A 72,089-nucleotide genomic window follows, 5' to 3' on the forward strand; every position below is an offset into this window, starting at 1 on the left:
TTCTCCGAAATCACCCGGAACACATCCAGTGTCCGAATATAGTCGTCCAATATATCGATCTTTATGTCTCGACCATTTCGAGACTCCTCGTCATGTCCGTGATCATATCCGGGACTCCGAACTACCTTCGGTACATCAAAACACAAAAACTCATAATACCGATCGTCACCAAACTTTAAGCATGCGGACCCTACGGTTTCGAGAACTATGTAGACATGACCGAGACACGTCTCCGGTCAATAACCAATAGCGGAACCTAGATGCTCATATTGGCTCCCACATATTCTATGAAGATCTTTATCGGTCAAACCGCATAACAACATACGTTGTTCCCTTTGTCATCGGTATGTTACTTGCCCGAGGTTCGATCGTCGGTATCTCAATACCTAGTTCAATCTCGTTACTGGAAAGTCTCTTTACTCGTTCCGTAATACATCATCCTGCAACTAACTCATTAGTTACAATGCTTGCAAGGCTTATAGTGATGTGTATTACCGAGTGGGCCCAGAGATACCTCTCCGACAATCGGAGTGACAAATTCTAATCTCGAAATACGCAAACTCAACAAGTACCTTCGGAGACACCTGTAGAGCACCTTTATAATCACGCAGTTACGTTGTGACGTTTGGTAGCACACAAAGTGTTCCTCCGATAAACGGGAGTTGCATAATCTCATAGTCATAGGAACATGTATAAGTCATGAAGAAAGCAATAGCAACATACTAAACGATCAAGTGCTAAGCTAACGGAATGGGTCAAGTCAATCACATCATTCTCCTAATGATGTGATCCCGTTAATCAAATGACAACTCATGTCTATGGCTAGGAAACATAACCATCTTTGATCAACGAGCTAGTCAAGTAGAGGCATACTAGTGACACTTTGTTTGTCTATGTATTCACACATGTATCATGTTTCCAGTTAATACAATTCTAGCATGAATAATAAACATTTATCATGATATAAGGAAATAAATAATAACTTTATTATTGCCTCTTGGGCATATTTCCTTCACCACCCTCGTGGACAGGGTGTGGGCCCCCGGTGTTGATTCTTTCACCAGCATTTTTTATTTATTCCAAAAATATTCTCCGTGATGTTTCAGGTCATTCCGAGAACTTTTATTTCTGCACAAAAATAACACCATGGCAATTCTACTGAAAATAGCGTCAGTCCGGCTTAGTTCCATTCAAATCATGCAAGTTAGAGTCCAAAACAAGGGCAAAAGTGTTTGGAAAAGTAGATACGATGGAGACGTATCAACTCCCCCAAGCTTAAACCTTTGATTGTCCTCAAGCAATTCAGTTGACAAACTGAAAGTGATAAAGAAAAACTTTTACAAACTCTGTTTGCTCTTGTTGTTGTAAATATGTAAAGCCAGCATTCAAGTTTTCAGCTAAGATTATGAACCAACCATATTCACAATAACACCTAGGTCTCATGTTTACTCATATCAATGGCATATCAACTAGCGAGCAATAATAATAAATCTCGGATGACAACCCTTTCTCAAAACAATCATAATATGATATAACAAGATGGTATCTCGCTAGCCCTTTATGAGACCGCAAAATATAAATCCAGAGCACCTCTGAAGATCAAGGACTGACTAGACATTGTAATTTATGGTAAAAGAGATCCAGTCATACTCAATGTAAACTAATAGTAATGCATGCAACTGACAGCGGTGCTCTCCAACTGGTGCTTTTTAATAAGAGGATGATGACTCAACATAAAAGTAAATAGATAGGCCCTTCGCAGAGGGAAGCAAGGATTTGTAGAGGTGCCAGAGCTCGATTTTTGAAATAGAGATAAATAATATTTTGAGTGGCATACTTTCATTGTCAACATAACAACCAAGAGATCTCGATATCTTCCATGCTACACACATTATAGGCAGTTCCCAAGCAGAATGGTTAATTTTATACTCCCGCACCACCAACAAACATCAATCCATGGCTTGCCCGAAACAAAGGGTGCCTCCAACTAACAACAATCCTGGGGGAATTTTGTTTGCAATTATTTTGATTTGATTTGAGCATGGGACTGGGCATCCCGGTTACCGGCCATTTTCTCGTGAGTGAGGAGAGGAGTCCACTCCTCGTGAGAATAACCCACCTAGCATGGAAGATACAGACAACCCTAGTTGATACAAGAGCTATTCGAGCATACAAAACAGAATTTCATTTGAAGGTTTAGAGTTTGGCACATACAAATTTACTTGGAACGGCAGGTAGATACCGCATATGTGAAGGTATGGTGGACTCATATAGAATAACTTTGGGGTTTATGGAAGTGAATGCACAAGCAGTATTCCCGCTTAGTACAAGTAAAGCCTAGAAAAAGACTGGGAAGCGACCAACTAGAGAGCGACAACAGTCATGAACATGCATTAAAATTAATCAACAAAGCATGAGTAGGATATAATTCACCATGAACATAAATATCATGGAGGCTATGTTGATTTTGTTTCAACTACATGCGTGAACATGTGCCAAGTCAAGCCATTCGAATCATTCAAAGGAGGATACAATCCTATCATACCACATCACAACCATTTTAATAGCATGTTGGCACGCAAGGTAAACCATTATAAACTCCTAGCAAATTAAGCATGGCATGAGCAACTATAATCTCTAATTGTCATTGCAAACACGTTTCATTCATAATAGGCTGAATCAGGAACGTTGAACTAATCATACTTACAAAAACAAGATAGGTCGAGTTCATACCAGCTTCTCTCATCTCAATCAGTCCATCATATATCATCATTATTGCCTTTCACTTGCACGACCGAACGGTGTGGATAATAATAATAGTGCACATACATTGGACTAAGCTGGAATCTACAAGCATTTAATACAAGGGAGAAGACAAGGTAATATGGGCTCTTCGTTAAATCAACAATAATGCATATGAGAGCCACTCAACATTTTCATCATGGTCTTCTCCTTGTGTGGTCGATGTGTGGAGTAATAGTAGTAGATGCAGGCAGGTGTCGGTCTACTTGTCACGGATGTGATGCCTATATACATGATCATACCTAGATATTCTCATAACTATGCTCAATTCTATCAATTGCTCGACAGTAATTTGTTCACCCACCGTAATACTTATGCTCTTGAGAGAAGCCACTAGTGAAACCTATGGCCCCCGGGTCTATTCTCTATCATATTAACCTACCGTTATTTCTATTATCGTTTATTTTGCTTTCCTTACTTTTAGTCTTTATCATAAAAATACCAAAACTATTATGTTATCATCTTTATCAGATCTCACTTTTGCAAGTGGCCGTGAAGGGATTGACAACCCCTTTATCGCTTGGTTGCAAGGTTCTTATTTGTTTGTGTAGGTACGAGGGACTTGAGCGTGGTCTCCTACTGGATTGATACCTTGGTTCTCAAAACTGAGGGAAATACTTACGCTACTTTACTGCATCACCCTTTCCTCTTCAAGGGAAAACCAACGCAGTGCTCAAGAGGTAGCAAGAAGGATTTATGGCGCCGTTGCCGGGGAGTCTACGCACAAGTCAAGACATACCAAGTACCCATCACAAACTCTTATCCCTCGCATTACATTATTTGCCATTTGCCTCTCGTTTTCCTCTCCCTCACTTCACCCTTGCCGTTTTATTTGCCCTCTTTTTCCGTTTGCCTCTTTTTCGCTTGCTTCGTCGTTATGGCTAGTCCTTTATCTACTCCTTTGTCTCCCGAGAATGAAGTTCTTAATTTTAAACAAAGGTGGGGATAAAATCTAAGAGATGCTTGGTATAGATTTTGCAATGCTCAAGATAGATCTACCAGGAAGCATTCTGTTCTTCTTCGCAACTTTTATGTAGGCATTACTCCTTAGTATAGATATATTGTTGATACTATTACCGAAGGGAATTTCTTGGGTAGCCATACTTTTGCTTCTTATAATGCTATGATAGATTTATTTGGCTCACCACCTCTTTTGGTTAATGGAACTATGTTAAGTTTGGAACATGTGATGCAAAGGCTTAAAATTATTGAAAATAAAGTTGCCACTACGGAATTGATTGAAAATTTGGATAAAAAGACCCACAATCAAATTACCCAATATGGATCTAAGGTAGGAGTTACTTTGAAAAGTTTTAAAGAAAAGGAACCCATGGTTAATGAAAGAATAGACCAAGATTCCTCTAGAATCGATAAACTTGAGGGGATTATTACCAATCTAGGGTCCGCTTTTTCTTCCGTAAGAAATACTCCAAATTCTCCCACTGCGAAAATTGCCAAATTTATGTATGTTCCTAAAAATAAGGGTGAATCTTCTACTAAGAATACTGCGGAGCTCAAATCAATAAGTGTTCACCCCCAACTTTTTTGCTATCATTAAGGAGCCTTTTGCTACAAATGAATTTCTTGATTTCTTGCCTAGGAGTTTTATCATTAATGAAAAGAAGGAAACTCCTAAGGGATACAAATGTTCTATTGAAGAATTTCATGCCAAAGATGATAATACTTAGATCTATCCTCGCTTTTATGCCTAGCTAGGGGCGTTAAACGATAGCGCTTGTTGGGAGGCAACCCAATTTTATTTTAGTTTTTTTTTTGCTTTTTGTTCCTGTTTAGCAATAAGTATTTGATCTAGCCTCTGGTTAGATTTGTTTTTATATTTTAATTAGTGTTTGAGCCAAGTAAAACCTATAGGATCTTCTTGGATAATAGTTATTTGATCTTGCTGAAAAAGTCAGAAACTTTCTGCACACGAAAACAATTGTTTAAAATCACCAGAACGTAATAAAATACTGATTCCAATTGCATTAGATCAATAAATAAATTATCTAGCTCGTCCTATTTTGGTAGATGTTTCTGAGTTACAGAAGTTTGCGTTAGATACAGAGTACTACAGACTGTTCTGTTTTTGACAGATTCTGTTTTTCGTGTGTTGTTTGCTTATTTGGATGAATCTATGGCTAGTAAAAGAGTTTATAAACCATAGAGAAGTTGGAATACAGTAGGTTTAACACCAATATAAATAAATAATGAGTTCAATACAGTACCTTAAAGTGGTGGTTTGTTTTATTTCGCTAACGGAGCTCATGAGATTTTCTGTTGAGTTTTGTGTTGTGAAGTTTTCAAGTTTTGGGTAAAGATTTGATGGATTATGGAACAAGGATTGGGAAGAGCCTAAGCTTGGGGATGCCCAAGGCACCCCAAGGTAAAATTCAAGGACAACCAAAAGCTTAAGCTTGGGGATGTCCCGGAAGGCATCCCCTCTTTCGTCTTCGTCTATCGGTAACTTTACTTGGGGCTATATTTTTATTCACCACATGATTGTGTTTTGCTTGGAGCGTCTTGTATGATTTGAGCCTTTGCTTTTTAGTTTATCACAATCATCCTTTCTGAACACACCTTTTGAGAGAGACACACATGATTCGGAATTTATTAGAATACTCTATGTGCTTCACTTATATCTTTTGAGTTATATAGTTTTTTCTCTAGTGCTCCGCTTATATTTTTTAGAGCACGGTGGTGGTTTTATTTTATAGAAATTATTGATCTCTCATGCTTCAATTATATTATTTTGAGAGTCCTAAACAGCATGGTAATTTGCTTTAATTGTGAAATTAGTCCTAATATGATAGGCATCCAAGATGAGTATAATAAAAACTTCCATATGGAGTTCATTGAATATCGTGAGAAGTTTGATACTTGATAAGTGTTTTGAGATATAAAGGTGGTAACATTAGAGTGTGCTAGTTGAGTAATTGTGAATTGAGAAATATTTTTGTTAAGGTTGGCAAGTCCCGTAGCATTCACGTATGGTAAAATTTGTGTGACAAATTTGACGCATAAGGTGTTCTTTTATTGCTTTCCTTATGAGTGGCGGTCGGGGACGAGCGATGGTCTTTTTCTACCAATCTATCCCTCTAGGGGCCTGCGTAGTAGTACTTTGCTTCGAGGGCTAATAAACTTTTGCAATAAGTATATGAGTTCTTTATGACTAATGTGAGTCCATGGATTATACGCACTCTCACCCTTCCACAATTTTCTAGCCTCTACGGTACCGTGCATTGCCCTTTCTCACCTTGAGAGTTGGTGCAAACCTCGCCGGTGCATCCAAACCCCGTGATATGATACGCTCTATCACACATAAACCTCCTTATATCTTCCTCAAAACGGCCACCATACCTACCTATCATGGCATTTCCATAGCCATTCCGAGATATATTGCCATGCAACTTTCCGTAGTTTCGTTTATTATGACACGCTTCATCATTGTCATATTGCTTTGCATGATCATGTAGATGACATTGTATTTGTGGCAAAGCCACCATTCATAATTTTTTATATATGTCACTCTTGATTCATTGTATATCCCGGCACACCGCCGGAGGCATTCACATAGAGTCATATTTTGTTCTAAGTATTGAGTTGTAATTCTTGAGCTGTAAGTAATAAAAGTGTGATGATCATCATTATTAGAGAATTGTCCCATGTGAGGAAAGGATGACGGAGACTATGATTCCCCCACAAGTTGGGATGAGATTCCGGACTAAATAAAAAAAGAAAAAAAAAGAGGCCAAAAAAAAGAGAAGGACCAAAGAAAAAAAATGAGAGAAAAAGAGAGAAGGGACAATGTTACTATCCTTTTTCCACACTTGTGCTTTAAAGTAGCACCGTGATCTTCATGATAGAGAGTCTCCTATGTTGTCACTTTCATATACTAGTGGGAATTTTTCATTATAGAACTTGGCTTGTATATTCCAATGATGGGCTTCCTCAAAATGCCCTAGGTCTTCGTGAGCAAGCAAGTTGGATGCACACCCACTTAGTTTCTTTTGTTGAGCTTTCATATATTTATAGCTCTAGTGCATCCGTTGCATGGCAATCCCCACTCCTCACATTGACATCAATTGATGGGCATCTCCATAGCCTATTGATTAGCCGCGTCAGTGTGCGACTTTCTACCTTTTTGTATTCTCACATAACCCCCATCATTATACTTTATTCCACCCATAGTGCTATATCTATGGCTTGTGCTCATGTATTGCGTAAGGGTTGAAAAGGCTGAAGCGCGTTAAAAAGTATGAACGAATTGCTCGGCTTGTCATCGGGGTTATGCATGATGAGAACGTTTTGTGTGACGAAATTGAAGCATGGCCTAACTATATGATTTTGTAGGGATAAGCTTTCTTTGGCTATGTTATTTTGATAAGACATAATTGCTTGGTTAGCATGTTTGAAGTATTATTATTTTTATGTCAACATTAAACTTTTATCTTGAATCTTTCAGATCTAAATATTCATGCCACAATAAAAAGAATTACATTGAAAATTATGCTAAGTAGCATTCCACATCAAAAATTCTATTTTTATCATTTACCTACTCGAGGACGAGCATGAATTAAGCTTGGGGATGCTTGATACGTCTCCAACGTATCTATAATTTTTGATTGTTCCATGCTATTATATTATCTGTTTTGGGTGTTCAATGGGCTTTATTATACACTTTTATATTATTTTTGGGACAAACCTATTAACTGGAGGCCCAACCCAAATTGCCGTTTTTTTTGCCTATTTTAGTGTTTTGAAGGAAAGGAATGTCAAACGGAGTCCAAACAGAATAAAACCTTCGGGAACGTGATTTTCGGAACAAACGTGATCCAGAGGACTTGGAGTGGACGTCAAGCAATCAACGAGGCGACCACGAGGCAGGGAGGCGTGCCTGCCCCCCTGGGCATGCCCCCACCCTCGTGGGCCCCTCGCAGCTCTCGTGACCGACCTCTTTCACCTATATATACTCATATACCCTGGAAACATCAGAACATGAGCCGAAACCCTATTTCCACCGCCACAACTCTCTGTACCCATGAGATCCCATCTTGGGGCCTTTTCCGGCGCTCCGCCGAAGTTGGCATTGATCACAGAGGGCTTCTACATCAACACCATAGCCTCTCCGATGATGTGTGAGTAGTTTACCTCAGACCTTCGGGTCCATAGTTATTAGCTAGATGGCTTCTTCTCTCTCTTTGGATCTCAATAAAAAGTTCTCCTTGATTTTCTTGGAGATCTATTCGATGTAATCTTCTTTTGCGGTGTGTTTGTCGAGATCCGATGAATTGTGGGTTTATGATCAAGATTATCTATGAAAAATATTTGAATCTCCTCTGAATTCTTTTATGTATGATTGGTTATCTTCGCAAGTCTCTTCGAATTATCAGTTTGGTTTGGCCTACTAGATTGATCTTTCTTGCAATGGGAGAAGTGCTTAGCTTTGGGTTCAATCTTGCGGTGCTCGATCCTAGTGACAGTAGGGGAAACGACACGTATTGTATTGTTGCCATCGAGGATAAAAAGATGGGGTTTATATCATATTGCCTGAGTTTATCCCTCTACATCATGTCATCTTGCTTAAAGCGTTACTCTGTTCTTATGAACTTAATACTCTAGATGCATGCTGGATAGCTTTCGATGTGTGGAGTAATAGTAGTAGATGCAGGCAGGAGTCGGTCTACTTGTCACGGACGTGATGCCTATATACATGATCATACCTAGATATTCTCATAACTATGCTCAATTCTATCAATTGCTCGACAGTAATTTGTTCACCCACCGTAATACTTATGCTCTTGAGAGAAGCCACTAGTGAAACCTATGGCCCCCGGGTCTATTCTCTATCATATTAACATACCGTTATTTCTATTACCGTTTATTTTGCTTTCTTTACTTTTAGTCTTTATCATAAAAAATACCAAAAACATTATCTTATCATCTCTATCAGATCTCACTTTTGCAAGTGGCCGTGAAGGGATTGACAACCCCTTTATCGCTTGGTTGCAAGGTTCTTATTTGTTTGTGTAGGTACGAGGGACTTGAGAGTGGTCTCCTACTGGATTGATACCTTGGTTCTCAAAACTGAGGGAAATACTTACGCTACTTTACTGCATCACCCTTTCCTCTTCAAGGGAAACCAACGCAGTGGTCTACTTGTCAGTAGGTGTCAACTTATTCAAATCAAGTCTACGATATAAAGAGAGAGGCATAACACTAACACCGGCTCCAAGATCACATAATGCAGTTTTAACATAGTTTGTTTTAATGGAGCATGGTATAGTTGGTACTCCTGGATCTCCTAGTTTCTTAGGTATTCCACCTTTAAAAGTATAATTAGCAAGCATGGTGGAAATTTCAGCTTCCAGTATCTTTCTTTTATTTGTAACAATATCTTTCGTATACTTAGCATAAGGATTTATTTTAAGCATATCAGTCAAATGCATACGCAAAAAGATAGGTCTAATCATTTCAGCAAAGCGCTCAAAATCCTCATCATCCTTTTTCTTGGATGGTTTGGGAGGAAAAGACATGGGTTTCTGAACCCATGGTTCTCTTTCTTTACCGTGCTTCCTGGCAACGAAGTCTCTCTTATCATAACGTCGATTCTTTGATTGTGGGTTATCAAGATCAACAACAGGTTCAATCTCTACATAATTGTCATTGCTAGGTTGAGCATCAACATGAACATCATCATCGACATTATCACTAGGTTCATGTTCATTACCAGATTGTGTTTCAGCAACAGAAATAGAAATATCATTGGGATTCTCAGGTGTGTCAACAACAGGTTCACTAGAAGCATGCAAAGTCCTATCATTTTTCTTTTTCTTCCTCTTAGAAGGACTAGGTGCATCAACATTAGTTCTCTGAGAATCTTGCTCAACTCTCTTACGGTGGCCCTCCGGATACAGAGGTTCCTGAGTCATTTTACCCCCTCTAGTCATAACTCTAACAACATTATCATTTTTCTTATTATTCAATTCATTGAGCAAATCATTTTGGGCTTTAAGCACTTGTTCTACTTGAGTGGTAACCATAGAAGCATGTTTACTAATAAGTTTAAGTTCACCTTTAACTCTAGACATATAATCACTCAAGTGTTCAATCATATAAGCATGACGTTGCAATTGTCAACCAACATAAGCATTGAAGTTTTCTTGTTTAACAATAAAATTATCAAACTCATCCAAGCATTGGCTGGCAGACTTATAACGAGGAATATCACTTCATCAAATCTATAGAGAGAATTTACCTTTACTACCTGTGTCGGGTTATCAAGACCATTTATATCTTTAATAGGTGGTAAATTCTTAACATCTTCAGCTTTAGTACCCTTTTCTTTCATAGATTTCTTTGCCTCTTGCATATCTTCAGGACTGAGGAATAGAATACCCCTTTTCTTCGGAGTTGGCTTAGGAATTGGTTCAGGAAGTGTCCAATTATTTTCATTACTCAACATATTATTCAATAGCAATTCAGCTTGATCAACAGTTCTCTCCCTGAAAACACAACCAGCACAACTATCCAGGTGGTCTCTGGAAGCATCGGTTAGTCCATTATAAAAGATATCAAGTATTTCATTTTTCTTGAGAGGATGATCAGGCAAAGCATTAAGTAATTGGAGAAGCCTCCCCAAGCTTGTGGGAGACTCTCTTCTTCAATTTGCACAAAATTATATATTTCCCTTAAAGCAGCTTGTTTCTTATGAGCGGGGAAATATTTAGCAGAGAAATAATAAATCATATCCTGGGGACTACGCACACAACCAGGATCAAGAGAATTAAACCATGTTTTAGCATCACCCTTTAATGAGAACGGAAATAACTTAAGGAAATAGTAGTAACGAATTTTTTCCTCATGAGTGAATAGGGTGGCTATATCATTTAATTTAGTAAGATGTGCCACAACAGTTTCAGAGTCATAGCCATAGAAAGGATCAGATTCAACCAAAGTAATTATCTCAGGATCGACAAAGAAATCATAATCCCTATCAGAGATACAGATAGGTGAAGTAGCAAAAGCAGGGTCATATTTCATTCTAGCATTCAGAGATTTTTCTTTCAGCTTAGCTAGCAGTTTCTTAAGATCATATCTATCCTTGCAAGCAAAAAAGTCTCTAGCAGTTTCTTCATCCATAACATAACCCTCAGGTACATCAGGCAATTCATATCTAGGGGGAGAATCTTCATCATCACTTTCATCGATATTATCAGTTTCAATAATTTCATTCTCTCTAACCCTAGCAAGTTGTTCATCAAGAAATTCACCTAATGGCACAGTATTATCAAGCATAGAAGTAGTTTCATCATAAGTATCATGCATAGCAGAAGTGGCATCATCAATAACATGCGACATATCAGAATCAATAACAGGAGTAGGTGTCGCAAGTTTACTCATAACAGAAGGTGAATCAAGTGCAGAGCTAGATGGCAGATTTTTACCTCCCCTCGTAGTTGAGGGATAAATCTTGGTTTTTTCGTCTTTCAAGTTCCTCATAGTGATCAGTAGATATAAATCCCAAGTGACTCAAAGAATAGATCTATGATCCCCGGCAACGGCGCGAGAAAATAGTCTTGATAACCCACAAGTATAGGGGATCGCAGCAGTTTTTGAGGGTAGAGTATTCAACCCAAATTTATTGATTCGACACAAGGGGAGCCAAAGAATATTCTCAAGTATTAGCAGCTGAGTTGTTAATTCAACCACACCTGAAAGACTTAATATCTGCAGCAAAGTATTTAGTAGCAAAGTAGTATGGAAGTAACGGTAACAGTGGCAAAAGTAACAATAGAAGTTTTGTAGTAATTGTAACAGTGGCAACGGAAAAGTAACTCAGCAAAGATCAATATGTGAAAAGCTCATAGGCAATGGATCAATGATGGATAATTATGTCGGATGCGATTCCTCATGCAACAGTTATAACATAGGGTGACATAGAACTAGCTCCAGTTCATCAATGCAATGTAGGCATGTATTCCGAATATAGTCAGTGATTATTGACTTGCAAGATAGGATCAAGAACTCACATATATTCATGAAAACATAATAGGTTCAGATTTGAAATCATGGCACTCGGGCCCTAGTGACAAGCATTAAGCACAGAAAAGTCACATCAACATCAATCTTAGAACATAATGGATACTAGGGATCAAACCCTAACAAAACTAACTCGATTACATGATAAATCTCATCCAACCATCACCGTCCAGCAAGCCTACGATGGAATTACTCACACACGGAGGTGAGCATCATGAAATTGGTGATGGAGGAAGGTTGATGATGACAACAGCGACGGATTCCCCTCTGCGGAGCCCCGAACGGACTCTAGATCAGCCCTCCCGAGAGAGATTAGGGCTTGGCGGCGGCTCCGTATCGTAAAACGCGATGAATCCTTCTCTCTAATTTTTTTCTCCCCGGACATGAATATATATAGTTGGAGTTGACGTTGGTGGAGCCTTAGGGGGGCCACGAGGCAGGGGGCGCGCCCCCACCCTCATGGACAGGGTGTGGGCCCCCTGGTGTTGATTCTTTCGCCAATATTTTTTATTTATTCCAAAATATTCTTCGTGAAGTTTCAGTTCATTCCGAGAACTTTTATTTCTGCACAAAAAATAACACCGTGGCAATTCTGCTGAAAATAGCGTCAGTCCGGGTTAGTTCAATTCAAATCATGCAAGTTAGAGTCCAAAATAAGGGCAAAAGTGTTTGGAAAAGTAGATACGAGGGAGACGTATCATTCACATGATATGCGTCTTTTGTGTCTTTTTCTCTTTTATTTTCCTATATGCTCCATGCTAGTGTGAAATAGCCCTTCATTCATTTGTAGAATGCTCTTTGTGCTTAACTTAAATCTTTTGAGAATGTCTTTATAGAATGCTCTTTGTGCTTCATTTAAATCTTTTGACTGCAGCTATATAGAATGCTTCGTGTGCTTCACTTATATATTTTGAGCTTGAATGTTGGTAAATCTATATTAATTGTAGAATTCTCCATGAACTTCACTTATATCTTTTGGAGTATGAATAACACTATCATCGGAATTGGGCTTGGAAGAGTACCATTATAATATCATGCCTAGCTAAAAAGGCATTAAAGAAAAGCGCTTGTTGGGAGGCAACCCAATATTTATCCTTACTGTTTTTGTGTTTTCATATGATTAAGCTACTGTAGTAATCATGTTTATAGCTTTTTTTCAATAAAGCGCCAAGTTAGACCTTTGGGATGGCTTACGGTGATAGTTGATTTGATTTTGCTGAAAAACAGAAACTTTTGCGCTCATTGCCAGAATTGTAAAAAATCACAGAAGCGTGCTTTTGATCTGAAGTTTTTACACAAGATTGATATACAAATTGCCTAGGTTGTCCTAATTTTTCAGAATTTTTGGAGTAGCATAAGTATGGTAGTTATTCAGATCATTACAGAATGTTCTGTTTCTGGCAGATTCTGTTTTCAATGCATAGTTTGCTTGTTTTCTAGTTTCTATGGCTTATACTGCTCAATATAAATCATAGAAATGATACGGTACAATAGGCATTGTGTGAGAACAATTATGAATCTTGTCTTTGACAGTACCGAAGTGAATGATTTACTCTTTATCATACTAACCCATCTCACGAAGTTCCGTTAAGTTTTGTGTGATTGAAGTTTTCAAGTTTTGGGTGAGATACCGATACAAGGAGAATAAGGAGTGGATATACCCTAAGCTTGGGGATGCCCAAGGCACCCCAAGGTAATATTCAAGGAAGACTCAAGCGCCTGAGCTTGGGGGATGCCCCGGAAGGCATCCCCTCTTTTGTCTTCAAAACCATCGGTATACCTTACTCGGAGCTATATTTTTATTCGTCACATGATATGTGTTTTGCTTGAAGCATATTTTCATTTTACTTGCTGTTTGAATAAAATCATTGCATCTAAAATCTTGAATCAGAGAGAGTCCTCCCATGGCTAGTTAATTATTTGACTACTCAGTGTTCTTCACTTATATCTTTTTGGAGTAGTTTGTCATTTACTCACATGCTTCACTTATATCCTAGCTATGAGTAAATGGTTGAATGAATTTAATATCATAGATCTGAAATTATATATGCTTCATACGCTTATCCCATGGGGAGTAATGACTTCACTTATAAGAAGTATAGGTGGTAAAATTTATTGAAAGTTAGCAAACTCAACATTGGTCACTTGAACAACTCATGAGATTTCACATATAAATATACTATCTTGGACATCTTCTATGATTGTGAGCCCCATTTATTATTTTCAAACTTGATCAAATTAGTTGAAGTTGGACAAGGAAGACAATGCAATGAGTTGTGTTTGGGTATATTTGCATAGAACTTATATTGTTATGGATCCTCTAACATGTGGTGCTTGCTTAGGATCCTTTGCTAGCAAAAATTTAGTACTAAGTAGAGATACTACTTGTGCATCAAAAACCATTAAACTCAGTTGCATTCCATGAGTGTCCACCATATCTACCTATGGATTGAATAAGATCCTTCAAGTAAGTTGTCATCGGTGCAAAAAGCAATAAAAATTGCTCCTAAATATGTATGATCTTCTATTGTAAGGGAAAATAAGTGTTGTACAAACTTGTGGTGGTAAATAAATAAAAGTGACGGACTGCACAATAAAGGTTGCTATCACAAAGGGCAATACAATGTGACGTTCCTTTGCATTAAGGGTTTGCACATCCAACATTTAAAAGCCCATGACAACCTCTGCTTCCCTCTGCGAAGGGCCTATCTTTTACTTTCATGTATTTACTTTTATGTAAGAGTCAATAGTATCCCTTCCTATTTCAACCTCAATTATTCTTTACTCGGCAAGCAACATGTGGTGGGAAAGATCCAAGCATAGATGGCCATTCAAATATATTTGATCATGAATTATTATTGTTGACAATTATCTATATGATAAATAAGTTGGGAGGCGAAACATTAAGCCCCTATCTTTCTCTGTGTTTGACGGATGCTATTTGTTCTAAAATATGCTTTGAGTGTTAGCAATCATGGAAGACTATATGATAGTTGAGTATGTGGAATTTGCTAAATCAAAGCTCTTACATAGACCCTTCCTGAAAATTAGATGAATTGCAATTGTTTGATGACAAAGAACATGGTTTCTTAGTTTTCAAGAAACTTTATGGTCCATACTTTAACTTGTGAATAGCTTGTTACTTGATCATGAGAAGTTTTATGAGATGAGCTACTGTTTATGATATATAATGACGCTAGAGAAAGTGTTTGGAACTATCATTGATAAAACTTATACACTATGCTAGCATTCACACTTCATAAATTATTTCTTTTATCATTTACCTACTCGAGGACAAGCAAGAATTTAGCTTGGGGGTGCTGATACATTTCCGATGTATCTATAATTTATGAAGTATTTATGCCATGTTTATACCAATTTTATCTGGTTTTGGTATGATTTGATTAGAATTAACCCGGACTGACGTTGTTTTCAGCAGAACTACCGTGGTGTCATTTTTTGTGCAGAAATAAAAGTTCTCGGAATGGGCTGAAAATTTACGGAGAATATTTTTGGAAAATATAAAAAATACTGGAGCGAAAAGATACCAGAGAGGAGTCCCGGGGTAACCACAAGGGTGGGGGGCTCCCTCACCCCCTAGGGCGCGCCCCCTATCTTGTCGTCATGTCGTGGGTCCCCTTGACTTGTCCCCGAGGCCAAACACTCCTATAAATTGAGGAAACTCCAGAACGAAACCTAGATCGGGAGTTCCGCCACCGCAAGCCTCTGTAGCCACGAAAAATCAATCTAGGCCCTCTCTAGCACCCTGCCGGAGGGGCCATCATCACCAAAGGCCATGGAGGAGGATCCCGGAGGGGGCCATCATCGTCATGGAGGCCAAGGACCAGAGGGAGAACCTCTCCCCATCTAGGGGGGAGGCCACTAAGGAGGAAGCACAAGGGGGAGAACCTCTCCCCCTTTCCCTCGGTGGCGCCGCAGTGCCGCCGGGGGAACCACCACCGTGGTGATCGTCTTCATCAACATACCATCCTCATCTCTTTTACGTGGTCCACTCTCTCGCACCCCGTTGTAATCCCCTACTTGAACATGGTGCTTTATGCCAAATATTATGATCCAATGATGTGTTGCCTTTCTATGATGTTTTGAGTAGATTTATTTTATCCTTTGGGTTGATTGATGATCTAGATTGGTTTGAGTTGTATGTTATATTTCGGTGATGTCCTATGGTGCCTTCTGTGCCACGCACACGTGAGGGATTCCCGCTGTAGGGTGTTACAATACATTCATGATTCGCTTATAGTGGGTTGCTAGAGTGAAAAGCTTAAACCCGAGTAAGGGGGTTGTTGCGTATGGGATAAAGGGGACTTGATACTTTAATGCTATGGTTGGGTTTTACCATAATGATCTTTAGTAGTTGCGGATGCTTGCTAGAGTTCCAATCATAAGTGCATATGATCCAAGAAGAGAAAGTATGTTAGTGTAACATCCCAAATTTTCAATTTGGAATGTTATACATAGGTCATCATATGCATATCCGTTATTTGCCTTTTGGTAGTGATCCTAAAAATTCTAAGAAACTCAAGGACCCACGGAGAGAGTTGGGGATTTTATTATTTTCATATTTGAATTTTCTCAAATATTGAAACGGGGATCATTTTGGTTTTAATTATTTTTCTCTCCAAAATTATTTCATAATTAAAATATATGAGAGGAGATAATATGACTTATCCAAAATAAATTAAATATTGGAGGAAAAATGTTAAAATCAAATAAATAATTTTATCTCGATTTTATCACTATTTTGTTTGAATTAGAAAAATATGCATTTTTCAAAATTGCATTTTTTGGCCAAGAAAATGTTCACTTTGTTCTAAATATTTTGTTTAGACGGCGAAAATTGTATTTGGCATTTTTAGGTTTTTATTTTATTTTATTTAGGATTTTTCTCGGCGGAATCTTATTAAAAAAACGAACGAACCGACCTAACGGGCCGTGCCCGAGCCGGACTCTGTCCGCTCAGGCTTTATAAGCTGGCCGAGGCCGCCACCCTAGCCCACCAGCCCACCCCGCCGCCGAAACCCTAGCCGCCACCCCGCCGCGCCTCGCAGTCCGCGCCGCCGCCGACGCCGCGCCGCCGGAGCTCGCTGCCGCCGCCGCCGACGCCGCCGACGCCACGCCACGCCTCGCCACCCACCGCCGTCGCCGCCGTCCGCCGGAGTTCGCTGGAAAAGTCGCCGGTTTTCTTCGGTTTTATTTTTGGTAAAAACCCTAGATCGGTTTTTTTTCGTTTAGATCGGTTTTATTTTACGGTTTTATTCGGTTTAGTTTATTTAACGAACGTTCATTCGTTTGGATCTGTTAGTGAACGATTTTCGTTAGATTGGTTCTGTTAGCGAACGTTCGCGCTGTAGTCTTTTTTTCTGGCCAGGCACCTATCCGCGATTATTTTTATCGCAAATTAGCCCCTGATCTTCAAACCCTCGTAGATTTTTAACCGTTTGTCCAAATCCAATGAAACCAACGCCAAAATCTTCGTCTCGAGCCCCTTTTTCTGTTTAATCAACTTGAACAAGGTTTTGACAATTTAAAATTTAGTTTCAAGCAGATTTGAATTCGAAGTTCTTTTGACCGTAGTTTCAGTTCCGTAGATCCGATTCGATTGATTCTTTTGGCAGATCGAATCTCTTCAGTTGGAGTTTCATATTCGATCTTCTTATTTAAGTTTTACCCGTGCATCTTTGCTTGAGTGCTTATGTATGCTATTGTTTGTTTGCGATAGAATTCCCGGAGGGCGAAGCGTGCTACTACGAGTCTATAGGGTTTGCGGATCCTCAGCAAGGCAAGTAACACATTGATCATACTCTTTTCATACCTAGTTTTTATGCATTAGTTACAAACCTCAAACATTGCATGATTAGGATTTGATAACATGTGGGTATTGGGAAGTATTTGATGAGGTAGAACCTATTACCTGTTTTATTATCAAACCCTTGGGAGTTACTTCTACGTTATACTCATGTTGCCATGCTATGCTCGTAGACGTGGATTGGGTTTGAGTGTATCCATGACAGATGTGAGATTGTTAATTAACAGTTCAACTTAAGGTGGCAACTTTAATACACATATGGGTGGATTGTTGGTTTGGGCACCCGGGGTTATACCAGTGTTGTCCTAGGAGATCCCGGGGTTATACCGTGTGATCCTCCTATGGTCCGACACCCAGGCTCAAAGGGTTCATAAGATTATTCATGCTAGAAACTTCCGTGTGCAGACACAAGCTATTATGGGCTCTAGCATAGTTGAGTATGTTGCATGACCTCTTCCAGTGGTAGGCTAGGAGATGTAGGGGATGTAGGTTGGTACTGTCTACCCGGGGTTAGAGTTAATGCTTCTGAAAGACTGTGTCTCGGTCATCCGTTTCTCAAACACAATGAAGTGCGAGAAATCCAACGGAGGAGATCGAGTCTTGTGGGGAAAAGTGCGCAAACCTCTGCAGAGTGTATAAACTAATCATGGTTAGCCGTGTCCCCGGTTATGGACATCTTGAGTATCTGGTACTTGAATTATTGATTTGATCTCATCACTCTAAATTAATTTGTTGGGTTGATAATGACTACTTTAATTGGGATTGAGTTGGAGGAACCTTCTCAATGATGTTTCAACCACCATGATAGTAAAATAAAAATTTATTCCTTTGTTGTAGGGAAAAATTGGCTTTTCGCAAAAACAATACAACCTTAGAGCCTCCACCACCATGATAGTTAAATAAAATATATTCCTTTGTTGTAGGAAAAAATTGGCTTTTCGCAAAACATTATAACCATAGAGCCCCCACCAGCCATGGATGGCACTGAAGCACAGAGATTTGACCGTTTGAGGTTGGATCGCTACAAGATGGTATCAGAGCACACGCCGAATGTAGGACACGACCACTAAGATGAGCCATAGGTCACTCTTCTCTACTCATTTCTGACTCCTCTCCATTTTCTACTCTTTAGGATGGCGGAGTCAATGAACAAGTTTGCGCAACCGGATGAGGAGACACCTTTTGGACGACACCTGAAGGAAGTCACTAGGTATCTGAACATCGGAAGACCAAGCTTCACCGGGAACTACACCGCCACTTTACCAGAAGAGGAGCGTTGGATGATTCGAGTTCAAGTTCCAGGAAGGACATTCACGCCAGTTACTGAGCCCATAGAGTTTTCCTTTGATGCACCAACCTGGAGTCTAGGTAAGAGCATGGCAGCCCACATCGCCATGGGGCGCATCGGCGAAGTTTATCACAAGGAACTTAAGGATACTATCTACCAGATATGTGGGCGCCGAGATGAGCAATGGGAGATGATGAGCACCAGGAGGGACAGGTCCATTGCAGCCTTCATCCAGCAGTTAAACCAGCACATTCGTCGCCAGGAGAACCAGATGTGTGCAAGCATGATAGACCTGAAGAAGGTAATGACCAGGAACATGGATCTAGAAGAGGAGCTCAAGTATACACGCGACGGATACGAGGAGGAAATCGCAATACTAGTGGAGAAGAATGACGACCTGACAAGGAAGCTAGGAGTATTCATGGGAGACCCCGCGCCAGGAGGAGATGACGACCATCCCGAGGACTACATCATCATCGATGACACTAACTCTGACCCCGACGATAGTGATGATGATTATGAAGACAAAGCTGGAGCGGATATCATGGAGTCTTCCACCGATCAAAATTTCTAGATGGCCACCATATGATTAGTAGTATTCCCCCATGTATATAGTAGTAGTCCGAGCACTGTAACGGTAGTTCTAGACCGATTATATGCCCTTGCTTGAATTGATTTGGTGTGATATGAATGTGTTTGTCTCATGTGCATATGGGTAGTGTTTTCTCACTAGACCTCATTCTATTCTAATCTCTCCCCTCTAAACCCATCAGATGCCTCCGAGACGTGACACCGGATTTGTCTTCCCACCGGAGATCACCCAGTTGATCCAACAGCAGAATACCTTGATGCAGCAACTAGTCCAGAACCAAGGCAACAACAACAACCCGCCGCCACCATCCCCAGTTGACAACTTAGCTCGTTTTCTGAGGTTGCAGCCGCCGGTGTTTTCCAGTAGCACCGACTCAATAGTTGCTGATGACTGGCTACGCAAGATAGGATGGGAGTTGACCACCGCAGGTTGCACAGATGCGGAGAAGGTGCATTTTGCCGCACATCAATTGGATGGACCCGCAACCGCATGGTGGGAGAATTACACGACCACCTTCCCTATAGCCAATGTCACTTGGGAGCAGTTTCAACAAGCATTCCGCACTGCTCATGTCTCAACTGGAGCTATGAGCATGATGAAGCGTGAGTTTCGCAACTTGCGCCAGGGAAACCGTACTGTGGCTCAGTACGTAGATGAGTTTAGTAAGTTATCACGCTATGCCCCAGATGATGTGGCCACAGATGCCACGAAGCAGGAGAAATTTATGGAAGGGCTGAATGATGAGATGAGCATGCAGTTAATGGTGGCAACATTTAACAACTACCAGGAGTTGGTAGATAAGGCTCTTATGAATGAAGGGAAGCAGCAGCAGATTGAGAGCCGCAAGAGGAAGTATGGACAGGGGAAGTACAATTCAGGAGCTCGGCAGAAGCCTCGTTTCACCCCGAACTCGGGAGGATTTACCCATAACCATGGAGGCCATGCCCACAATGGAGGAAGTTCGCATAACCACAGTGGCCCCAAGAATGGAAACGGAAATGGAGCAGGCAGCAATCAGAACTGCGCTAACCCAGCCACACCCGCCAAGAAGGATCAAAGTCACATTACTTGTTTCAAGTGCGGGAAGACTGGACACTACGCCAATGATTGTCCTGAGTTGAAGAATGGCAATGGAAATGGAAGCTCTAGGAAGAAGCCCAACCCTTTCAACAGGGGACAAGTGAACCACGTGAAGGTGGAGGAGGTTGAAGAGCAACCAGACATAGTGATCGGTAAGTTTTTGGTTAAGTCATTTACCGCTCTCGTTCTTTTTGATACTGGTGCATCGCATTCATACATTTCAAGGGGATTTGTGGACAAGTTTAAGTTACCCACATTAGCCCTTAGGACACTTTTGTTAGTAAGCTCACCAAGTGCAGAGTATATGGCCAGCCGATGGTGCGATCGGATACCCTTAACCATTGGTAGCCATGTTTTCCCCTCCGACCTAATAATTTTGGAGTCACAAGGATTGGATGTGATACTAGGAATGGATTGGCTATCAAAGTATGGAGGAAACATTGACTGTGCTAGTAGGTCAATTCTACTCACCACCCCGGAGGGAAAAATGATCAATTATATATCCAGGCATTCGCCAAGGAGGACCCAAGTAAATTCCCTCTCAGGAGTTGTTCAGGAGGAAGTGCCGGTAGTGAAGGATTACCCGAATGTATTCCCAGAGGAGCTGCCAGGCATGCCGCCGGATCGGGACATTGAGTTTTTGATAGAATTGTTGCCAGGCACCGGACCGATATCAAAGAGACCATACCAGATGCCCGCAAATGATCGGGAAGAGATCAAGAAGCAGATTAAGGAGTTACTGGAGAAAGGTTACATTCGACGAAGTTCGTCACCGTGGGGAGCCCCAGTGCTCTCGGTTGAAAAGAAGGATGGATCATTAAGAATGGTTGTTGATTATCGTGCATTGAATGAAGTGACGATCAAGAATAAGTACCCACTACCGATGATCAATGACTTGTTTGACCAGCTGCAAGGAGCTAAAGTATTTTCCAAGATCGACCCGCGATCAGGATACCACCAGCCAAATATCCGAGAACAGGGTGTACCCAAGACAACATTCACCACAAGGTACGGGCTATATGAGTATACGGTTATGTCATTTGGATTGACTAACGCCCCTGCCTATTTTATGAGCATGATGAACAAGGTATTCATGGAGTTCTTGGATAAGTTTGTCGTGGTGTTCATTGATGATATTTTGGTGTACTCGAAGAATGAAGAGGAACACAAGGAGCATTTGCGTTTAGTTCTCGAGAAGATCAAGGAACATCAGTTATATGCCAAGTTCAGCAAATGTGAGTTTTGGTTGAAGGAAGTTGGATTCCTTGGACATGTTATATCAGGAGAAGGTATAACAGTAGACACCACCAAGGTCCAGTCAGTCACCGAGTGGTTGGCACCCACCTCGGTAGGAGAGATTCGCAGTTTTCTTGGACTCGCGGGATACTATTGGAGGTTCATTGAGAATTTCTCTAAGATTGCGAAGCCCATGACGGAGCTGTTGAAGAAGGACACCAAGTTCAAATGGATAGATGAATGTGAGGCAAGTTTCCAGGAGTTGAGGAAACGCTTGGTTACAGCCCCAGTGCTGATTCTGCCGGATATATGCAAGGATTTCCAAGTGTATTGCAACGCTTCTCGCTTAGGACTTGGAGGAGTACTTATGCAAGACCGAAGAGTTGTTTCATATGCCTCGCGTCAACTTGGACCGCATGAGTTGAATTATGCCACTCATGATTTGGAGTTAGCAGCTGTAGGGCATGCGCTCAAGACCTGGAGACACTTTCTTATTGGAAATCGTTGTGATGTGTACACGGATCATAAGAGTTTGAAGTACATTTTTCACACAGAAGGAGCTGAATCTCAGGCAAAGGAGATGGTTGGAGGTTATAAAGGATTATGATATGAAGCTGCATTATCATCCAGGAAAGGCCTATGTCGTAGCAGACGCTTTGAGCCGGAAGAGTTATGCCAATACCCTCGTAAGCGGAGGATTGCCAAAGGAGTTAGCCGAGGATCTCAGGGAGCTTCGTTTGGAGATAGTCCCTAGAGGTTTTGTCGCAGCAATGGAGGTTCAGTCAACATTATTGGGAAAGATTTGTGAAGCTCAGAAGGATGATAGAGAAATTGACGAGATAAAGGAGAGAATGAGCAAAGGAAAAGCCAAAGGTTTTCGTGAGGATGAGCACGACACCTTGTGGTTTGTGGACCGTGTTTATGTGCCCAATAATGCAGAGATCAGGAAGCTGATACTATAGGAAGCTCATGACTCGCCATACTTGATACACCCCGGAAACACCAAGATGCATTTGGATTTGAAGGAGCGTTTCTGGTGGACTGGTATGAAGAAGGATATTGCCGAGTATGTAGTCGTATGTGATGTATGTCAGAGAGTGAAGGCAGAACATCAGAAGCCAGCAGGATTATTGCAGCCTATGCCGGTACCCGAATGGAAGTGGGACAAGCTTGGCATGGATTTCATCACCGGATTACCCAGGACCCGATCAAGATATGATTCTATTTGGGTAGTAGTGGATCGTTTGACCAAAGTTGCTCACTTTATCCCAGTGAAGACCACCTATACAAGTGCAAAGTTGGCTAGGATATATATGACCAGGATCGTATGTCTGCATGGAGTTCCGAGGACCATCGTATCAGATAGAGGAATGCAGTTTACTTCAAAGTTTTGGCACCAATTGCACCAGACTTTGGGACCAGGCTAGAGTTTAGTACAGCCTTCCATCCGCAGACAGATGGACAGACCGAGAGAGTCAATCAGATTCTGGAGGACATGATGAGAGCCTGTGCGCTAGATTATGGATCTAGTTGGGATGATAATTTGCTTTATGCGGAGTTTTCATACAACAACAGCTATCAAGCCAGTTTGAAGATGGCACCTTTCGAAGCTTTGTATGGAAGAAGATGCAGAACACCGTTGATGTGGGATGAAGTTGGAGACCGTCAGTTGTTTGGACCGGATTTGATTAAAGAGTCCGAAGAGAAGGTTAAGCTGATTCGGGATAGACTGAAGGTAGCTCAGTCCAGGTAGAAGAGTTATGCAGATTCAAAACGCAAGGAGGTAGTCTATGAAATCGGAGACAGAGCATATCTTCGTGTATCACCTCTGCGAGGAGTAAAACGATTTGGAGTTAAGGGAAAGTTAGCCCCGGATTTGTAGGACCATACTGAGTTTTGGAACGTATGGGAGAAGTGGCCTATAAGTTGGAGTTACCCGAAGGACTGTCAGGAGTTCATGATGTGTTTCACGTTTCCCAGCTGAAGAAGTGCCATGCCGAGATGGCCGATATTCCTCTAAGAGATACAGTGCGCCTGGAAGCAGTTCAGTTGGATAGTGATCTGACCTACGAGGAGAAACCAGTCAAGATTCTCGAGTTTGCCAGCCGAGTTACTCGCAGCAAGGTTATCATGTTTTGCAAAGTTCAGTGGAGCCACCATACCGAGGATGAAGCCACCTGGGAACGAGAGGATGATCTACGCAAAGACCACCCACACATATTTTCGAGCCAACCCGAATCTCGAGGACGAGATTCATCTTAAGGGGGTAGGTTTGTAACATCCCAAATTTTCAATTTGGAATGTTATACATAGGTCATCATATGCATATCATATTTTATTTGCCTTTTGGTAGTGATCCTAAAAATCCTAAGCAACTCAAGGACCCACGGAGAGAGTTGGGGATTTTATTATTTTCATATTTGAATTTCTCAAATATTGAAACGGGGATAATTTTGGTTTTAATTATTTTTCTCTCCAAAATTATTTCATAATTAAAATATATGAGAGGAGATAATATGACTTCTCCAAAATAAATGAAATATTGGAGGAAAAATGTTAAAATCAAATAAATAATTTTATTTGGATTTTATCACTATTTTGTTTGAATTAGAAAAATATGCATTTTTCATAGTTGCATTTTTAGGCCAAGAAAATGCTCACTTTGGTCTAAATATTTTGTTTAGACGGCGAAAATTATTTTTGCATTTTTAGATTTTTATTTTATTTTATTTAGGATTTTTCTCGGCGGAATCTTATTAAAAAAAGAACCGACCTAACTGGCCATGCCCGAGCCGGACTCTGCCCACTCAGGCTTTATAAGCCAGCCGAGGCCCCAGCCCACCAGCCCAGCCCGCCGCGAAAACCCTAGCCGCCACCCCGCCACGTCTCGCAGTCAGCGCCGCCGCCGACGCTGCGCCTCGCTGCCGGAGCCCGCCGCCACCGCCGACGCCGTTGCCGCCGCCGCCGCCACCGCCGTCCGTCGGAGTTCACCGAAAAAGTCACCGATTTTCTTTAGTTTTATTTTCGGTAAAAACCCTAGATCGGTTTTTTCGTTTAGATCGGGTTTTATTTCGGTTTTATTCGGTTTAGTTTATTTAACGAACGTTCGTTCATTTAGATCTATTAGTGAACGATTTCCGTTAGATTGGTTCTGTTAGAAAACGTTCGCGCCGTAGTCTTTTTTTCGGCCAGGGACCTATCCGCGATTATTTTTATCGCAGATTAGCCCCTCATCTTCAAACCCTCGGGCTTTTTAACCGTTTGTCCAAATCCAGTGAAACCAATGCCAAAATCTTAGTCTCGAGCCCCTCTTTCTGTTTAATCAACTTGAACAAGGTTTTGACAATTTAAAATTTGGTTTCAAGTAGATTTGAATTCGAAGTTCTTTTGACCGTAGTTTCAGTTCTATAGCTCCGATTCGATTGATTCTTTTTGCAGATTGAATCTCTTCAGTTTGATTTTCAGATTCGATCTTCTTATTTGAGTTTTACCCGTGCATCTGTGCTTGAGGGCTTATGTATGCTATTGTTTGTTTGCGATAGAATTCCCGGAGTGCGAAGCGTGCTACTACGAGTCTCTAGGGTTTGCGGATCATCAGCAAGGCAAGTAACACATTGATCATACTCTTTTCATACCCAGCTTTTATGCATTAGTTACAACCCTCAAACATTGCATGATTAGGATTGGATAACATGTGGGTATTGGGAAGTATTTGATGAGGTAGAACCTATTACCTGTTTTATTATCAAACCCTTGGGAGTTACTTCTATGTTATGCTCATGTTGCCATGCTATGCTCATAGACGTGGATTGGGTTTGAGTGTATCCATGACAGATGTGAGATTGTTAATTAATGGTTCAACTTAAGGTGGCAACTTTAATACCATCTAGGTGGATTGTTGGTTTGGGCACCTGGGGTTATACCAGTGTTCTCCTAGGAGATCCCGGGGTTATACCGTGTGATCCTCCTATGGTCCGCCACCCAGGCTCAAAGGGATCATAAGATTATTCATGCTAGAAACTTCCGTGTGCAGCCACAAGCTATTATGGGCTCTAGCATAGTTGAGTATGTTGCATGACCTCTTCCAGTGGTAGGCTAGCAGATGTAGGGGATGTAGGTTGGTACTGTCTACCCGGGGTTAGAGTTAATGCTTCTGAAAGACTGTGTCTCGGTCATCCGTTTCTCAAACACCATGAAGTGCGAGAAATCCAGCGGAGGAGATCGAGTCTTGTGGGGAAAAGTGCGCAAACCTCTGCAGAGTGTATAAAATAATCATGGTTAGCCGTGTCCCCAGTTATGGACATCTTGAGTATCTGGTATTTGAATTGTTGATTTGATCTCATCACTCTATTAATTTTGTTGGGTTGAAAATTACTTTTAATTAGGATTGAGATGGGGGTACCATTCTCAATGTTTCAACCACCATGATAGTTAAATAAAATATATTCCTTTGTTGTAGGGAAAATTGGCTTTTCGCAAAACATTATAACCATAGAGCCTCCACCAGCCATATATGCATGTAGTGATAGCCTTTATCTGTTCATTGCCCTACTGTGTTATATTGCCAGCATATTCCATGTGCTGACCCGTTTTCAGGCCGCAACATATCATGTTGTAGACTTCTCAGACGAAGAGTAAGGTGCGCTAGGTCATTTCTCGTGCACTCAGCTATGCCGTTGGAGTTCATGGACTCACTTTATCTTCCAAGCCTTCCGATGTTATCTTATTTAGTTGGCCTTAAGCCATATTTATTGTAATAAGTTCTATTTTGAGACGTTCGATGTAATAAGTCTGTGATTGCTACCCTGTTATAAATCCTTCAAGTACTGTGTGTGTCAGCATTACCGATCCAGGGATGACACTGAAGCACAGAGATTCGACCGTTTGAGGTTGGATCGTTACAGTAGCTTATGCCTCTCCCTCATATGAAATTGCAATGATGACTACCTATCTTGTTAACAATTGCCTAGGATAATTCCTCACACCGACCCATCATTATTCCACACTCGCTATTTATAATACATAGTAATATATTCTAACTTTATGTTAATAGCACCTATGTTTATATTTTAGTTCTCCGACATCATGCAAAGTTATCCTCTTCATACCTACAACATAGTTTTATTTCTTATTTCTAGATGGAAGCAAACGTTCGGTGTAGGTAGAGTCGTATCAGTGGCAGATAGGACTTGAGAGAATATTGATCTTACCTTTAGCTCCTTGTGGGTTCGACACTCCATACTTATCACTTCCACCTTTGGAAATTCCTACGATGATTCCTTGCACTTGGGGATTATCATGAACTGTCATGGGGGTCCTCGGCCCAATCCACCTGGTCGGGAGACGACATGGTGAGTATCCCCTAGTCCAGGACACCATCAGTAGCCCCCTGAACTGGTCTTCACGTTGGGGATGCTCCTTGGTTCTTCCGAACTATTCTTCATCTTAGGTCGTCGGTCTTGAAAACTGGTTCAACAAATCTTCCCATCTTCGATCTCAGGGATTGCCGACCTAAATTCGAAGAGTTCACACATCGGGCATCCGAGGAGCCCTTTAAGTCTTCTACCTTTATCAATGCCTTGTTATTTTTTATGCCACACCTCGGGTTTGAAGTGTTTCCCGTGCGGCGGTGTCCTCTTACGTCCAAGCTCCAACGCCAGACTGCATCTGAGGTGTCCTTTTGCAGCTGAGCTCCAACGCCGATCTGCATCCGAGATGTCTATTTGCAGTTGAGCTCCAATGCTGATTTGCATCCGAGGTGTTATAAATTATCTCATTCTTGAAAAACTTTGAAGGATTTCAGCCGAGCTTAATGTCGGAAATGCCCTCTATGGATCCAGCCACTTGCATCCGAGCTTTATGCCAGACTGCTTCCGAAGTGATGCACCACCTTGGGCTTGGGCTGATTTTTAGTGGATATTTTTTTGGTTGGTGAAATTTTATTCTCTGCCGAGATACATAGCTAGTAGCCCTCAAGGTGTGTGTCGACCAAAAAATCCGAGATGCACCTGAGGATCATAATCTCATTAGAAACTGTTTTGCACTTTGTAAATTGTTTGCATTGAATCGGCAATGCAGTAGCCCCCGAGCCACCGGTCGGATGGCAACACCAGATCAGAGGATCGATCTGCCCCTTTAATATTTGTAAATGAGAAGCACAAGGCCCAGTAGCCCTCGATCATTAATGTGGGCATAGGTGGACAAATTAAGGATCGATATCCGTTTGACAGAAAATTTTGTTGTGTTTAACACAGACTGCTGAAAAGGGAATAAAGATCTCTTATAGGAGCTAGAGCTAGCGAAAGCCGAGATCATCAAGGTCGGCCCCAAGGGGCTTAATAGATAAGAAATCAAAGCCAATAGGGAATTATGAGAGCATTATATTAGCCGCTTGGTTGTCTCATCGAGATTGTGCCCTTGACTCTTTAACAGATGGGCTGCAGTAAATTAGCTTTACTCGCAATTTATGTGTAATGATTATATGTATCCGAGTACTTTACATCATCAATGCTTGGATCTTCATTGTACAAAACTTTGTTGGCCGACCATCAGCTTCAACCTCCTCAGCTAGTAGCCGGGGAGTGTCGTCCTACTTTATAAAGCCTTCATGAGGGCAAAGATTTACGACAAACAAGGCAATCAGTCCATACGGTTTTATAAACAAAGGTACACAGAGAGATATGTTATATTACTATTTAACGTAAGAAACATCTTCTGGGAAAAATAGTTCCTTTTCCCAGGCTGTCATATTGATCATGATCATGAAACCTCACCTCCGATCAATGTCGGAGGAAAATATTGAGGATTTAGTTTGGGGAAAGTTCTCGGACACTGTGGTCTTAACAAACCAATTTTTTTCACTTCCGTCGTCGCCGACCAATTGTATTCTTAAGATAGCTAGCTTTCGGCTTCACCCAGTATAAGGTACTAACCCGGATGACCCGATAGTAACAATCACAGTGGTGCTCCCTTTACCCCCTAGCCAAACAATCGAGAACGTAGGGTGTAAATACAGGAGCCAGACAACCTAGCTTGGCCAAAATCTTAAGTCAAATTGATGCATATTTATGGCTTTATAACGATAGTTACGAAAGGCAGCGCTTGTATATTAAATAAAAACACTGATGATATATGTTTATTTTGACTCCATTGCAACCGTTTATCATTTGAAAGTGGCCCATCGTCGGCTTCTACCCCTTTGTGGATGCTACGCAGGGTTTTTCCGCAGTAATGAGACAACCCTTAGCCGATGTCTCGGTGCCCGAAGGCCGTTGCATTAGTAGAAACAAGGCAATCAGATATGCAGGCTTTATAACTTTCACTTAGTCATAGGAGCTTAAAGTTGGGAGGCCAGTTACTAGCCCCTGGTTACTGTTCGGCATCAGCCGAGGTCAAGCCTTTAACACTAAGGCCAATTTTATGAAAGGCCTGTCATTTAACACGGGGTAACCTCTATCGGTCTATAGTTTGACACAGTCATCGGACCGCTGACATGTGATAACCCACAAGTATAGGGGATCGCAACAGTCTTCGAGGGTAGAGTATTCAACCCAAATTTATTGATTCGACACAAGGGGAGCCAAAGAATATTTGCAAGTATTAGCAGTTGAGTTGTCAATTCAAGCACACCTGGAGATTAATTATCTGCAGCAATGTGATCAGTAGCAAAGTAGTATGATAGTTTTGATAGTAGTAGCAACAACAATAGTAACGGTAACAGCGATAGCAATGATTTTGTAGAAAGTGCAATAGTAACAGTAGCAGTAGTAACTTATCGGAAACAATATAAGAGAAATTCGTAGGCATTGGATCAGTGATTTCGTTGGATGATATTCATCATATAACAGTCATAACCTAGGGCGATACGGCACTAGCTCCAGTTCATAAATATAATGTAGGCATGTATTCCATAAATAGTCATACGTGCTTATGGAAAGAACTTGCATGACATCTTTTGTCCTACCCTCCCGTGGTAGTGGGGTCCTATTGGAAACTAAGGGATATTAAGGCCTCCTTTTAATAGAGAACCGGAACAAAGCATTAACACACGGTGAATACATGAACTCCTCAAACTACGGTCATCACCGGAAGTATCCCGACTATTGTCACTGCGGGGTTGCCGGATCATAACATGTAGTAGGTGACTATAACTTGCAAGATCGGATCTAGAACATAGATATAATGGTGATAACATAAACGGTTCAGATCTGAAATCATGGCACCCGGACCCAAAGTGACAAGCATTAAGCATGGCAAAGTCATAGCAACATCAATCTCAGAACATAATGGATACTAGGTATCAAGCCCTAACAAAACTAACTCGATTACACGATGAATCACATCCAACTCCTCACCGACCGGCAAGCCTACGAAGGAATTACTCACTCCCGGTGGGGAGCATCATGGAATTGGCGATGGAGAAGGGTTGGTGATGACGAAGAACGAAGATCCCCCTCTCCAGAGCCCCAAACAGACTCCAGATCTAGCCTCCCGATGAAGAACAGGAGGTGGTGGCGGCTCCGTCTCGTGAAACGCAATAATTCTTTCTCCCTGATTTTTTTCTGGAAATATGTGATTTTATAGTACCAGGGTTGGAGTTTGCGGGGCCACCAGGTGGGGACAACCCGCTTGGGCGCGCCTGGAGGGGGGTGTCCTGGTGGGTTGTGCCCACCCAGGTGCCCCCCTCCGGTGATTCTTGGCTCCAGAAATTATCTTTATTTGAATAAAAATTCCTCGCAAAGTTTCATTCCAATCTGAGAACTTCTATTTCTGCACAAAAACAACACCATGGTGGTTCTGCTGAAAACAACGTCAGTCTGGGTTAGTTTCATTCAAATCATCTAAATTAGAGTCCAAAACAAGAGGAAAAGCGTTAGGAAAAGTAGATACGACGGAGACGTATCAACTCCCCCAAGCATAAACCTTTGCTTGTCCTCAAGCAATTCAGTTGATCAACTGAAAGTGAAAAAGAAAAACTTTTATGAACTATTTTGCTCTTGTTTACATAAATAAGCTTAACCAACATCCAGGTTTTCAGCCAAGATTATAACTAACCATGTCAAGAATAACTCTTAAAAATATATTAACTCATATCAATGATAGCAACACGTTGTGAAAACAACCATGATATAATATGACAATAGTGGTATCTCGCTAGCCCTTTCTGAGACCGCAAAACATTAATGCAGAGCACCTCCAAAGTTCAAGCAGCGACTAAACATTGTAATTCATGGTAGAGAAGATCCAATCATGATGCACCCAACGTTAGCTACACACAATGCATGAGGATGAAAATAGTGCTCTCAGGTTGTGGCGCTTATTTGAGAAGGTGATGACACAACAAAAAAGTAAATAGATAGTCTGTTGGGGATATTACTACTAGGTATAAACCGGCCAGGAGAGGCCGGGTTACCCCCGTAATGAGTTATTTATATTTGAAGCCCATGAAGACAAGGAGAATGGCGCTTTATGAAGGCCCAGGGCCCAAAGGCGGATTAAGGCCTGTAGACATAAACCGCTATATCATATGTAACTTGTGTTGTAAGATAAGAAAGGTAGAGACCGAGCCGGACACGTTTATGAGCCGGCCTCGGGATTCTGTAAACCGCCGGGCGTCAACCTGTGTATATAAAGGGATGACCCGGCGGCGGTTTAGGGACAAGAAACAACAACTCGAGAGCCAGGCATAGCGGATTCGCTCCCTGGTCATCGAAACCCTAGCAATTCCACAACAACTAGACTAGGCCTTTACCTTCCCCGCAAGGGGCCGAACCAGTATAAACTCTCTGCGTCCTTTGTCCGCTTTAACCCCTTTAAGCTAACCCGTTGCGATGGTTCCACGACTAAGTCCTTTCACTAGGACATCTGCCGTGACAAAACCATGACAGTTGGCGCCCACCGTGACGCTACCGCACGATGGTTTCGAGTTCTTAGAGGGCAGCTTCGAAGGGCTCAAGGGGTACGCTGTGGGCCGGATGACCAAGAGTCGTCGCGGCAAGCTCTACATCGACGACGCAGGCTGGGGCCCCGAGGCCGGCTCAATTGAGTACGGGTACCGGGTCCCCTTCGGCGGCATTCACGTGTTCATTGGCAAGATTGGCGAACCGGGCCATGAGCCGGACATCTGCACCGACATCGTCGAAACGGCTCAGCGTGCGAGATCCGCCCGGGTTAAGCCGGCCATGAAGCGTGCTTTCGTGGGAGTCATCCATAGAGTGGAATCTGAGGATAGATCAGAATCTGGTGGTGAAACCGTCATTTACTCCGGTGACGAGTCATCTACTGGAGAGACCGAGTCATTGTATCAGTAGCAGGATGGCCGGTTTGGGGGCTGTTCCGATGGCGACACTATTCCGGACCGCCTTGATCCGCCGAGCCGAGTTGCGATCTTCATGGCCGGTACACAGTCAGCACCACAATCTTCGACTGCCGCGGCGATGATCTCCGGTTCAACAGCGGCGACGACAGCTGGGGCAGGAGGCCCTGCGCCACCGCCGGTTCAGGTTTTGTACGATTTATTCGACACCTTGGCGGCATTGCTAGCGGCTGAAGTCATGCCGGCGAATCAGGACCAGCACAACGCAGAAGTGGCGAAGGTGAAGGATCAGATAGCACAAGCCAACGTGGACCTGGCCGCTGAAAACGCCAGGATGACGACAAGGCAGGCCGAGTTAGATGCACAGTCTTATCGGCTTATGTTGGATCAGAACGCATCGAATGACGTAATGAGGAGGAGGTACCGATCTCACCTGCCTTCGGTTTACGACGCCAGGAATCTCTTCAACACGCCAGGTGTAACACCCACGATGCGACTATATCTCCCACGTGTCGAGGCACGACTTAGAGGCATAACCGCATTGTAGTTTTGTCGCAAGAAGGGTCATCTTCACACAATCCCATGTAATGAACAAGAATGGGATAAAGAGTTGGCTTACAATCGCCACTTCACACAATACATAAATAAATCATACATCAATCAGAGTACACACATAGATCCGACTACGGAACCAAAAGAAAAGAAGACAAGCCCAAATGCTAGATCCCCGATCGTCCCAACTGGGCTCCACTACTGATCATCAGGAAATGAAACATAGTAACGACCAAGTTCTTCATCGAGCTCTCACTTGAGCTGGGTAGCATAGCCTACACTGGTGTCATCGGCACCTGCAACTGTTTGGAAGTATCTGTGAGTCACGAGGACTCAACAATCTCACACCCGCGAGATCAAGACTATTTAAGCTTATGGGTAGGAGAAGGTAGTGAGGTGGAGCTGCAGCAAGCACTAAGCATATATGGTGACTAACATACGCAAATAAGAGCAAGAAGAGGAGCAACGAAACGGTCGTCAACTAGTAATGATCAAGAAGTGATCCTGAACTCCTACTTACGTCAAACATAACCCAAAAACCGTGTTCACTTCCCGGACTCCGCCGAAAAGAGACCATCACGGCTACACACGCGGTTGATGCGTTTTAATTGAGTCAAGTATCAAGTGTCAAGTTCTCTACAGCCGGACATTAACAAATTCCCATCTGCCACATAACCGCGGGCACGGCTCTCGAAAGTTTATACCCTGCAGGGGTGTCCCAACTTAGCCCATTATAAGCTCTCACGGTCAACAAAGGATATTCCTTCTCCCGGGAAGACCCGATCAGTGTCGGAATCCCGGTTAAAGACATTTAGACAATGGTAAAACAAGACCAGCAAAGCCGCCCGATGTGCCGACAATCCCGATAGGAGCTGCACATATGTCGTTCTCAGGGCAACACCGAATGAGACATCCTACGAGTAAAACCAGACCTCGAGTTTCCACGAGGGGGCCCCGTAGTCTACTCAGTTCGGACCAGCACTTAGAGAAGCACTGGCCCGGGGGGGTTAAAATAAAGATGACCCTTGAGTCTGCAGAACCCAAGGGAAAAGGGGATAGGTGGTAGCAAATGGTAAAACCAAGGTTGGGCCTTGCTGGAGGAGTTTTATTCAAAGCGAACTGTCAAGGGGGTTCCATAAATCACCCAACTGCGTAAGGAACGCAAAATCAAGGAACATAACACCGGTATGTTGGAAACTAGAGCGGCGAGAGTGGAACAAAACACCAGGCATAAGGCCGAGCCTTCCACCCTTTACCAAGTATATAGATGCATTATTTAAATAAGAGATATTGTGATATCCCAACATATTCATGTTCCAACATGGAACAAACTTCATCTTCACCTGCAACTAGCAACGCTATAAGAGGGGCTGAGCAAAAGCGGTAACATAGCCAAACAATGGTTTGCTAGGAAGGGTGACAAAGGTTAGAGGTGGTTTCATGGCAATTTGGGAGGCATGATATAGCAAGTGGTAGGTAGCGCAGCATAGCATTAGAGCGAACAACTAGCAAGCAAAGATAGAAGTGATTTTGATTGTACGGTCATCTTGCCTGAGATCCCGCTAGGAAGAAGAACGAGTCCATGAAGAAGACAAACGGATGTAGTCGAACGAATCCTCACAACTCCGGAACGAAACCGAAGCTAACGAGAGAAGCAAACCGGAAAGAAACAAACAACATAGTAAACAACCATCACATACACATGGCATGATGCATAAACAAGTATGATGCATGTCCATTTAAAGAGGCATGACATGGCAAAGTGCAACAAACAATACTACAAATTAAGTGGAACTCAATATGCAACAGGTTGCATATTGACGAAACACCACATGACTTATTTAGTTCTCTCCCGTTTATGTACCCAACAATATTAAATGTTGATTAACATGGCAAGAGGTGAAGCATAAGTAAACTAACTATTTAGGCAAGTTTAAATGAGGCCGGAAACAACAAACAACAATTCCAGAAAAACCTCATGTGCATATTTTAGATTTGGTACTGTTCTGCCTAAAACCATATTTTAATGTTGTTAAACAGCAAAATAAAGTGCACCAAGTTAGTCTATGCATTTTCCTACCCCATCTACATATAAAGTTTATTTAAATCTGAGCAACGGTTATTTAGTTATGAAATAAATCATTTTAACATGGCATTTAAGCAAAATTAAACAAACAGCAGGTTTAAACATTTTAACATGGATGGAAGTGACATATTATTAAACTACACAAATTTCTGAGCATTTTACATATATAAATTATTTACATATGATGCACAGTTGTGGAGTATATATATGCATGACCATGGAGGGTTTTTCTGTAAAACAGTAAAACATGAGATAATAGACAAATTCGTCCAGAGCAGGAAAAAAACATGGCAGGCCGAATCTGCAGGCTGGCCCAACAGGAGGGCAAACAAAGGAGGGGCGCTGGGGCGTTCACCATGGGCCAAGGCCCAGGTCGGTGAAGCAGCAGGCCAGCGGGAAGCTGGACTTGGCGCGGCGCTGGGCCTCGCAGGCAGATCGAAGCGAGGCAGGGCGTGGTCAACGCGTGGTCGAGCGCTGCTCGACCTGAAGCAGAGGGGATGCAGGGGAAGCAGGGCGGTGATGGTGCTGATGGCGACGGGATCCAGGCGAAGAGGCCATGGCGCGACGCGGGCACTGGAACGGGTCAACGCAGGGGGGCGGCAACGCTCGCTCGCTCGAACCGGATGAAGCAGATGCGATGGCGAGGGACTTGGCGCGGGGACGGCGGATCCAGGCAGCGGCGTGCCCGGCAAGAACTTGGCGACGGCGGTTCCTTCCTACAGAAACTACAGAGAGAGAGAGAGAGAGAGGTGTGAGAGGGACCATCAGGTAAGGGAGAGAGACAGGGAAGGAGAGGAGCGGGACGAGGCCGGTCCTGGTCGTGGTCGCCGGAGGGTGCGGCTTGCGGGGTCGGCGAGGTCGGCAGGGAGGCCTCGGGCGCGAGGATGAATCGAGGAGCTCGGCTCCTGGACGAGGGGAGGTTGGAGAGGAAGGGCGCGGTCCTGCTGGTCCGGTGCTGCTCCAGTTCGACGGAGCTTGACGGCAGCGACGCAGAAACAGAGGTCTCCGGCGCGGGAGGCTAGCGAGGGAGGGGAGCAGCGGCCTGGTGGCACTCCGGCGAGCTTGGTCGCAGGGACGCGGGTCCGGGGCACCGGCGTGGATCCTAGCGCGGGGGTTCCGTTCCCGGCGCTGGAATGGAGGCGGCAGCACCGGCGTCCATGGCGGGGACCTGCAGAGGAACAAGAGAGAGCTGAGAGTGATACAGGAGAAGGGGAGGGAGATGTAGAGGAAAAGGAGCAGGGGATGGCGAGCAGTTCCTGCTGGTGCTCCGGCGAGGCTGTGCTCGTGGTCGACGGGTGGATCGAGGAGGGGACGGAGGAGAAGAAAAGGGGAAGGGGCGACGGGGTCCTGGTGGTGGTGCTGCTTGCAGCCGGTGGCGAGCTGCTCGTGATCCCCTCGGGATCGAGCAGAGGAGGCGCTGGAGGATGGAGGGGCTGTTGATTGGTGGATTCGAGATCGGGAGGGATCCCGACGAGGAAGAGGCAGTGGGCTGGCGGCGGCGGAGGGGTTCGGAGGATGGGACAGCTCTCCTCAATTTTAGGGTTGGTCAATATATATATATATATATATCTCAGGGAGAGTAGATTAGGGGCTATTTGGGCCCTCCGATTAAAATTGAGCGGTCGAGAAAAATAGGCTAGGAAGTCCAAATAAGAAAACGGAGATGTTTAATAGATGTTAGGGGATGATCCGGACCCAACGGTAACGATAGTCCGGTTCGGGTTCGGGGAAGTTTTCGGACACGGCGAGGGGTCGATGCACTATGCAGAGAGGTTCAAATGGTCGGACAACAAAAGAACAGTTGGTCTCGAAAGAGGCAACGAAGGCAAGAGGGAGAAGCGGGAACTACGAATGGATGCGAGTTTTAAGAAAACATGCGGATGCGATATGCATGATGACATGATGAAATGCAACAAGCAAAAATAAAACACACGGCGACAACAAAATAGCTGGAATACTTCTGGAGCGTCGGTCTTGGGGCGTTACAACACTCCACCACTACAAGAGGATCTCGTCCCGAGATCTAGGATGGCACCGGAGAGAAACGAAAGAGGAAGAGGTAAAACAAAGTTGCTTCTTCGACAAACGAGTGAAACCACGAACCTTGAGAGGTTAAACAATTTTGAGAAAAGAATACAACGGAGATGAACAAGATTACAAACACTCCGTTAGAAAAGGGGAAAAAGGAACATTATGAGAACCTTGTGGGTTGAAAGGCATGAAACAAGGACTTAACGAACCAAAAGAATATGAAACCACACCGGTATAATGAGATAGCCAAGGAAAAAGAATGACATTATTTTGACAGCACTCCGGTTGAAAAAGAGAAGGAAAACTTGATAAGATGAAAAGAAATTGAAGAGATGACACAACACTCCGGTTAAATGGATAAGCAAGGAAAGAAGATGATCTTGACAAAACAAGAAGATGGGTCGAAGAGAGCAATATCACAATGCCTCCGGTAGAAATGAAAGAATGCAATTAAAAGAACGGAGAAGAAAACAACATGTTCTACCTTAAGTGAATTTGAGAGAGCATCCTTAAAAGAAGGATAGAACGGAGTTGTTGAAAAATCAACAAAGAAAGGATATGATCTTCGTGGGCTTATGGAGACATCTCAAAACTTGAGGTGAAATTCTGCCACTAACGAAAACAATTGCTTGCTTGAGATCAACGAAGAGATGAAAACTTCTCTCGCCGAGAGGATAGGAGAAAACTTGGATCATTGATAAGCACCATAATAGCAACATTCCTTAGGGAAGGCTTTAGGTGAAATATGACACAAGATAACTCCAACAAAGAGATTAAAGGATTTAAAATACCTCATTCTTGACAACATGTGAAACATGGAACATGGATGGAAATTGTCAAGAAGGACATAACACCACTTCAAAAGATAAGGTAGGAAGAATTGCACTTCGAAATGCAAGATGAAGAATGCTTGAACTCCTCAAAACAAAACATGTGTAGAACACCATGTTTATCTTTGAGTATAGCTTGGCGGATCATAACTTCGAGAGAATTCTTGAAGAACAATTGAAGAATGAAAGGAATCCTTGATGAGCCACCATGTAGAGCCTCTATGAAGAACTCCGGCAATAAAAGGATGATAAAAAGAAAGAAAAGTTGAAAACACAAGGTGAAGTATTGCAATGATTTAGATGGAACTTCAGGACGATATAATGAGGAAACTTTGAACTCCGGAAAGAAAAGATGAAGCATCTCGAACCGAGAATGTGATATGATGGACAAACTCCGGAAAGAAGAGATGAACAACTTAGAACTGAGAAATTGATACCATTACGAACTCCGGAAGAAAGGAATTAATCACTTGGATGAAACAATAATAAGAATTACGTTATGCGTATCCTTCACCAATTTAAATTGATGACAAGCAACGGATTTTGGCATACTATTTATTCTCGTAGAAAGGATTAAGATAGATATAGCGCAAACTTGGGAAGGTCTTCATCGAACCACCGGTAGGATTGAAACAACGAATAAATTGATATGATAACGAAGGAAGAGAAATCTTGAACGAACCACCGCAAGAATTGAAAACAATTGAAGAAAAGAGGACGAAACACCGTAAGAATTAAAGAACGCGCGAAAATACTCGAGGGAATTTAGATACATGAGAACGAATAGATCACGAGCTGACTAGAGGATACTTGAACGATGCACCGGGAGAATATGGAGATGAACGAAGAGACATCAATTTAGAATAATTGGAGAACGAAGCTGAAAACTTAGAACGAAGAAATCTTCTGAAATGATGGCCTTTGGATGATCAAGAAATGAAAACAACTCTGAAATGCTCCAGATGGGTAAGAAAAGAATTGCGCGATTGGAAACAATTTGAGAGGATGGCAACAAGTTAGAACCATGAATCTTTGGAAGAAAACGGGTAAGGATTTACGAGGAACTCTTCTTCGGTCTTCAAGATCCGAGAATGACGACGAGAAACACCACCATGAATTGTTGAGGCACTCCGTAACCATGAAGAATAGAAAGGTTGAATCAACAATGAAAAGAATTTGAAAGCGATCTTGGAGAAGGAATATGGCTGATGATACTTCATTCTTACGTCAAACTTCGAAAAGAATTTGGGAATAGCTCCGGGAAAATTAGAAGAGTCAGGTAAGATCCTGGGAAAAAACCTGTGGGTTAGGGCCCACTCAAAAGATACACCGTTGGAAAGATTGCTTGAAAGAGAGATTACACCGGTTGAATTAAATGGCTTGAATGAGATAACAACCTCAAAATCCCTTGAACAGATTGAGAATGGAAAGCATGAATCTTCTGAGATATGTTCAACACTCCGGAACAAATGAATTGCGAGAGCTGAATGATTACGAGCTACATCGGCATGAGAAAGCATTTGAAACAAGGAAATGAATATGATCAACACCGAAAGCTTGCATTGAATCCACCGGAGAAGAAAGAGAACGAATAATGATGAAGTTAAGGCTCCGTTAGTATCTTCCTGAGAATCACCGGATAAGAACATTGAAAGAAAAGAAGGAGAGACTTCCCATCAATAAAAAGGATACTTGGTTAAGAAATCTTAGTCCTTGAAGAAAAAGGGTGGGAGGGCGGGAAAACAAAGACAATTTGGGGCATATGGAATAAACACCGTTGAGAAAACTTATAATTGATCTTGCAGATGGGGAGAATGATGGTATCATCTCGAAGAGAAACGCACCGGCTGGAAATAGAATTAAGATGGCAATCTCGATGATCAAGAAGGATTAGTATCCCCATAGAAATATGAGAACACCGTTTAGGAAAGGTATGGATTCAACATTTGACTTTGAAGCAACTCGAATACCACAAATAAAACAAAACAAAGTATTTGGCTTGCAGAATAAGCCTGAACAAATACATATGATAGAGATTTACCTAATCCCATATCCTGCATCTGTCGGAAAGATATTCTAAGAGCTACTTGAATTCCCACTTATAAACTCCCGAAACTTTCTGGTTATGCAATCTGGTGTTTGGCATACAGGGGACGCAATATATCTCACCCAAACTAACAATCCCTAGATCCACCTGTATCCATCCGTCAACACATAACCAAGAAAACTCCATAAATCGTGTACCTCAACCTTCGAAAAGCATCCATTATACGAGTTATGGCAATACTCCCGAACTCCCGCCCCAGTACTGGGTGGCGTCGAGGTGATCTCACCAACAACTGCATAAAAGAGATTTTCGATGTTGGCGAAACTCAGGTATTCCAGAACTGCAACGATAAAATTGTGACGACAACACCTCGGAGCTCAACTCCCCGGGACACTGCCACAACCCCTAAATGTCAGGAGGCACCAAGAACAATGTTCTCTTCACAAAACCATCAGAACGATTCCAAGATACCCGCGTGATCCTAAAAAAAATTAGTGAAATTTGAGGAGAGAAAAGTCAAAACTTCTACGTCAGGAGACCTCACCAGAGCGACGAAGGGACTGAGGAGTAAAAAGAATCCTACTCTCCAATATATATAATCCTAAGACTCAAAACATTGTTTTGTTCTAGACTCAACAACGACAGCGATTCGATCAAGCAGGGGGCTCCTAAGTCGGGGATGGCTCTGATTACCAACTAGTAACACCCACGATGCGGCTATATCTCCCACGTGTCGAGGCACGACTTAGAGGCATAACCGCATTGTGGTTTTGTCGCAAGAAGGGTCATCTTCACACAATCCCATGTAATGAACAAGAATGGGATAAAGAGTTGGCTCACAATCGCCACTTCACACAATACATAAATAAATCATACATCAATCAGAGTACACACATAGGTCCGACTATGGAACCAAAAGAAAAGAAGACAACCCCAAATGCCAGATCCCTGATCGTCCCAAGTGGGCTCCACTACTGATCATCAGGAAATGAAACATAGTAGCGACCAAGTTCTTCATCGAGCTCTCACTTGAGCTGGGTAGCATCGCCTACACTGGTGTCATCGGCACCTGCAACTGTTTGGAAGTATCTGTGAGTCACGAGGACTCAGCAATCTCACACCCGCGAGATCAAGACTATTTAAGCTTATGGGTAGGAGAAGGTAGTGAGGTGGAGCTGCAGCAAGCACTAAGCATATCTGGTGACTAACATACGCAAATAAGAGCGAGAACAGGAGCAACGGAATGGTCGTCAACTAGTAATGATCAAGAAGTGATCCTGAACTCCTACTTGCGTCAAACATAACCCAAAAACCGTGTTCACTTCCCGGACTCCGCCGAAAAGAGACCATCACGGCTACACACGCGGTTGATGCGTTTTAATTGAGTCAAGTATCAAGTGTCAAGTTCTCTACAACCGTACTTTAACAAATTCCCATCTGCCACATAACCGCGGGCACGGCTCTCGAAAGTTTATACCCTGCAGGGGTGTCCCAACTTAGCCCATTATAAGCTCTCACGGTCAAGAAGGATATTCCTTCTCCCGGGAAGACCCGATCAGTCTCGGAATCCCGGTTACAAGACATTTCGACAATGGTAAAACAAGACCAGCAAAGCCGCCCGATGTGCCGACAATCCCGATAGGAGCTGCACATATCTCGTTCTCAGGGCAACACCGGATGAGACATCCTACGAGTAAAACCAGACCTCGAGTTTCCACGAGGGGGCCCCGCAGTCTACTCAGTTCGGACCAGCTTAGAGAAGCACTGGCCCCGGGGGGGGGGGGGGGGGGGTAAAATAAAGATGACCCTTGAGTCTGCAGAACCCAAGGGAAAAGGGGATAGGTGGTAGCAAATGGTAAAACCAAGGTTGGGCCTTGCTGGAGGAGTTTTATTCAAAGCGAACTGTCAAGGGGGTTCCATAAATCACCCAACCGCGTAAGGAATGCAAAATCAAGGAACACAACACCGGTATGACGGAAACTAGAGCGGCGAGAGTGGAACAAAACACCAGGCATAAGGCCGAGCCTTCCACCCTTTACCAAGTATATAGATGCATTATTTAAATAAGAGATATTGTGATATCCCAACATATTCATGTTCCAACATGGGACAAACTTCATCTTCACCTGCAACTAGCAACGCTATAAGAGGGGCTGAGCAAAACCGGTAACATAGCCAAACAATGGTTTGCTAGGAAGGGTGACAAAGGTTAGAGGTGGTTTCATGGCAATTTGGGAGGCATGATATAGCAAGTGGTAGGTAGCGCAGCATAGCATTAGAGCGAACAACTAGCAAGCAAAGATAGAAGTGATTTCGATTGTACGGTCATCTTGCCTGAGATCCCGCTAGGAAGAAGAACGAGTCCATGAAGAAGACAAACGGATGTAGTCGAACGAATCGTCACAACTCCGGAACGAAACCGAAGCTAACGAGAGAAGCAAACCGGAAAGAAACAAACAACATAGTAAACAACCATCACATACACATGGCATGATGCATAAACAAGTATGATGCATGTCCATTTAAAGAGGCATGGCATGGCAAAGTGCAACAAACAATACTACAAATTAAGTGGAACTCAATATGCAACAGGTTGCATATTGACGAAACACCACATGACTTATTTAGTTCTCTCCCGTTTATGTACCCAACAATATTAAATGTTGATTAACATGGCAAGAGGTGAAGCATAAGTAAACTAACTATTTAGGCAAGTTTAAATGAGGCCGGAAACAACAAACAACAATTCCAGAAAAACCTCATGTGCATATTTTAGATTTGGTACTGTTCTGCCTAAAACCATATTTTAATGTTGTTAAACAGCAAAATAAAGTGCACCAAGTTAGTCTATGCATTTTCCTACCCCATTTACATATAAAGTTTATTTAAATCCGAGCTACGGTTATTTAGTTATGAAATAAATCATTTTAACATGGCATTTAAGCAAAATTAAACAAACAGCAGGTTTAAACATTTTAACATGGATGGAAGTGACATATTATTAAACTACACAAATTTCTGAGCATTTTACATATATAAATTATTTACATATGATGCACGGTTGTGGAGTATATATATGCATGACCATGGAGGGTTTTCTGTAAAACAGTAAAACATGAGATAATAGACAAATTCGTCCAGAGCAGGAAAAAAACATGGCAGGCCGAATCTGCAGGCTGGCCCAACAGGAGGGAAAACAAAGGAGGGGCGCTGGGGCGCTCACCATGGGCCAAGGCCCAGGTCGGTGAAGCAGCAGGCCAACGGGAAGTTGGACTTGGCGCGGCGCTGGGCTTTGCAGGCAGATCGAAGCGAGGCAGGGCGTGGTCAACGCGCGGTCGAGCGCTGTGGAGCGCTGCTCGACCTGAAGCAGAGGGGATGCAGGGGAAGCAGGGCGGTGATGGTGCTGACGGCGACGGGATTCGAGCGAAGAGGGCCATGGCGCGAGGCGGGCGCTGGAACGGGTCAACGCAGGGGGCGGCAACGCTCGCTCGAACCGGATGAAGCAGATGCGATGGCGAGGGACTTGGCGCGGGGACGGCGGATCCAGGCAGCGGCGTGCCCGGCAAGAACTTGGCGATAGCGGTTCCTTCCTGCAGAAACTACAGAGAGAGAGAGAGAGCTGTGAGAGGGACCATCAGGTAAGGGAGAGAGACATGGAAGGAGAGGAGCAGGACAAGGCCGGTCCTGGTCGTGGTCGCCGGAGGGAGCGGCTTGCGGGGTCGGCGAGGTCGGCAGGGAGGCCTCGGGCGCGAGGATGGATCGAGGAGCTCGGCTCCTGGACGAGGGGAGGTTGGAGAGGAAGGGCGCGGTCCTGCTGGTCCGGTGCTGCTCCAGTTCGACGGAGCTTGATGGCAGCGACGCGGAAACAGAGGTCTCCGGCGCGGGAGGCTAGCGAGGGAGGGGAGCAGCGGCCTGGTGGCACTCCGGCGAGCTTGGTCGTAGGGACGCGGGTCCGGGGCACCGGCGTGGATCCTAGCGCGGGGGTTCCGTTCCCGGCGCTGGAATGGAGGCGGGAGCACCGGCGTCCATGGCGCGGACCTGTAGAGGAACAAGAGAGAGCTGAGAGTGATACAGGAGAAGGGGAGGGAGATGTAGAGGAAAAGGAGCAGGGGATGGCGAGCAGTTCCTGCTGGTGCTCCGGCGAGGCTGTGCTCGTGGTCGACGAGTGGATCGAGGAGGGGACGGAGGAGAAGAAAAGGGGAAGGGGCAACGGGGTCCTGGTGGTGCTGCTGCTTGCAGCCGGTGGCGAGCTGCTCGTGATCCCCTCGGGATCGAGCAGAGGAGGCGCTGGTGGATGGAGGGGCTGTTGATTGGTGGATTCGAGATCGGGAGGGATCCCGAGGAGGAAGAAGCAGTGGGCTGGCGGCGGCGGAGGGGTTCCGAGGATGGGACAGCTCTCCTCAATTTTAGGGTTGGTCAATATATATATATATATCTCAGGGAGATTAGATTAGGGGCTATTTGGGCCCTCCGATTAAAATTGAGCGGTCAAGAAAAATAGGCTAGGAAGTCCAAATAAGAAAACAGAGATGTTTAATAGATGTTAGGGGATGATCCGGACCCAACGGTAACGATAGTCCGGTTCGGGTTCGGGGAAGTTTTCGGACACGGCGAGGGGTCGATGCACTGTGCAGAGAGGTTCAAATGGCCGGACAACAAAAGAACGGTTGGTCTCGAAAGGGGCAACAAAGGCAACAGGGAGAAGCGGGAACTACGAATGGATGCGAGTTTTAAGAAAACATGCGGATGCGATATGCATGATGACATGATGAAATGCAACAAGCAAAAATAAAACACACGGCGACAACAAAATAGCTGGAAGACTTCTGGAGCGTCGGTCTCGGGGCGTTACACCAGGAGCAGGAACCAGCAACCAGCCAGTGATAAACCGGGTCGAAGCACCTGGAGTGGGGACGCCGGTTCAGCCACGTGCAATGGACCCACCTCCTCAGAATATCCCGTCCCAACACGTGCCAACGCCTCCGGGTCATTACTCCAACCCTTTGGACAACATAGTCGTAGCCGCTTCACGATTGGCGGCCCTCCCAGTCGACGGTGAGTCCCCCGTAGCAGTGGAGACGCGACGAGCTAGGGAGCTCCTTCAGACAGCCTTGACTCAGCAGCAGGCTTATTCATACAGCCGCGAAAGGATTCATTCTACTCCCCGGCCGAGCCGGAGTTACAACAGACATATGGATCAACCGGCCGTGTCCAGTAGTGCGCGGAATCGTAATCCGCCTCGTGGTCATAACCCGGCAGGCGGCGGTGGTGATGCTCAGGATGTGGTGGATCGTGCTAGGGCACGTCGAGACGCCAAGTTAGCGGCACAACACGAAGCCCGCCAACTTACTCCGGTTCGTCCAACAACTTCGGTGGAACCAGGGGTTACCTCCAGTTCGTTGGGGGTGCCGTGTCTCGTCCCAGCACTGCGTAACGTACGGCTGCCCAAGGATTTCAGGGGCCCACGTAAAGTGCCGATTTATCCCCCGAGTCATGGGTTGAAAGCTATGAGATGAAAATGGAGATGCTGGATGTGGACGATGCGGCGTGTGCTAAATACTTCACCATGATGTTGGAAGGAACAACTCACACATGGTTGAAAAATCTACCAGCTAACTCCATTGGGTCATGGACCGAGTTACGGGCCCGGTTTATCCTGAATTTCAAGGATACGTGCAAGCAGCCCATGTCAATTGTGGACTTAGCCGCCTGTGTCCAGGAGGAAGGAGTGTCAACAACCCATTGGGTGCGCCGGGTTTCAGAAATATTGCACTCATCGGACCGCATCAATGCTGATACAGCAGTTTTAACGTTGGAAGGCAACTGCCGGTTTGCACCTCTGAAGTTGAAATTGGGATGGCTAAAACGTCATTGCAATGACATGGGGACACTTATGGCAGCTCTGGTGAAGTATGCCGACTCTGATAGTACCAAGGACCCCGAGTCTGATGATGACAAGACAGGGAAGGGAAAGAAGAGCGGCAGCACAAAAGGGCAGCAGCATAACTCGGCAGGTCATGGAAACAACGGTAAGCGTAAAGCGGATAACAGTTTAGATTTTGTGGCTAATACCAACACGCAGGATAACGGTCAACGTCTTAAGGGTAAACCGCCCCTGCGTGGTGGAGGACCAAGTCCCAATCCTGAGCGCCTGTCTTATCTGTTAAACCAGCCTTGCCCAAACCACGGATCGCGGGATAAGCCGGCCACGCACCTCTGGAAGGATTGTTTTATTATGCGGGAGTTTAAAGATTCAGATTTTTTCCGGAATGATCATGGACCGGGCGGCGGTTCAGGCCCCAGATCTCATGGGCCAGGTTATGGCGGAGGTAGTTCCGGTTCAGGATTTCACGGTAATCAAAACGGACATGGCAATCAAGGAAATCAGAGCAACCAGGGTGGTTATAATCATCAGGGGAATCAGCAGCAGCAGTCGGGTTACCAGAGCAACCCGAAGCAGTTGAATAGTGGGCAATATCATGTCTTCACCACTAGCCTGTGCAAGCGCAATCAGAAGCTTCATAAAAGGGCAGTGAACTCCGTTGAACCGGCGGTGCCCCGTTACTTGCGCTGGTCTGAACAGCCCATTGTGTGGAGTCGAGAGGATCATCCACCTCGGGTCGATAATCCGGGTCATCTGGCATTGGTGGTGGCACCTCAGGTGGGAGGTTATAATTTTACCAAAGTACTCATGGATGGGGGGAGTAGTATCAGCCTTTATTATGAAACTTTCTGTCGCATGGGGTTAACAGATAAAAATCTTAAACCGTCTAACACGGTCTTCCATGGTGTGGTGCCTGGTAAATCGGCGTATCCAGTTGGTAAGATAGCTCTGGAGGTTGCTTTTGGAGATGAGCATGATTCAAGATCAGAGACATTGACTTTTGAAGTGGTAAAAATCAAGAGCCCGTATCATGCCCTGTTTGGACGGCCGGCTTATGCTAAATTCATGGCAAGGCCCTGTTATGTTTATCTGCGGCTCAAGATGCCGGGTCATAAGGGGACCATCACGGTTCATGGGAGCCGTAAGATTGCTTTGGAATGTGAAGAAGGTGATGCGGCTTATGTCGAGTCGGTTTGTGCGATGGAGGAGTTGAAGTTCTACAAGGACAATGTTGATCCGGCGGATATGACTTCTTTGAAAAAGCCAACTACAGAGCATGATCCGTCCTTGAAGTTTAAATCGGCTGATGAGACTAAGCTGGTTGATTTTGTTCCTGGCGATTCATCCAAGCAGTTTAGCATCAGCGCTAACTTGGATCCAAAATAGGAAAGCGCGCTCATCGAGTTCATCCGTGAGAATCGGGACATCTTTGCGTGGAAGCCTTCTGACATGCCAGGTGTACCGAGGGAACTTGCCGAGCACACTCTTAATGTCAATCCCAAGTTTAAACCGGTCAAGCAGTTTCTTCGCCGGTTCAATGAAGAAAGACGCAAGGCCATTGGTGAGGAGGTAGCCAGGCTTTTGGCGGCTGGGTTTATCATTGAAGTATTTCATCCTGAGTGGTTGGCTAATCCGGTGCTGGTACTTAAGAAGAATGGCACTTGGCGTATGTGTGTGGACTACACAGATTTAAACAAGGCTTGTCCAGCGCATCCTTTTGCCCTCCCTCGTATTAATCAAATAATTGATGCTACGGCGGGTTGCGAGCGTTTGAGTTTTCTGGATGCTTATTCTGGTTACCATCAGATCAAAATGGCAGTTAAGGACCAGGAGAAGACAGCTTTCATAACTCCCTTTGGAGCCTTCTGTTATGTGTCTATGCCTTTTAGGCTCAAGAGTGCCCAGGCGACTTATCAGCGCTGTGTGCAGAATTGTCTTCATGATCAGATCGGCCACAATGTTCATGCTTATGTGGATGATATTGTGGTGAAATCCAGAAAGGAGGAGACATTGATAGATGACTTGAAGGAGACCTTTGATAACCTCTGGATTTATAAAATGATGCTTAATCCGGCCAAGTGTGTCTTCGGTGTACCGGCAGGCAAGCTCTTGGGCTTTCTGGTGTCTAACAGGGGCATTGAAGCTAATCCAGAGAAAACCAAGGCTATAACTTCTTTGGCTAAACCGAAGTGTATCAATGATGTTCAACGTCTAGCAGGCCGGATTGCAGCCTTAAGCCGGTTTATCAGTCGCCTTGGTGAGAAGGCCATCCCTTTATATCAGATGCTGAAGAAGACGGATGACTTCGTCTGGAGTGACGCCGCCAATGAAGTGTTCAAGGACTTAAAGCGGCAGCTGGCTCAGCCACCGGTCCTTGCTGCTCCTGTTGATAAAGAGCCATTGTTGTTATATGTGGCTGCTAACACCCGGGCTGTTAGCGTGGCTATTGTGGTGGAGCGCAAGGAGGCCGGAAAGGAGTATCCAGTTCAACGGCCAGTTTATTATATCAGTGAGGTACTTATTGAGTCCAAGCAAAGGTACCCGCATTGGCAGAAGCTGGTGTATGGACTTTTTATGGCGAGCCGGAAGCTTAAGCAATATTTCCAGGGTCATCCCATCACTGTGGTCAGCTCTGCTCCTTTGGGGGATATAATCCAGAAGAGGGAAGTGACTGGCCGGATTGCCAAGTGGGCTATTGAGCTTGGGCCTCACGGGTTAAAGTATATGCCCCGGACGGCGATCAAATCTCAGGCACTTATGGATTTCATCAACGACTGGACAGAATTACAGGCGCCAGAAGAGAAGCCGGATCATACTTATTGGACTATTCATTTTGATGGATCCAGGCAATTGGAGGGCTCGGGGGCTGGAGTCGTACTAACTTCCCCAGGAAGTGACAAGTTTTGTTATGTTCTCCGTTTAATGTTCCCTTGCACTAACAATGCAGCAGAATATGAGGCTTTACTCCATGGTCTTCGGATGGCTAAGGAGATGAATTTAAGCCGAGTTAAGTGCTTCAGTGACTCGGACCTGGTGGCTCAACAAGTGTCTGGTACTTGGGATTCTAAGGACCCACTCATGGCAGCATATCGTCGAGAGGTGGACATTTTTGCAGGTCACTTCAAAGGTTATCAGGTCGATCATGTGGATCGGCGGAAGAACGAAGCAGCGGACGCTTTAAGTCGCTTGGGTTCCCAGCGTAAACCGGTTCCACCCAACGTCTTTCTGGATGTGCTACATAATCCATCGGTCAAGCTCTCTACAGAGGAGGATTTGGCTGTTCCTGATCCAGAGGCTCAGTTGGTGGCGGCTCATCATGTCATCCCGGATTGGACGGTCCCATATTTGGCGTATATGAACCGGGGTGAGTTACCGGAGGACGAAACCTTGGCCAGGCAGATAATCGACTATTGTCAATGGAGAGTTACATCATTGCAGTGTGACAGGGGCGTTTCAGTGTTGCGTGTCTCCTGAAGAAGGTTGTGAGATTTTGCGTGAGATTCACGAAGGAGATTGTGGTCACCACGCCGATTCAAAGTCCCTGGTAGCTAAAGCCTTTCGTCATGGCTTCTATTGGCTGACGGCTCATGCTGATGCAGAAGACTTGGTGAAAAAGTGCGACGGTTGTCAGAAATTTTCACGCCGAGCTCATGTTCTGGCCTAGGAATTGAGGATGATTCCAATCACTTGGCCGTTTGCAACTTGGGGGCTGGATATGGTTGGGCCCTTTAAGAGATCCAAGGACAAGAAGACCCACCTTTTGGTGGCGGTTGATAAGTTCACTAAGTGGGTGGAGGCAGAGCCAGTCAGTAAGTGTGATGCAGCTACGTCGGTTCAATTCATCAAGAAGGTGATTTTCCGGTTTGGCTTTCCACACAGCATTATAACTGATAATGGTACCAATCTGTCCAAAGGTGCTATGAAGGAGTTCTGTCAACGTGAGCACATCCGGCTTGACGTATCATCAGTGGCTCACCCCCAGTCTAATGGTCAAGCGGAGAGAGCCAATCAAGAGATCTTGAGAGGCATCAAGCCCCGGCTTATGGTTCCTTTGCAACGGACGCCGGGTTGTTGGGTGGAGGAGTTACCTTCTGTGTTATGGAGCATCAATACCACGCCCAACAGATCCACGGGTTACACGCCTTTTTTCATGGTTTATGGAGCGGAGGCGGTTCTCCCTAGTGACATCCGTCATGACTCGCCTCGTGTGGCGGCGTATGTCGAAGCTGACAATGAGAAGGCACGACAGGAAGCACTTGACCTGTTAGATGAGGAGCGTGACATTGCAGCAGCCCGTTCGGCGATTTATCAGCAAGATCTGCGTCGTTATCACAGCCGCCGGGTTAGAACCAGAACTTTTCAAGAAGGCGATCTGGTGCTCCGACTCATCCAGGATCAGACTGATATGCACAAGTTATCCCCGCCTTGGGAAGGACCTTTGTGGTCAGCAAGAATCTGCATAACGGGTCATACTACCTTATAGATGTTCGAGAGCACAAAGACTCACGTAAATCGGAGGAGGAGACCCACCGGCCGTGGAATATCGCTCATCTTCGGCCTTACTATACTTGAGCCACAGGCTCTGCTTATGTATATAGTTATGACAATGTATATATTATTGTCAATATAATAAACCGGAGCCTCAGCTAAAGCGGGGTATCTGTTGTTTTTATTACATCATGTGTGGTTACATGGGGGCTTCTGTTTTTGAAGCGGCATCCGGTTTACCCCTTGATTCAGCTTATAAAGCCATATATAAAAATCACTTGGGGGCTTGGTCGTATTCGAACCATAGCTACACCTTTTGATCGGCGCAAAGCCACAAGGAAAATCACTTGGGGGCTTGGTCGTATTCGAACCATAGCTACACCTCTTGATCGGCTCAAGGCCAAAAGAAAATTACTTAGGGGCCAAAGAGAGTGTTGCAAAAGCACAACTCAAACATAGGCACCCACTGAGCACAATTCAAAATATTGCTTGGGGATTCTTTGCTTCACAATGAACAAAGAATCTACACTTGTAATAGGCTATCAAGCCACGGCTTGGAAGCCAGGTGTATTCACCTAAAACCCCGGGTTATCCTGCCTTATTAAGTAAGCCACTCCGTCCAGGTAAACCTGGTATGACCCGTCGAACTTTTGATAAGTCAATCTCATAGACCCTGAACTTGTCAAAGTTAAAACGATGATTGGTTAAAGATTGAGGTCCATCTTAAAAGGCTTTGTAAAATGGTTTAACTCAGTGGCCTGGCAGCCCATGAAAAGCCTTGATTTGGGGCCTGGTAACCCGTGAAAAGCCTCGACTACAAGTTTTCATATGCTTTTATTTGCCAAGTTTTTCTCTTTTGATGACATTTATAATGTTTTTGATAAACCGGCGTTCATTAACCTGGCTTGGCTTTCAACTACAAGTTGTCAGTACATGATCAGTTACAATTCGACGCTTATTAATCCGGTCTGGTTTCGACTATAAGTCGCCAGTGTTATATATGAATAAACCGGTGTTTATCATAACCCGGTACGGTTTTATCATAAACCGGCACAATATGGAAGGAGTTATCAGTACTCATGATTAGGGGTATCGCCCTTACTACAAAAGTTAGTCAACCAATGATGTGATTCAATGTCACAGGTATCATTTATTTTCATATTTGATTATCTTTTTACAGCCTTGGTTATAAACCCTGGCTATATATTTGGGTATCATGACCCGTCCGGTGGTAAACCACCAGGTCACTTTCAACTTCTTGTATGCAGGAACAGCTTGAATAAATCGCTATGGATTATGAACATCATATGTCTTAAGCATGGCGAATTAACGGTGTCAAGCAAAATAAATATGCGCGATGGCATAGCAGACCTAGTGTTTGAACTAGCCTATTACAAGGCGTCTTAATGCCCAAAAGGATAATTGTTTTTCGGCAAGTATTGCGGTACGCAGAAGGCTAAACCGGCCTCCGGATCATGATTCGTCACCAGGTTGACTTGACGGCTGCGGATCATCTCGCACCGGTTCATCCTCCTCATCTCTACCCAGTGGCTGGAAGTCAATGGTTGCCCAGTCGATCCTAGTTAGGGCTTGGAATATAGCTTCATCGCTTATAAGGGTGGACGGTTCAATGTCAGGGGCATAGGTGTGCTTACGGATTGGCGGAATGAGGTTTTGAGCCTCAGGAGTTGGTGCAGCAACTCGTTTGTTGTTGACGTCATAACTCGCCTGATAGTATGACAGGTCAGCTTCTTTAGCCAATTGGAAAGCTAGTGGACGCATCTCCCTGGTTATAACTCGGAGGGCGTCATTATCAAACTCTGATCCGTCCTCCCTTAAGCTCGGATAGCCTTTGCCCACATCCACCAGACCAAGATCAGGCACCCATGCTTTGGCCCGGGTTAGTGCGGTTAGAGCACCTGCCCTTGCAGCCGATCTTTTCAATTCTTCAATCCGAGTAGGCAGCATTGACAACCTTTCTAAAGTTTCTTTGATTAAGGTTGGGGGCGGTTTGTTATGAAAAGCAGTGCATATTACCCGCTACGCGCCGGTATATAACTGCTCTATAAGAGTATAGGCAGCCTTCAGCTTCTTCTGTATGTCAGAGCCCAGATGACTAATGCGAGTTCCTGCATCATTGCGAACATCAGTAAACCAGCAATGTATGGGATGAAATGTTGAAAACGTAACGCAAGGATACTTACCAAACACAGCAGCAGTCATGGCATGAATTTGCCGCTTTACACCAGTCAACTCGTCTACCAACGGTTTAAGAGCTGCTTCTGCGTCCTCGGCTCTTTTTTGCAATGCGGATTTTTCTATGTCCCAATCCGCCTGCTCCTTGTTGAAACCCTCCTTCAGTTTTTCCATGGCGGCTAAGGCACTGGTCAGCTAATCTTTGGCTTTGGAGGTTTCTGCTTGCTAGGACTTGATGTTTTCTTGCAGAACAGCAGTTTGCGTTTCCTTCTTGCTCAGCTCGGCCTATAAGAGACAGACATATCATGAATTGGCAGTACATATTTGAAGTACCAAGCACATAACAAGTTATGCACCTGATACTTGGGGGCTAATGCCTATTTGCTCGTTATCAGAAATTTCTACAAGTCCCAAGCATAATACAAGTATTATTCTTGGCACTTGGGGGCTAATGTATATTTTCTCAAAGTAACGTCATGGATATTCTTCTAAAAGTCCCGGTTCATCTTCATAAGTTAAACCGGCCCTTGGGGACTACACGGGCGAAAGTTACAATATTATAATTCTAAAAGTATCGGTTCATCTTAAAAAGATAACCCGGCCCTTGGAGGCTAAGCATGCAAAGTTGAGATATTACAAAGTCCCAATTTAGATGAGTATCATAAACCGGCACTTGGGGGCTACTAGAGTTAATATTTAGAATTGGACACAAGAGAGAAGCAGTTATGCAGTTACCTCATATCGCTCCTTCATCAGATTCACTAAACTGGCTTCAAAGTCGCGGCTTGTGTACAGACGGTTTAAAAAACCAGAATGGATGTCTTGGGCGTTGAGGTGGGAATAGGTTGACAAATCTGTGTTCCATTTGCCTTTGCCCATAGCAGAAAGCTCGTCCTTGGCACTATGCTTCGATAAAGCAACAGGATTGCCAGGAGCGGTGTGGCCGACGCCAGTAATCATAATGTCATCTTCTTTATCATCAACAGCCTTCACTGGAGTGGACGGTTTATTAACAGCCTTAGCTGGACTGGCCGGTTTATCATCCATGCGAGCCGAACTAGTTGGTTTATCAGTGTGACCTGTGGTGTCAACTTCTACTTGTTCAACTATGAAGTCATAATCTTGAGGTGGCGGGTCATCATGTATAACGTCAGTATTTGTTCCTTCCAGATCTGGAGTCTTCTCCGGTTCAATAACCACATTATCATCAGCCGGTTTATTTAACCGAGCCTTCTTGCTGGGTCTAGGCTTGGCACTGAGAAGAACAAACATAAAGGTCAATACGTCAGGTGAACATAAGGTATTAAGAGTAAATTTAAAGCATAGCTCATCCAGGAACTGTCTTGAGGGTTGGAAGTTGTGTGGCCATTGACTCGCCAGAGGATGAGTGAGGTGTTCCCTGATAATTCGAATCAGACGGATTAAGAGGCTGTCGAAAACAACCCGCCTTGGGGCAAGAGTGTCAAGAGTATAAGAGACCTTTGATCGACGTTTCCAAACCGGAGTGTTCGGTAAACCGGCGGAGGTAACTACCTGGCCGCTGTGCCGGGTTGTGCGGCGGGCTTCGTGTTGCTTCTTCTTCAAAAGAAAGTTTGGGTCCAAGTGAGCTAGGGGGTGAGAAAATTTTATTTTCCGGTTTGCTTGACGGATTTTCTGGGTTGGCAGAGGATCTGAACCGGAGGAAAGGATAATTACCTCTATGCCGTCAGCTTGGCTGCCTTCAGCGTCGTCCTGATAATAGTCATTGTCAATGAGGTGTATCAAAAATGAACCAAGAGAGTCAAGTTCTACCTCTGAATCCGGATTAGCCAAGTCAGCATCAACATTTGGTTCGGAAGACTCAGTGGTCCTCTTCTTGGCAGGTTTTTTGATAACCTTGGTCTTGGGGCGAGGTGTCTTGGCCGGTTTATCCTGTGGTTTCTTCTTCCAGAACGGATCATCGCCCTGTCAAAGATGGACAAAATTTTGAGAGAGTATTTAAAAAGGAGCAAGATAAACCAAAAAGGTTGTTATTCTTACAGTTGGTGGTTTATTGGAGACGCAGAAAGGACTTAACCCGGTTTGGCTACAGACAGCTTCCGGTTCATTCAATATTTTCTTGACAGCCTCAGTAACTTCAGCTTCTGTTAGCTGAATGTCGATATGACATTGAGGGTCTTTTAAGTCCCCTGTGTACTCACACATTAAACCAGGGCGCCGGCTTAAAGGAAGACTGCTCCAAGATATCCAGCAGCGAACAAAGTCAACACCTGTTAAACCGTTTGCCATAAAGGCTCTGAGCTTTGACAGTTGTGGTGCATAGTTGGACCGTTCCTTGGCAGTCAGCCTCTGAGGAAATGGATGAGTGTTGCTAAGCGGGTGAGGACGGTAACCCGGCAGAGGATTCTCATCAGTTGGAGACGTGTCTCGGCAATAAAACCAAGTTTGATTCCAGTCCTTGGGTGGCTATGAAGCTTGGCGTGAGGGAAGCTGACATCTTTTTGCTTCTAAATTGCCATTCCACCAAGTTCAGTATTGGGCCCATCTGTAAACTCAGTACGGTGGTTCAAGTAGAAAAAAAATCTCTGAACAGTTCAACTGTGGGCTCCTCTTGAAGGTAGACCTCGCAAAATACTTGGAAATTGCAAATATTGGACACATAGTTTGGTCCAATATCTTGAGGGTGGAGTTGGAAGCTGGCAAGCACATCTCGGAATTTTTTTGAACCGAGAGGGCTAAAACCTCGACCCGGATGGTCAGCGAACACGACTACTTCTCCGTATTTGGGTTCAGGAGGATTTTTCGGACCAGGGGCCCTCCAGTGGATGACCTCTTTCTTTGCTTAAGCGCCAGTTGCGACACATCTGTTTAGTTGTTCTTCAGTAACCCAGGAAGGTACCCAGTTGCACTCATAAACTTGTTTGGCCATTTCAATGGAAAGCTGAAACATGGTTACTGTCGGTTTAAGATTTATGATGGACAAATATAAAGCGACGTAAGATGAGAAGCAGAAACAGAGGCATATACACATTGTTAAACCGGAGTCTGATATTGGAGGAGTTACAAAGATAAGTGCATTGGCGGTTTAAGAGGGGACTAATTGTACCTATCGGATCATCATTTTCTAAAAAGCTAAACCGCCTATATTGGTATGAAAGGTACAGATCTAAAATAGCTAAGCAAGAGGAAAACCAGGTTTCACAGACTGGTATGATCGATTCAGATCTGCGGCGTGTCAGAAAACCAAAATATATTCAGACCTAAAATACAGGTGCTTCAACAGTTCATCAGATTCAGATGAGTTTTTCTACACGAAGGGGATGCTATAATGAGGAAAAAAGGGACTATGGCTACGGCCGTACAAGAAATATCAGATCCAAACTAGCCATTTATGCTACTAAGAAGAATAAGGAAGAATAACGCTAGAGCTTCAATGAACTCCGATGAACACCGACACCCTAATGGTGGATCTAGGGTGGAAGGAGAGAAGACTTACCAGTGTTACAGGAACAGAGGAGAGGCGCCGCAGCTTTCTGGTTCGATCAGGGTGATGCAGCGGCCGTTGTTGGAGCAGACGCGAAGGTCGACAGCGGCGGCAGAGCTCGAACGTTCGGTCGGTGCGAGGAAGAGGACGATGTGAAGGGGCACGAAGGGGAAAAGAGAAAATAACCCTTGGCCTTATTTATAAGGTGAATGAATAAGTGACAAGCACGAGAATCAAGGAGCCCAAAAATTGGATATGTGACAGAGTGGTCGCCTTGATTGTCGAAGGCTCATTAATGAAAGGTGAGATATAAGCAATCTTTAATAATAGGTGACATCATGGTGGTTTATCACAATCCTGGAAGATGACGTCATGGCGGTTTACAAGATTTACGCGAAGGTGCTGAAAGAGGAATTTTTCTCAAGTGTTGAAGATTGACGTGAACCAGTTCAAATCAATCTGGGGCCTAATGTTGGGGATATTACTACTGGGTATAAACCGGCCAGGAGAGGCCGGGTTACCCAATAATGAGTTATTTATATTTGAAACCCATGAATACAAGGAGAATGGCGCTTTATGAAGGTCCAGGGCCCAAAGGCGGATTAAGGCCTGTAGACATAAACCGCCATATCATATGTAACTTGTGTTGTAAGATAAGAAAGGTAGAGACCGAGCCGGACACGTTTATGAGCCGGCCTCGGGATTCTATAAACCGCCGAGCGTCAACCTGTGTATATAAAGGGATGACCCAGCAGTTGTTTAGGGACAAGAAACAACAACTCGAGAGCCAGGCATAGCGGATTCGCTCCCTGGTCATCGAAACCCTAGCAATTCCGCAACAACTGGACTAGGCCTTTACCTTCACCGCAAGGGGCCGAACCAGTATAAACTCTCTGCGTCCTTTGTCCGCTTTAACCCCTTTAAGCTAACCCGTTGCGATGGCTCCATGACTAAGTCCTTTCACTAGGACATCTGCCGTGACAAAACCACGACATAGTCCCTTCACAGAGGGAAGCAGTGATTTGCAGCGGTGTCAGAGCTCAAGTTTTTAAAATAGAGGTAAATGAAATTTTGAGAAATGCACCCTGACCATTGGTTATCAATATCTTCCATGCTAAACACATTAGTGGCGGTTCCAAAGCGATAAAAGTAAATGTTTACTCCCCATCCACCAAAAATCACACTCCACGGCTTGTCCGAAACAACGGGTGTCGTCTATACCAACAACAGTCCCGAGGGAGTTTTGTTTAATTATTTGCAATTTGAGTTCAGGGCTGGGAATCCCTATTACCGCCCCTCTCGTGCAAGGACGAGTGAATAAACACTCATCATGAGAATAACCCACTTAGCATGGAAAATACTGACTACCTCCTGCTCTATGAACAATCCAGGCACACAAAATGATATTTATTTGAAGCTTTTAGAGGTGGCACATGCAAATTTACTTAGGACGACATGGTAATACCGTATATAGGTAGGTATGGTGGGCTCATCTAGAATAACTTGAGTTTCAGGTTTTTGATGCACAAGCAGTATTCCCGCTTAGTACAGGTGAAGGCTAGCAAATAGGTTGAGAAGCGGCTAGCTACAGAGCGAAAATGGTCATGAACATGCATATGCATAAGTAACATTGGGTACTAGCATGAGTAGGATATGAAAAACATGAACATAAATATCATAGAGGCTATGTTGGTTTTGATTCAACTACATGCATGAACATGTGCCAAGTCAAGCCACTCGAACATTCAGAGGAGGATACCATATCATCATACTAAATCACAATCATTTTAACGCAATGTTGACATCCAAGATAAATCATTATCCACTCCTAGCTACTTAAGCATGGCATGAGAAACTATAATCTCTAATTGGCATTGCAAACATGTTTGATCATAATAGGGCGAATCATGGATACTAGGTTAAACATATTTACAAAAAATAGGACAAGTCGAGTTCATACCCGTTTCTCTCTGCCACAGCCAGATCATCAAATCGTCATTATTGCCTTTCACTTGCATGACAAAACGATTTGAAAACAATAATAGTCCAAGAGTGCCATAGACTAAGCTGGAATATGCAAACATTTTATTCAACAGGAGAAGACAAAGTAATATGGGCTCTTTGTTAGATCAACAATAATGCATATGAGAGCCACTCAACATTTTCATCGTGGTCTTCTCCTTGGTATGACTCAATAAAAAGGGAAAAGATATTCAGAGAAACACACTGAAATATTTTTGGAGTTTTTGTTTTTTCTGAAAGAAAGCAACTTAAAGAAAGAAAAACAAAAAAGAGAAAAACTATTGACACGGGAAAGCTCCCAACAAGGAAATCTTTTTGGGTTTTCTTTTTAGTGCTACAATACTCTAAACTAGGAAGAAAACACCGAAAAGAAGAAGGAAATATATTTTGGATTTTCTCAAAGTTTTTCAAACACACAAGAAGAAAATGAGAAAATAATTTAACATGGATGATATAATGAAAAAGTGCGGACACCGACAACTGGAATGAAATGTGTGAACCCTAATGTCAGTTGAAATACATACTCCCCCAAGCTTAGGCTTTTGACCTAACTTGGTAATCACCACTCGAAGAAACCATGGGGTCCTATGTTGAAGTGCTGGGGAGCATGCACCTAAGCGTCCCACTCCTGAGGCTCCTCCTCTGCCGCAGCTAGATTGTTCTGGTAGGCGACAATGTCCTCAGGCAAAATCTTGTATCCGCCCCTGGCAATAGGATCAAACAAAGCAAGTGCAGGCAATGGAATAATATCACGAGTGTCCACACTAAAAAACAGGTTATAAGGAAACGGAGTGTTAGTGTTATCGCCAGCAATAAACTGGTGGTGTTCCATGGCCTGACGATCTAAATAAACCTTAGGTAAAGGATAATGATGTTGGCGTATCTGATTGTTAAAGTGACTCGCTAAACGAGTACCATAAATACCACCATGTATTTTGCCCTTGGATCTGTTAATATGGAGGCGACATGCCACAATAGCCCCCAAGCTATAAGTGTTGTCGCCGTAAAGTGCACGACGTAAAACATCGAAGTCTAGGGCACTGAGTGCACCTACCTTCTCTCTAGCAAGCAAGCACTTCGCAATGAATAGAGGAAAATAATGCACAGCAGGAAAGTGTATACTAGTGGCGGTGACACCTGACACTCCTCTCTCATCCCCCATAGTCAGAGTGCGGTACAAACCATCAAACTCTGTAGGCCTAGGCTCTACTAAATTCCCGTCAGAAGGGATCTTGCATATGTCACAAAATTTAGTGAGCGGTATCTGATGGGGTTCAGCATATAAGTTAACCTGCACCTCAGGGGGATTATTCCTAACTAAGAAATGAAAACTTTGCACAAAGGAATTTGTGAGGAGACGATGTTGTTCAAATTTAGCTGCGATGAAGTTGGTGAGGCCAGCATTAGCAGCATATTGTGCAAACTCCTAAAGGATTCCGACCCCTTCCATGAAGGGGTTATGCGGCCATTCGCACGCCCGTACCTCCGCCATTCTCCGGGTGTGGAGATGATACGCCTCCGTCGTATCTACTTTTCCAAACACTTTTGCCCTTGTTTTGGACTCAACTTGCATGATTTGAATGGAACTAACCCGGACTGACGATGTTTTCAGCAGAATTGCCATGGTGTTATTTTTGTGCAGAAACAAAAGTTCTCGGAATGACCTGAAACTTCATGGAGATTATTTTTGGAAATAATAAAAAATACTGGCGAAAGAATCAAGGCCAGGGGGCCCACACCCTGTCCACGAGGGTGGGAGGCGCGCCTGCCCCCCTGGCCGCGCCCCCCTGCCTCGTGGGTCCCCTGGTGCTCCATCGACCTCAACTCCAACTCTATATATTCGTGTTCGGGGAGAAAAAATCAGAGAGAAGGATTCATCGCGTTTTACTATACGGAGCCGCCGCCAAGCCCTAATCTCTCTCGGGAGGGCTGATCGGGAGTCCGTTCGGGGCTCCGGAGAGGGGAATCCGTCGTCGTCGTCATCATCAACCATCCTCCATCACCAATTTCATGATGCTCACCGCCGTGCGTGAGTAATTCCATCATAGGCTTGCTGAACGGTGATGGGTTGGATGAGATTTATCATGTAATTGAGTTAGTTTTGTTAGGGTTTGATCCCTAGTATCCACTATGTTCTGAGATTGATGTTGCTATGTTTAATGCTTGTCACTAGGGCCTGAGTGCCATGATTTCAGATCTGAACCTATTATGTTTTCATGAATATATGTGAGTTCTTGATCCTATCTTGCAAGTCAATAGTCACATACTATGTGTTATGATGCGGCAACCCCAAAGTGACAATAATCGGGACCACTCTCGGTGATGACCATAGTTTCAGGAGTTCATGTATTCACTATGTGTTAATGCTTTGGTCCGGTACTCTATTAAAAGGAGGCCTTAATATCCCTTAGTTTTCAATAGGACCCCGCTGCCACGGGAGGGTAGGACAAAAGATGTCATGCAAGTTCTTTTCCATAAGCACGTATGACTATATTCGGAATACATGCCTACATTACATTGATGAATTGGAGCTAGTTCCGTGTCACCCTATGTTATAACTGTTGCATGAATCATCGCATCCGGCATAATTCTCCATCACCGATCCAATGCCTACGAGCTTTTCACATATTGTTCTTTGCTTATTTACTTTACCGTTGCCACTGTCACAATTACTACAAAACTGCTATCGTTACTTTTGCCACTGTTACCGTTACTTCCATACTACTTTGCTACTAAATACTTTGCTACAGATATTAAGTTATCCAGGTGTGGTTGAATTGACAACTCAACTGCTAATACTTGAGAATATTCTTTGGCTCCCCTTGTGTCGAATCAATAAATTTGGGTTGAATACTCTACACTCGAAAACCGTTGTGATCCCCTATACTTGTGGGTTATCAAGACTATTTTTTGGCGCTGTTGCCGGGGAGCATAGCTCTATTCTTTGAGTCACTTGGGATTTATATCTGCTGATCACTATGAGTAACTTGAAAGACGAGAAAACCAAAATTTATCCCTCAACTACGAGGGGAGGTAAGGAACTGCCATCTAGCTCTGCACTTGATTCACCTTCTGTTTTGAGTAAGCTTGCGACACCTAAACTTGCTTCTGCTATTAATTCTGATATGTCGCATGTTATTGATGATGCCACTTCTACTATGCATGATACTTATGATGAAACTATTTCTATGCTTGATACTACTGTGCCACTAGGTGAATTTCTTGATGAACAACTTGCTAGGGCTAGAGAGAATGAACTTATTGAAACTAATAATATTGATGAAAGTGATGATGAAGATTCTCCTCCTAGATATGAATTGCCTGTTGTGCCTGGGGGTTATGTTATGGATGAAGAAACCGCTAGAGACTTTCTTGCTTGCAATGATAGGAGCGATCTTAAGAAATTATTAGCTAAGCTGAAAGAAACATCTCTGAATGCTAGAATGAAATATGATCCTGCTTATGCTACTTCACCTATCTTTGTTACTGATAAGGATTATGATTTCTTTGTCGACCCTGAGATAATTACTTTGGTTGAATCTGATCCTTTCTATGGCTATGAATCTGAAACTGTTGTGGCACATCTTACTAAACTAAATGATATAGCCACCCTGTTCACTAATGATGAGAAAACTCGTTACTATTACATCCTTAAATTATTTCCGTTCTCATTAAAGGGTGATGCTAAGACTTGGTTTAATTCTCTTGATCCTGGTTGTGTGCGTAGTCCCCAGGATATAATTTATTACTTCTCTGCTAAATATTTCCCTACTCATAAGAAACAAGCTGCTTTAAGGGATATATATAATTTTGTGCAAATTGAAGAAGAGAGTCTCCCACAAGCTTGGGGGACGCTTCTCCAATTACTTAATGCTTTGCCTGCTCATCCTCTCAAGAAAAATGAAATACTTGATATCCTTTATAATGGACTAACCGATGCTTCCAGAGACCACCTGGATAGTTGTGTTGGTTGTGTTTTCAGGGAAAGAACTGTTGATCAAGCTGAATTGCTATTGAATAATATGTTTACTAATGAAAATAATTGGACACTTCCTGAACCAACTCCTAAGCCAACTCCGAAGAAAAGGGGTATTCTATTTCTCAGTCCTGAAGATATGCAAGAGGCAAAGAAATCTATGAAAGAAAAAGGTATAAAAGCTGAAGATGTTAAGAATTTACCTCCTGTTGAAGAAATACATGGTCTTAATTTACCGCCCGTTGAAGAAATACATGGTGTTGATAACCCGACACAGGTAGTAAAGGTAAATTCTCTCTATAGATATGATAAAGCTGAAATCCCTCCTACTAAGTTTGCTAGCCAATGCTTAGATGAGTTTGATAATTTTATGGTTAAGCAAGAAGATTTTAATGCTTCTTTTGGTAGACAACTGAAACACAATGCTTATATGATTGAACACTTGAGTGATTATATGTCTAGAGTTAAAGGTGAACTTAAAATCATTAGTAAACATGCTTCTATGGTTACTACTCAAGTAGAACAAGTACTTAAGGCTCAGAATGATTTGCTCAATGAATTAAATAGTAAGAAAAATGATAATGCTGTTAGAGTTGTGACTAGAGGGGGTAAAATGACTCAGGAACCTTTGTATCCCGAAGGCCACCCTAAGAGAATTGAGCAAGATTCTCAGAGAACTAATATAGATGCACCTAGTCCTCCTAAGAAGAAGAAAAAGAAAAATGATAGGACTTTGCATACTGCTAGTGAACCTGTTGTTGACACACCTGAGAATCCCAATGATATTTCTATTTCTGATGCTGAAACACAATCTGGTAATGAACATGAACCTAGTGATAATGTTAATGATGATGTTCATGTTGATTCTCAACCTAGTAATAACAATGATGTAGAAATTGAACCTGCTGTTGATCTTGATAACCCACAATCAAAGAATCAACATTATGATAAGAGAGACTTTGTTGCTAGGAAGCACGGTAAAGAAGGAGAGCCATGGGTTCAGAAACCCATGCCTTTTCCTCCTAAACCATCCAAGAAAAAGGATGATGAGGATTTTGAGCGCTTTGCTGAAATGATTAGACCTATCTTTTTGCGTATGCGTTTGAGTGATATGCTTAAAATGAATCCTTATGCCAAGTATATGAAGGATATTGTTACAAATAAAAGAAAGATACCGGAAGCTGGAATTTCCACCATGCTTGCTAATTATACTTTTAAGGGTGGAATACCAAAGAAACTTGGACATCCAGGAGTACCAACTATACCATGCTCCATTAAAAGAAACTATGTTAGAACTGCTTTATGTGATCTTGGAGTCGGTGTTAGTGTTATGCCTCTCTCTTTATATCGTAGACTTGATTTGAATAAGTTGACACCTACTAAAATATCTTTGCAAATGGCCGATAAATCAACTGCTATACCTGTCGATATTTGTGAGGACGTGCCTGTTGTGGTTGCAAACGTCACCATTTTAACGGACTTTGTTATTCTTGATATTTCCAAGGACGATAGTATGTCTATTATTCTTGGAAGACCCTTTTTGAATACTGCAGGGGCTGTTATTGATTGCAACAAAGGCAATGTCACTTTTCATGTCAATGGTAATGAGCATACGGTACACTTTCCGAGGAAATAACCTCAAGTTCATAGTATAAACTCTATTGGAAAAATTCCATCGATTATCTTTGGAGGTTTTGAATTTCCTCTACCTACTGTCAAGAAGAAATATGATATTCTTATTATTGGGGATGTGCATATCCCCGTTGAGGTAACATAGTGTTGTTCGAAATTTCTTCGGTTCCATGTTATTTGGAATGAGTTTGTTAACAAGACTTGATCAACCTTGTTAGTGGATTCCTTTTGATGAGCATGAGATGGATGAAGTTAGAAGGCACAACCTTCTGTACCCTCCTTTTACTTTCTGTTATTTAGATTAAATAAAGTAAAAATAGTATTTTCTATCTATTTTCTGAATTATCCATGCAATAAAAAATACCCCGAAAATAAAAGTTCTCCAAATGCCCCGAAATTGAAATATGATTTTTTCTGGAATATTTGAGAATATCTGGCACTGAGAACACAGCAGGGGGAGCAAGCACCTGGCCACGAGGGTCCAGGGCCCCCCCGGCGCCCCCTGCCTCGTGGGCCCATGGTGGCTCCCCTCCACTTATTCCAGCCACCACACACTCCTTCTTCCTCCCAAAAAAATCACCAGCCAGCTCAAGCACGAGTTCTAGCTCATCTTGCTGCCATTTTTGATCTCCTTGCTCAAAGTTCCACTCACAAAACTGCTTTGGCGGATTGTTCTTTGGTATGTGACTCCTCCAATGGTCCAATTAGTTTTTGTTCTAGTGCTTTATTCATTGCAAATTTTTGCTACTTAGGTGACCCTGTTCTTGAGCTTGCATGTCAAATTTATATGGTCCCAAGTAGTTCTAATGCATGATATAGTCTCTAGGCACTTATGGGAGTGGTTGCTATCAATTTTGTTGAGTTTGGTTCACTTTTATTTGAAGTTAATAAAAATTTCAGAAATTTTTCAGAGGAAGAAATATGTTTAGCAAAATGTAACAAGGAGGTTCTTCAAGGAAGCAAGGACCCAGACCTGCAATACGTGAGTCGGACCGTAAACCACCAAGAGAAGCTCAAGTGTGGCCTTGTGAATGGCCGTTAGAAAACTTCATGGTCCGAGCAAGAATTAAGGAGGAATTTGAGGCATATGTGCGTAACGCTGATTTGGGGGGCTTCATGTCAGATAAGTGCCTCCAACACTATTACCTTACTGACTCCTTTGTGAGAAGATTTAGATTTTCATCTTCACGCAACTCGCAACTCTCACACGGTCCTGTTTGATCTTTATGATAAATCCTATACCATGGACCTAGAGGATTTTACTACTGCTTGTAAACTCCCACAGTGGGGTAGTACTAGTGAACCCCGCAAATCTGAGTTTAGAGATTTTCTTGCTAGTATCACAGTGGGGGAATCTAGAGAAATAACACAAGCTACCATAGGGAGCATTCATTTTCCTTCTATACATTATTTTGCTCTCTTCATAGGTAGGTGCATAAATGGTAAAGATGAAGCATGTCATATGTGTGTCCCCGACCTCAGTATTCTTAGGAGTGTTGTGTTAGGAAGACAAATCTTATAATTTGGGAGCCATTGTTGCACGTAGGTTGCATCATAATAGATTTAATGGAGATTTCTTTGGCGGAATTTATGCAACCCGCTCAGCTGATTTTCTTGGTGTAACCATACGTAATGATGATATTGAATTGCCTCCTACTTATTTAGACTTTAATGCTATGGTTCACCACCATTTGTCGAGAGGAATGAATCACCTCTCCTGTACCGCTTAATCTTTGACAGACGTCGTGCTGTCCGTATTACTCTCCCTGCTCCTGCCTTCTTTGATTATCAGGCAAAAGGAAGACATTTTATTACTAGAGAGGAGGCAGATGAGTACGAGAGGAGGGCGGAGGCAGCTCGCCGCCACGCTGCAGCCCACGATGCAATAGCCACTGCATCTCAGTACGACCCCAGTTACAACTTCGGATATCCGCCAGGCCAGCCGTGGCAATAGACCAACTTAGGTTAAAGGCCTAAGCTTGGGGGAGTACGTATTTCTCACCAACATTACATTCATGTTCACACACTCATTGCTAGTTGTCGGTGCTCATACTTTTTCACTGTAATATCCATGCTAGTTTATTTTCCTTTTTATGCTTTCTTCTTGTGTGTTCGAAAAACCTTAAGAAAAATAAAAAATTAGTTGTAGCTTTTAGCTAGTTTACTTTTCTTGCTTGTAGTAGTAGTAATTAAAAGAAAACCCAAAAAGATTTCATGTTCTTCTTTTTGTTTGTTGGGAGCTTTCCCATGTAAATAGTTTTATTTTTTTCTTTTCTTTAGGGGTCGATAGGAGTAGACCATAATGAAAACGTTGAAGTGGCTCTTATATACATTATTGTTGATTTAACCAAGAGCCCAAATTACCTTGTCTTCTCCCTTGAATTGAATGCCTGCAAATTCCAGCTTAGTCCAATGCACGTGCACTACTATTATTAAACACATCGTTCGGTCATGCAAGTGAAAGGCAATAATGACGAGATATGATGAACGGATTGAGATGAGAGAAGCTGGTATGAACTCGACCTCTCTTGTTTTTGTAAATATGATTAGTTCATCGTTCCTGATTCAGCCTATTATGAATAAACATATTTGCACTGACAATTAGAGGTTATAGTTGCTTATGCCATGCTTAATTAGCTAGGAGTTTATAATGGTTTATCTTGCGTGCCAACATGCTATTAAAATGGTTGTGATGTGGTATAGTGGGGTGGTATCCTCCTTTGAATGATTCGAGTGACTCGACTTGGCACATGTTCACATATGTAGTTGAAACAAAATCAACATAGCCTCCACGATATTTATGTTCATGGTGGATTATATCCTACTCATGCTTGCACTCAATGTTTATTAATTTTAATGCATATTCATGACTATTGTCGCTCTCTAGCTGGTCGCTTCCCAGTCTTTTTCTAGCCTTCACTTGTACTAAGCGGGAATACTGCTTGTGCATCCAATCCCTTAAACCCCAAAGTTATTCCATATGAGTCCACCATACCTTCCTATATGCGGTATCTACCTGCCGTTCCAAGTAAATTTGTATGTGCCAAACTCTAAACCTTCAAATGAAATTCTGTTTTGTATGCTCGAATAGCTCATGTATCAACTAGGGCTGTCTGTATCTTCCATGCTAGGCGGCTTATTCTCAAGAGGGGTGGACTCCGCTCCTCACTCACGAGAAAATGGCTGGTCACCGGGATGCCCAGTCCCATGCTCTAAGCAAATCAAATCAAAATAATTGCAAACAAAACTCCCCCAGGATTGTTGTTAGTTGGAGGCACCCGTTGTTTCGGACAAGCCATGGAGTGATGCTTGTTGGTGGTGGGGGAGTATAAACTTTACCATTCTGTTTGGGAACCGCCTATAATGTGTGTAGCATGGAAGATATCGAGATCTCTCTCGGTTGTTATGTTGACAATGAAAGTATGCCGCTCAAAATATTATTTATCTCTATTTCAAAAATCGAGCTCTGACACCTCTACAAATCCCTGCTTCCCTCTGTGAAGGGCCTATCCATTTACTTTTATGTTGAGTCATCACCCTCTTATTAAAAAGCACCAGTTGGAGAGCACTGCTGTCATTTGCATCCATTACTATTAATTTATATTGAGTATGACTATGACTGGATCTCTTTTACCATGAATTCAATGTTTAGTCAGTCCTTGATCTTTAAAGGTGCTCTGCATTTATGTTTTGCAGTCTCAGAAAGGGCTAGCGAGATACCATCTTGTTATATCATATTATGATTGTTTTGAGAAAGTGTTGTCATCCGAGATTTTTATTGCTCGCTAGTTGATTATGCCATTGATATGAGTAAACATGAGACCTAAGTGTTATTGTGAATATGGTTAGTCATAATCTTTGCTGAAAACTTAAATGCTGGCTTTACGTATTTACAACAACAAGAGCAAACAGAGTTTGTAAAAGTTTTTCTTTATCACTTTCAGTTTCTCAACTGAATTACTTGGGGACAAGCAAAGGATTAAGCTTGCGGGAGTTGATACGTCTCCGTCGTATCTACTTTTCCAAACACTTTTGCCCTTGTTTTGGACTCTAACTTGCATGATTTGAATGGAACTAACCCGGACTGACGCTGTTTTTAGCAGAATTGCCATGGTGTTATTTTTGTGCAGAAACAAAATTTCTCGGAATGACCTGAAACTTCACGGAGATTACTTTTGGAAATAATAAAAAATATTGGCGAAAGAATCAAGGCCAGGGGGCCCACACCCTGTCCACGAGGGTGGGAGGCGCGCCCCCTGCCTCGTGGGCCCCCTGGTGCTCCACCGACCTCAACTCCAACTCTATATATTCATGTTCGGGGAGAAAAAAATCAGAGAGAAGGATTCATCGCGTTTTACGATACGGAGCCGCCGCCAAGCCCTAATCTCTCTCGGGAGGGTTGATCTGGAGTCCGTCGGGGCTCCGGAGAGGGGAATCGGTCGCCGTCGTCATCATCAACCATCCTCCATCACCAATTTCATGATGCTCACCGCCGTGCGTGAGTAATTCCATCGTGGGCTTGCTGGACGGTGATGGGTTGGATGAGATTTATCATGTAATCGAGTTAGTTTTGTTAGCGTTTGATCCCTAGTGTCTAATATGTTGTGAGATTGATGTTGCTATGACTTTGCTATGCTTAATGCTTGTCACTAGGGCCTGAGTGCCATGATTTCAGATCTGAACCTATTATGTTTTCATGAATATATGTGAGTTCTTGATCCTATCTTGCAATTCAATAGTCACATACTATGTGTTATGATCCGGCAACCCCGAAGTGACAATAATCGGGACCACTCCCGGTGATGACCATAGTTTGAGGAGTTCATGTATTCAATATGTGTTAATGCTTTGGTCTGGTACTCTATTAAAAGGAGGCCCTAATATCCCGTAGTTTCCAATAGGACCCCGCTGCCACGGGAGGGTAGGACAAAAGATGTCATGCAAGTTCTTTTCCATAAGCACGTATGACTATATTCTGAGTACATGCCTACATTACATTGATGAATTGGAGCTAGTTCTGTGTCACCCTATGTTATAACTGTCGCATGAATAATCGCATCCGGCATAATTCTCCATCAGCGATCCAATGCCTACGAGCTTTTCACATATTGTTCTTCGCTTATTTACTTTACCGTTGCCACTGTTACAATTACTACAAAACTGCTATTGTTACTTTTGCCACTGTTACCGGTACTTCCATACTACTTTGCTACTAAATACTTTGCTGCAGATATTAAGTTATCCAGGTGTGGTTGAATTGACAACTCAACTGCTAATACTTGAGAATATTCTTTGGCTCCCCTTGTGTCGAATCAATAAATTTGGGTTGAATACTCTACCCTCGAAAACTGTTGCGATCCCCTATACTTGTGGGTTATCAGGAGATCATTGTCAGATGACTCCACAATAACTCCCTTGGAGTTCTTCTTGGAAGTAAACTTCCTAAAGATACTCATCTTTTTCCTATGAACAAAAGTCGGAAATTTTTAGTCCACAAAATTTTCTCAACAAAACTTTACAAGATTGATAGCAACTACTCATAGGTATGCATAGAGGCCATAGCAAGCATTCAAACTACTTAGTACTCTAAGAATTCAACATGCAAGTTCATCTACAGCAGCACCAAGAGCAATTAATTATTCAAAATATAAACCACTAAAGCAAAAACTAATTGGACCAACGGAGGAGTCACATACCAAGCAACAATCCCCCGAAATAGTTTCGAAAATGGAGCTTCGAGCAAAGAGATCAAAATTCGCGGGTTTGAGAGCAAGTACACGAGAGAGGGAGCAATGGTGAATTTTTTCTGGGGGTAGGTGATGATGTGGGATTAAGAGATAAGTGAGGGGCCCACATGGGGATCACAACCCACCAGGGCACGCCTGGGGTTCCTGGCGCACCCAGGTGGATTGTGCTCACCTGGTGCACCTCCCTCTGATGTTATTTGCACCAATAATTCTTAAATATTCAAAAAAATCGTAATTTTTAGAGCATTCTGAGAACTTTAATTTTTGGGTCATTTTTTATTGCACAAGAAATTCACAAAACAAAAAAGCATAGCATTTTATTTTATTTAACCAATAAAAACAAAAAACAAAAGGTAGCGACAGAAGGTAGTGCTTACTAAATTCATCAACTTCATACCTCTAAAAATGATCCATTAATAAGGTTGATCAAGTCTTATTAACAACCACTTTCGATTAGCCTGAAACCGAAGAACTTTCATAAATCACTAACACTAGTACATCGAGGTGCTATACAAACGGTTTTTAACCCCTTTACGCGACGGCATTTGGAACCGTCGCCTAGTGAGTGACTGCAATAGGGGGGTCCTTCCCACATGACCCAGAAACCGTTGGGGATATGCCCTCCTTGCACACACGCTCGGCAAAATGAGGTTGTGTGGGACCGGCGAGCGATCAAATATGGTTATACGTACAGTAGTGCTAAAAAATTCAATTATACATGCGAAATCATTTCCGGTCGTAAGTTCATCCCACACATTCAGTCCCCGCTAAACGTTTACATTCGTATATACATCCCACACAGTCACTCCAAGGAAAATGTTTCTGTTCGCAGGTACATCACACACAATTTTCCCCGTTAAATCGTTTGTGATAGCGTTTCCATTGCACATGGTATTAACAATTTTATCGTTTGCGTTATTGAATGCATCACACATAGTTTTTATGTGGTAAACATTTGCCCCACGTGGCCTAACGCAAATAGTTTTCAAGAGCATGTCGTGTCTGATTGCTCATTAACCCAACACGGTTTATTCCTAAAAACTGTGTGCGTTGCCTGAGGTCATCGCCCATGGTGTTTTCTCAATGACCGTTTGCAGTAGAAAAGCCCAATTAGCAGGCTAATTATCCTATTATTAATAATCCATTGATTAATCTAATTGACATTTCATATTAAGCACACAATATATTTCATTTTAATAATTGAAATACATCAGAGTACAACATCGTATAGCTTCGGCACTCAGCTACCCCATTACACAACTGCACTAGCACCAAGTTTCACATGCAACATCTATAACCTTTCGTCATTAGCATCATAGACAATACATAGACAGATGTATCTCATCTGGAAAACTGCTGAAGCAGAAGACGAATATTGAGCCTTCATTGATGTTGAAGGTGTTTGCAACTTTAGGCCAGTGCGTGTGGATGATTGACCGTCCATCCTTCGTCCTCTTCAGGAACACTTCAATATTGAACCGTTGGTGTTGTATGAATACCTTCCTCGCCTCCTGGCCATACAGGTGGTTCGAGAGGTAATCATCAGTGAACTGCTTTGGAAAGGCCTGAAAACAAGGATGTGCATAAATATCTTATCTATATTGGAAATGGGGCAACGGAATAAAAAAGTCAAGGTATAATAGTTAGTACCATCCTGTAGTGAACTGATGTCTTCTTCATTGTGCAGACAAAGATCTTGTTGTTTTTTGTCGCTAATTTCTTTATCCTAACAATCTTTCTGAGTTTCTTGACTTGACTGATATTCATGGACAACTCATTCCCCATATGCAAAAAGGGTCAAACAGTGGGTCAAAACCTCTGAAAGCAGGGCCTACATGTGCAAGACCAAATTGTTAAAAGCCTAAATATTATTATGGTTCCTGCAATTGCACAATAATGTGCTATTTGACAAAGGACCATGCATGTGCAAACCTTGATTGTAAACCTCAGTGCTTCCCATTGTTTCCCTGCGACACATATAAGGTAGTTAGTGATCAGGTTAAGTGAGGGTTCGCATGATATTAGTAAAATATGTTGATGAAAAATAAGCACATTGCAGATTCATCATATTAATTCAAGCCACATGCAAAACCCATTTATCCAAACCAAGCATGATTAAGAACTAGGAAATATAGCAATTGTATATGTTTCTCATGTATTAAGTGTAGCCAAATTCGATTATTCCTCACGTGCACAACAATACAAAATTCCACCCACGACAGTTGGACATCGCATTGCAGAATTGAACCAAGCAGTTAACTAAACACCACAACAAATGAACCAAACATTAACTGAGTACCACATTGCCCAATATAACATACTCCTAATAGAAGATCAGACAGTTAACCAAACCAAGCATGCTTAACAACTTGGAAATATAGCAATTGTATTTGTTTCTCATGTATTTAGTACAACCAAATTCGATTTATTTCTCACATGGTATACAATGACGGAATGCACCCACAACAATTGAACATCGCATTGCAGAATTGAACCAAGCAGTTAACTAACCACCACAACAAAGAACCAAACGTTAACTAAGCAACACATTGCACAATATAACATACTCCTAATAGAAGATGAGACAGTTAACCAAACCAAGCATGCTTAACAACTTGGAAATATAGCAATTGTATTTGTTTCTCATGTATTTAGTACAGCCAAATTTGATTTATTTCTCGCATGGTATACAATAACAGAATGCACCCACAACAATTAAACATCGCATTGCAGAATTGAACCAAACAGTTAACTAAACACCACAACAAATGAACCAAACGTTAACTGAGCACCACATTGCACAATGTATGATATACTAGAAGATCAGACAGTTAACCAAACCAAGCATGCTTGACAACTTGGAAATATAGCTATTGTATTTGTTTCTCATGTATTTTGTAAAGAAAAATTCGATTTATTTCTCACATGGAAGACAATACAAAATTACACCCTAAAG

The sequence above is a fragment of the Triticum aestivum genome, chromosome 4D (assembly GCF_018294505.1).
Source record: "Triticum aestivum cultivar Chinese Spring chromosome 4D, IWGSC CS RefSeq v2.1, whole genome shotgun sequence".
NCBI lineage: Eukaryota > Viridiplantae > Streptophyta > Magnoliopsida > Poales > Poaceae > Triticum > Triticum aestivum.